Source organism: Molothrus ater, chromosome Z (assembly GCF_012460135.2).
Source record: "Molothrus ater isolate BHLD 08-10-18 breed brown headed cowbird chromosome Z, BPBGC_Mater_1.1, whole genome shotgun sequence".
Lineage (NCBI taxonomy): Eukaryota > Metazoa > Chordata > Aves > Passeriformes > Icteridae > Molothrus > Molothrus ater.
Genome location: NC_050511.2, coordinates 64,769,258 through 64,841,346, shown reverse-complemented (window position 1 = coordinate 64,841,346; position 72,089 = coordinate 64,769,258). Strand labels below are relative to the sequence as shown.

The window sequence follows — 72,089 nt, the reverse complement described above, 5'->3', positions numbered from 1 at the left end:
TTTTTTTAAATTAGAGAGCACTGTAACAGTGAGCAGCTATTATGGCACAGCCTGTCAGCTGTAGTGCTGGCAGGTGGGTATCTGCAGGTTGTGTCTTGGGCTTGCTGATAGGGACCTTACACAAATAATATCTCCTGCCTTCATCAGTCCCTCTGAACCAGCCTGTCAGCTCAGGAGAGAGGGAACAAGGCTCAAGCTTGATTGCAAGCCACCAGCTCCCTGCTGGGGAGCTGAGAGGACAGGAATCAGACCCTGGGGCTGATTTTTAATTGGTAAGATAAGGAGACGTTTTAAATGAGATAGCTGCAATTAGGATGAGAGGCACTACAGAGATCAAGAGAAATGCTTCTTCATAAGAACAAGCTGTTGCTTCTCTCAAGGGGAGCAAGCAGGGGAAAGGTAGCCTGCCTGAAATGGGTTAGCTGCAGCAATTAGGCAGGAAGACTCAGTAGACAGAAAGAAATATCTTCCTTCAAGCTTGCAACTGATTTCAAAGGAATCAGGGCTCATTGAAAAACAGATGAATGTTATTAATCTGACGGCTTAGCTTGGTTACTTTGCTCTTACCTTCATGTTGGGGACATTATTTTTAATTACTTCTATTATTTTAAAGCATGCATGGAGGAGCATGGGGCTACTGCAATGTTTGAGAAGAATGAGAAAATATTTATGAATCCAGCAGGGAAAGGTAATGGTCTGCCAGGCCAGTGGTGGCCATGGGGCAGTGGAGATGCCATTGGCAGTGACCCCATGTCCTATGGATAGTGACCACCACTGGCTTATTCCTTCATCCACACCCTTTCTTTCAAAAAGCCATCAATCAGCCCTGAAACCAGAAAGGCTCAGAAATGCTTTTTACCCCTAGAAACAGGGCTAGGAGGACAACTGCAAACTGTTCAGCAGTGGCAGATGACAGCTGAGATCAGAGCTAACACCAAAATTCGTGGTAAACACACCTCCTTGAAGTAGTGACAGAAGGTATCCTCCACTACCACGATGCTCTTACCACAAATCTCTCTTCACCTTCTCTATTTTCTTCAGTGCCCTTTTTAGTCTTCCGTATTTAACACAGTCTGCAGGTTTCTGATACCTATAATTTTCCGGTGCCACTTCAGTTATGACACAGTTTAGATGTGACCTGTTCATCCACAGGAAGCTGGAGATAAAATTTCAAGCATTTGAAGAACTGCTTGAGCATATGCTGAATGCAGAGCAGCTGACTTTTCCCTAAAAGTTACTTACAAGCAGCACTAATTATCTTATTTTTCTGAAATTTTACGAGTGGCGTCAGTGCTTAAAAAAAAAACATCAAGACAGTCTGGAGAGTAAGGTTTTGCTGGAAATGTTGAGCAGAGCTCAGAGCTGTAGATGATAAGGTCACAGCAAAAGGGAGCTCAGAAACTGAATTTCCTCTGACAGCCCTCTTGGTGCAGCAATGCTGAGTACCAGAGAGAAGCAGAGGTTTCCATATCTAAAAATAAATTGAAACAAGAGCATCTTGTGGCCTGCTCAGTGGCATAGAGCAGCAGCAGCAGCTGTGGCACTTCCCTTGGTCTGCCCAAGGCTCCAACTGGGAGGATGCAGGCCACTGCCTTTTGTATATTGTTCAAATCCAAGCACTCCAAACAAGCAGCCAACAAGTGTTTTGACATGAAAAACTTGCCTTTAGGGCTTCTGCTTTTTCTCATGCACTTTTTTTTCCTTTTTTCTTTTTTTTTTTTTTTTTATCCTTCCCGCCTGCTTGTGCCTTGTGCTGCAGCCACCTCATTAGCACAGCAGAAAAGGAGCCAGAGGTAGTCTTGAGTCTCATCTATTTCATATCAAAGGGAAGAGAAAAACAGGGCAGAACCAGCACTTCCCTGACAGAGCACAATGGATCCTTAAAAATAAAAAAAGAAAAAGCCAGGATCAGGCACTTCTTTATGTCACAGAAGTGCAGCAGATAAAAATGAGTTCACAATGACCCAAATGCCTTGAGCTGAGACCTCTGTCCCGGTGCTGCCCTGGCCCTTTGCTGCATCCAGCAGCAGACCTGGGGGCCCCATGGGGTTACCACTGGCAGGTGAGGGGCCACAAATCCCCAGAAACCTGCTGGCACCCTTCCTGTTGTATTCCAAGGGTCTCTGTGCTCTTCTCAGGGCATGAACCCACGCATGTGGGCAGCCCCTGGAGCCACACAAGGAAAAACCAGGCAGGGTTCCCATAAAGCAACATAGCAATGGATTTCCCCAGTTTTAGATAAAAACTTGGTTTAAGAGGAATAAACATTTGAGGAAATTCTTCACTGTGATGGTGGTGAGGCACTGGCACAGGTTTCCAGAGGAACTGTGCATATCCTATCTCTGGGAGTGCTGCAGGCCAGGCTGGACAGGGCTCTGACCAACCTGGTCTAGGGGAAGATGTCCCTGCCAGTGAGAGACAGAGTACAACTGGATGGACTTTAAGGTCCCTTCCAACCCAAACCATTCCATGATCCTACAATTTTATGACTCTATGATTCTAGGACTCTATGATTCTAGGACTCTATGATTCTATGATTTGATGTTTCAATGCTTCTTTAATTCCATGGTTTTATGATTTTTGGAGGGGGAATTCAAATCTAATGGGCCACATTTTAACCAAAATGACGCCAACATGATCAGAGATGGGACTTGACATATCTGCATTATTTTACCTCTGCCCTCAGTATAGTTTGAAGAGGATTTTGAAGGAAATCCTAGAAATTAGATATCGGTGGATACCAATGTTTGCTGTTTGCTGGGTTTTTTTTTTCCCAATGTTGAATATATTGCTGCTGTTTGGTTGGCTCTTGATGGTATCAGCAAAATGATGAGTAGAGCCCGGGATTTCAAAGCTCTGCACAGTGGTGATTGTTGCTTGTCAGTAAACATCCACCTTCTCCTCCCTTCAGGGGGGCAGAGCCAACTTGCTTCAGTGGAAAAATTAGGAGCTAACTAAGCAACTTCAACGCTTGAAAACTGGCTTCCAATGGATATGAGGAATGAAACTGATTTTTTAAGTTAACTCAGTGTCTGGATAAAGCACTGGCTTGTCCCCTGAGTGCTGAGATTTCATCTGTCTGGCTGCATGGTCCCTTAAAAGTCATGGCATCTCCCTCTCCCTGCAGTTTCCCTCTGAACAAAAGAGAAATAACAAATCTGTTCCTTGTAAAGAGTAAGTTGATGAATCATGCTGTCTTTGTGTTTTATCTCTGTACTTGCCACTCTCCCAAGAGGAATTATGGGACACTGTCAGAGTACGTATTAAAAAAAGCATTGGGATTTCTCCTCAAGATATTCTTAGCATTTGTAAAACCAGAACGTATGTCATTGTTTATTCAGTTGAAAGAGATCTATGATTTTTGGCTTTCTTTCCAACTAAGAGCTGGTCCTAGCAATGCTGGTGAAACCTCATGTGCGAATAGATTTGGGAGTTTTGTAACCTTGCAGCAGTGAGAAAATTCTGCTTTGCAGCTCTGTTTTTGTGCTTAGTCCTCTTCCATTGCTTGCACAAGCCAAAAGAAGAGGCAGAAAGGAGGAGTGACAGCCTCTCCCACCTTTCCAAGGACCATCACTGCCCTGGATCTGCAGCCAGGGAGGCACCCAGAGAGATGGACACCATGGTGTGGCACACGAGCACCTGATGAGCACGGAACAGATAAATGAGAATACCAGGCTGCCTGCCTGGAACATCCATTGCTCTGGCAACCCAGATGGGTTTTTTTTCAAGGAAGCAACCTGAAAGAAACACCAAGATGCTGACACAACACCTCTTAAACTTTGTCAGTTGAAGGAAGGAAGGCAAAGCAAGGCAAGGCAAGAGACGAAGTAGCACATGGACAGAGGAGCAGACACACAAGTTCCCCAAAATCCAGAAGGGGAGCTAGATGCCAGCAAGGCCAGAGAATTGCACCAGAGACAATCTCCTAAACCTACTAAAGCCCACAGAAGTCATTAGAAAACTATCAGGTGTCTGACTGCATGTTCAGTATATTTTTTCTCTCTCTTTTCCCCTACACTCCCTCCCTCCCAACCTTTTTTTTAGCTCTCAGAAAAATATCAGCACAAAAGCTTCCACTCAGGAAACAGGGTTAGAATTTTCTTCTCTCTCTCTCCCTCTCTCTCTCTTTCTCTCTATCTCTCATTGGCATTTTGTTCTGAAATTTTCTTCAAGAGCTGTTTATTCTGAGAAGTGCAATGTTCAAATGAATGTCACGGTCACTTTGAATACTGCAGAGCCATTTAACCACCCCTCTCATCTCTGAAATCAGTTGTGTAGGTGATACATGACACTCTGATAGTGCAAACAAACATCTGCTCCTGTGGGCGTGGGCCTGCTCACTCCAACATGCTCTTGAATCTAATTGGGAATTTCCAGGCATATATTGCTCACGCTCTTTCCAAAATAACTTGTAAGTATAAAGTGTATGAATTAATCATCCTTTTAATCTGGCAAAAGCTGTGCTATATCTGCTCAATCACGAGACATTTATTTCTGTTCTGGGTATTCAGGATGGAATATTTTTGGTTTGGTTGTTGGGTTTGGCTTTTTTTTTTTTCAGAAGTGCTGAGAGGAATTTCCAGCTTAAAGAAGTAAAGCAGTTGATTTCTGCAACAGAAAAGAGATTTAGCAGCATGGCTCTCAATCCTACTGTCTGAAGGCAGAGGGTGAACCGAGGCTGTTTGTCTGATTGGGTTTGTCCAGAGCTTCAGACCACGTTGGAGTGCATGTGCAGTGTGGTATCATGAATGTCCTCATAGCTCAAGAGTCTGGACAGGCAGTCAGCAACATTTGTCTGTCTAATCTCCTCCTTCTTGTGGCTGAGGATGAGTGTGTGGCCACTCAGGCACCAGCCCAGGTGTCACTTGGGATGTCACTGACCATTCTGGTCATACCCATTGTCCTAGGTTGACAATATCATGCTTTTATCCCCAATTGTCTTGTTCTGTTTATGCTGAATAATAAGTTTTGCACCTTTAGGACATGTTCCAAGAGTGAAGGGGGGGAGAGAAGCACGAAGTTTCTGTGCAGAAACTGCACTCACTCCTCCACATTCCTGCTCCTGGACTGTGATGTCTGCGGATAGACAGAAGGCAAGACAGAGCTCTCCTTTGCTTTTAGTTTGTTTTAGCTAGCTGAGACAAAGAAGTTCCCTAGACTGTGGGGAGGTTTTTCCTCTTTTCTTTGGACCTGTTTAGACCTTCTCCAGACTGAATAACAGAAGAGCACTGGCAGCTGACACCTGTGACCCACTGGGCTGGGCCTGGGTAGCAGCATTTCCAGCACAACAGGACTGATAAGAGACTGAGTGAGCTGAGCCACAGCCCACGGAGGAGACTTTGTGAGTTTGTCTCTCTTTTGGAGCGGCAAGAGGTTTCATTGTTTAATATTGTTTAGATTTTATTGCTTAATAAACAGGTTTTTCCACTTTTCTCCAAGGAGGTATTTTCTCCCAAACTGGTTGTGAGAGGGACCGCTTGAATGTGCTTTCTAGAGGAGCCCCTTTGGGGGTTCTCTCCCAAATTTGCCCTCAACCAGGACACCCATGCTGGACTGTGGAGTGGGCTGTGCTGGTATCAGTTTGGGCTGTTCGTTCCAGACACGTGCACAGCTCAGAGCAAGAGCAGAGAGCAGTGGGCAGAGATGATCCATGCAGCACCATGAGGCACAGACAGGGCTGCCAGAGTGCCCTGGTCCGTGGCCATGAGCAGGAGGGGCTCACCCTCCCAACAGAACTTCTGGGGGAGCACTGAGAGAATGCTCTGGGTTCCAGCTATGGAACTGTGCCCAGGCAGCAGCCAAATTGTCAGAGGGAGGTCCTGCCCTCCTGCCAGCCTGGTGGGGAGACAGAAAATGAGGCCTGGAGACCAATTTTGGACACTGGGGCAGAGAATCTGCACATTGCAGAGATTGATGACACAGTTCAGGAGGGGTTCAGCACAACCAGAGCTCAGGATTCCTTTCCCTCACACTTGGCAGGAGAAACCTCCAGAGTCTGAGGGCTCATGTCATTTTCCCAAAGGCTTTGTCAATGCCTGTCTCCTCAGGGAAGGATCAAGATGGAGGAAGATGCTTCCACTAGATGACTCATGAAGTATGAAGGGGATTGGAGTACTGAACACATAGATAAGGTGAGTTTCACAACCAGCAACACTGTCATATCAAAAGCCAATACCACACAGTGCACCAAAACAATGATCTTAGTCCAGAATAAATATCTGGAAGCAATAGGACAAGAGGAAATGGCTTCAAATTGTGCCAGGGAGGGTTTAATTTGGAATTAATTGGGAAATTTCTTCACCAAAGGGGTTGGAATAGGCTTCCCAGGGCAGTGATGGGGTCACCATTCCTGGGAGGATTTAAAAGACATGTAGATGTGAGACTAAGGGAAATGGTTCTGTGGTGGGCTTTGCAGCACTGGGTTGAGTTGAACCTGATGATCTTATGGGCTTTTCCAATCCCAGTGATTCTATGACGAAACATGGCTAAAATTACTGGGACTATAACATACATACATCCTGTATATCTACAACATCTTGAACAGGACCAGGACTTCTGTCAGACCCATGAGAAGGAGAAAGGATGAGTTACAAAGGAAGAGCTCCATTCCCATGCATGACCCTTCCTGGCAGCTATGGCACCGGAGATTGATTGTTCAATGACTGTATCCTGTTAGAAAAATAAAATATACTTTTTATTTACTTGACATGGAGAGCAAGCTTTTAAGTGGTTCTTGTCACTGAAAATAAGGAATTGTCTGCAACACATAATTTCAGCAAAAGTTGCTGTGATTTGGATGGAGGAGAAAGAGACATAAAGATACTGGCAGAGTAGCTGAAGGAATGTCTAATTAAAATTTATCTCATTTCACTCCTTAGTTAGAGAAGGTCATTTACTAATGAAGGCTGTCTTAGCAGCTTCATCAAAGTGGTACATTGAAACCAAATAGTACAATGTCTTATGTGATATATTCTAGGATATGGTGAACTATAAAATGGTAGTCACAAAGTCAAGCCAGATTTTTATGGGAGAAAACCATTAGAAGAGAAGCAGCTGCAAGAAAGTGAAATGTCTACAGCAATTCAAAGAGGAGCTGGTATGGTTTGCCTTCTATATTGATTTTGCTTTCTGCTTAGCAACAGGATCTCATGTGGGTTATATAAAAACACAAAAACACCCAATAATAGGATTCAGGATAACCTTTTCTGGAAATATTGCTGGTATTAATCTTGGATGGAACTGTTTTACCTTGGTAGATTTGAACAATAAAATACAGAAGTATCTGATCTATGGGGAGCTAACTGGGAGTGCTTGCTTGCATCTAAACGAAGGCTTTGATTTTAATGTGACTAAATACATCTTTATGTGACATCTGTTCAAACACATCAGGAGCAACTGAAGACAAAGGAAATGGGTTGATGGAAAGCAGCTTACATAAAAGCAGGCTGTCCATAATACCTTATTGCAGAGAATGGGGCTTGTTAAACGTTCTGTAAAATTCCAAGAAACCCCAAGTATTTCTATTTATGTAGGTCCATTCAATTCCCCAGCAATATTATGGTGGGATACCTTTTGTTCTGCACCCAGTCTGGTGGCTTTTGCAGGACTACTGAAACATTTGTGTGAGATGACTGCAGTTTCAAATGCATGTGCTTTGATTTTGCTAACCTTTTACATCTCTTTTCTGATGATACTCGAGTGACTGTATTCCCCAGAAAGGACATTTTTGCCTGTGGCTAGACACCATCATCTTGGAAGATGCTTAATGTTTTCAACTGTCACTGGAATTAATTTTAGCTTGTTGGGAGCTGAATTTTCTCTGCTTATGTGGTTGGCTTTGTTTGTCCTGCAAGGTCCTCCCCAATCCTGTGGCTCTGTGCTCTGCCTGAATTGTCTTTTCCTAGAGGAAAGGATGACAGATTGCTCTTCCCTGGATCCAGCAGTGGCAGCTGGGGAAATTCCAACATGTCTTTTCTATACAGGAGGAATACATTTCTTATGTTTGGCATAAGAAAGGTGATTTGGGGTGATCTTTTAGACATACACACTTCTTCTTCTTTTGGGGCCTTCCTCAAATACAGGATGAGATTAAAACATCCAGTGTCACATGAAACTGCTACTTTTGTTGGTGACAAAGGAAATATTTCTTAGATAACTGGCAGACACTGTGTGGAATGTAACATTAAAAAAAAAAAAACAACAAACAAACCCAAAGAGATGGGTTCAGGTTTACGCAGTAAATTCAGAACTGCCAGTAGACGTCTCTAGGGGTAATTTTCCTGCTAAAGCATGCAGCACCTCCTTTGAACCCCACCAACACTGTTCACTGCTTCTTGGACAGCTCCTGGTTCTGCTTTGCTTGTGGGGGATTTAATCCCTTCCATGTGGCAGCACAGGATGCTGAGACACTACAGGTGGGGAAAGGGTCTCGTGTCTCCTCTTGGCTCCCCTGCCTTTCATTGCAAATGTTATAAATCCCAAATCTCAACAGGCACATTACCTTTGTGATGATTTATAGATGCTGATGACACATTGCAGTGGGCTGACCCCAGCCAGCATCCAAGCATCCACCCTGCCTTTCACTCATTCCCTTTTGCTGGGGAGGAAAAAATTCAAAGGGAGGCGAAGAGAGTCACGGGTTGAGATAATGTAGTTTATTAAGCAACACAAAAGCTGCCCATGTAATCAAAGAAAAAGAAAGGATTCATTCAGTACATCCCACTGGCAGGCAGATGTCCAGCTGCTTCCTGGGAAGCAGAGCCTCAGCTTGATTAATGGCCACTTGCAAAGACAAATGCCATAATCACCAACATCCCATCTTCCTCCTCCTTTCCCTGAGCTTTTATGCTGAGCCTGACATCACACGGCATGGGATAGCCCCAAGGTCAGCTTGAATATCTCCATGTCCCCTCCTAAATTCCATCCCACTCCCAGACTGCTTGCTTTGGGACAGGGTGGAGAAAAGAGAGGAAACCTCAATGTGGGGTGAGCAGCACAGCTCACAGCAAATGCATAGCACACATGGTGCTGTGAGGGAAATGACCTCCATTCCAGCCAGATGGAAACTAAAAAAAGCCTTTCCCTTCAGCCTTTCACCCCTTCAACCCTCCATTTCTGACTCTACCTCCTCCCACCCAAGCAATGTGAAGCAATGAGGAATGAGGACTGTCATCAGCTCATAACATTCCCTCAGACACTCCTTTCTCCTCACACTTCCTTTCTGCTCCAGCACAGGCCCTTTCCCTGGGCTGCAGCCCCCTCAGGTAAGCCCATGCCAGGGTCCTCTCCATGAGCTCCTGGCTGAGAATGAGCCCCTGCACAGGTGCCTGTCCCCACACCAAAACATTCCTCACACCAAAATATTCCCCACACCAGAACAAAAGTAATGCCATCACAACACCAACAAAAGTGGCCAATTTACAAACATGATAAAACTCCAGTACTGGGCCCCTCACAACGTTGCAACAGTAAAACATTCCCCACAGTTATTCCACTGTTCTGGCTGTTTCCAGTCCAAGTTTGGTTCACTGACTCTCCCAATTTCTTGTCTTTATCTTAAATCCCTGACCAGGTCCTTCCTATTCCTGACTGGAGGGGAAAAGCAGATCCAGGTGCCATCTTCTTGTTCTTCCTACTGCCCAGGAGGAGGGCATGAGAAAGTGAGATGGTGGAGCAAACTCTACACTGAAAGGCTAAGCAAAAATTTCAGGGAAGACAGCTGCTCAGAAGGGGTCCCTTCTTCTGTATTTATTGATGGCATGGGCCCCTGCCTCAACCATGCCCTTCTAACGGTGCTGGATGCTGAGAAAGACACAGCCAAGTCCCAACAGAGTGGTGAGGAGACTTCTCAGAAGACCTCTTGGTTTCAGAAGTCTCCCTGAGATCAGCAGGGCCAGGGCAGCTCCATTTGCTGTGGTACAGGGCGCTTAGTCACAGGATCATGTATTGCAGCCCACAAAGTGGGAAGCACAGGTTTTCCTTCTTATCTCTGCTTCTCACCATCCTACCCTTATTTTCAAGCAGTAATAAATTATTGTCAATTAAATTGAATTAGTTAAATGAAATTAATTTCCCCCAAGTCGTATCTGTTTAGCCTGCAATGTAATTGGCAAGTAGAGATCTCCCTGTCCTTATCTCAACCCATGAGCTGCTGCTGTTGCTTATTTCTTTTCCACCACCCTCTGGAGAAGGATGAGGGAGAAAGCAGCAGGGTGGAGGCCTGGCAGGCAGTCCTGGCCATCCCACCACACATATGAAGGCATTTAATAACTTTGTACCATCAGCACTTAATACTCTTTTAATTTAGAGTGGCACCTTGGGTTTTTGTTGTCATTTTGGGCTTATATTTCCTGTGGTGCAGAAGGTTTTTGAAAACGCCTCTAGAAAATCCCCTGGGGAAAGGATTCAGCAGTAGAACAGATGCAGGGCCCAGCACAGCAAGATCCAGGCATTTTTTTTAATGGGTTGAGTGTTTACGTGATATAAAAAAAAAACAAACTTGGCATTCCTTTCTGGGTCCAGGAAAAGTCTCTGTTGAGGAGACAGTGGAACCTGGAGGTCCTGGATGAACCTTCCATGGGACAGAGTTGGATGGAGGTGTGTATGACCATGCACTGTGGAAAACCTCTGAATTTGCTGCTGCATCTTTGAAGGATTTTCTAAAATGCATACCCTACCCTTAAAAATTGTGTTTGCTTTGGCTGCCACAGGATTGGTAAAAATGCTTCCAACCACATTCATGACACACAAACAGAAGGACTGGTTTTGTGTGTTTATCAGTTTTGGATGGGGCCGAGTGATTTACTTTGAAATGCCATTGCTTTATCGCAGCTAAACCTGGACTCAAAGAATATTTAAAGAAATATTTTCCAGCTCTCGCTGGTACCTCAGTAGCCCAAACTCTTGCACCTTTGAAACCAGATTGTAATAATTTGATGGAAAGCAGCACTTGAGTTATTAGATGAAGGTAAACAGGCAGCCCTTGGAAGCATCCAAAAGCATCAGAAAGCACCCAAAATCAAGATGTGTGGCCACGTGTCACCCAGCACGACAGGCTGTGTAGCACAGACATTTGAAATACTGCCCCAAGGAGCAGCAAAACCCAGGCACAGGCCTGGCTTATCTGCAGCCTGACGCTGTATTGGCCAAACCAAGATGGGGATGTTTTAATTTCAGTGTAAGGATGCTTAGACTTATTCCTCATTGGAATTATACAAGTCAAAGTTAAGTCCTTTAAGCGGTGGGATGATGAGGAGAGGAATTTTATGCTCTATGAAGGAATTAGACCAATTTTAAGCAAGTTTAGGGATGTAGCTGAGTGGTGGGCTTGGCAGTGCTGGGCTGGACTTAAGGGTCTTTTCCAACATTGGTCACCCTGTTCTGTTCTGTGATTCTTTCCTCTTGTGTGTGTATATTAGAGACCCAGTACTGGCTTTGGTAAGGAGCACTGGCAATTTAGTTTCTCCCATTTTTCTTCAGCAGGACTAGCTTTCCTGAAAGAAAACAAGAAAGCTTTCCTCAACAAGAAAGCTTTCCTGAAATTTTAACCTAAAATAATATTTTTTTTTTACCCACTCAGTACTTAAAAAAAAAAGAAAGAGAGAGAGAAAAGGACAAGATATTTTTTAAATGTAGGTTTTTATATAGCTCTGAATGGGGTTTAATCCATTTTTCCATGTATTTTTTCTCTTCTCTCATGTATTCATGCTCTTTGTTCTTTCCGGTCCTTTCTGTTTCATCCTACTTGAAATGGAACATGAGGAGGAAGAACACAGCATAAGAGCCATTTAAAATAATTAATCAATGTACTTAGTCTTCTAAAAATACTCATACAAAACCACCCCCTTAAAAAATAAACATGTAACTAAAACAGTAATTTTGAAATCTCAGAAATGTTTTCAACAAGGCTAAATATTAATTACGCTGTTATTAAAATAAATCAACAACAGATTTGTGAATATATTCATCCTTCTATAGGGATTTATTGAAGATCTTGAAAGCAAGTAGAATAAAATCATTACCATGAATAAAATATTATTACTAATGTAACACATGTATGAAGAAATTTAAGACATCAGGTTTGCAGGTACAGGTGATAAAATGTTTCTTCAAAATATTTCCTTTAAAATAAAATTAAAATAAAATAAATAAAATAAAAATAAAATAAATAAAAAAATTAAAACTAAAAATAAAAATAAAACTTTTCCTTAAAATATTTCCTTTCTTTGTTCACTTCTATTACGATTAAAAAAAAAATTACAAGCCCCAGTAATACCTCTTTCTATTGCCATCAGTAAAACACTTGAGTTGGACTTTGTCCTTACCAAATAGGGAGATTATTACCATTTCCCTGAGGGCATCCACCTCTCCTGCAGTCCCACCTATGCCTTTTCCCAGGGCTTTTTTGCTCGGGTTGGCTTTGTAGAGCAAACAGACCCATCCAGGTTGTTCCCCAAATGCTTCCTGCTGGCCCCGGGTGGCTCCTGGTGTCACTGGGGCCCCTGTTCAACCACGTGTATGGCCAGGAGGGCATGTTTGTGTTTCATTTGTACAGACATGATTAGCTCCTTCCCAGGGCTTGTCTGCTGTAAAACTGGAAATGTGTCATGGGCTATTACCCAAGCAAATGTAATGCCCCCAGAATAAATATGCCCCGCGAGCTCACAGGCTGTAATTGATGGAAAAACAGGTGTTCCCCCTTATCCTCTGTGATTGCCTGCACATATGGCCTCTTTTATGCCATCCTCCAATGGCTTTGTAATGCTGGCTCCTGCAGAAAAAGAAATAGTGTTACTGTAAAAGAGTGGGTTTCAAGAGTGTTCTTCGGTCCACAGCCAAATTAAATACAAGCAGCACAGCCCTTTTTAGTATTTAACTAATTAAAACTGCAGCAGCCACCACAAGCACTTCAGGCATCAAACTGCATTTCCAGCTACTCTTGTTTTAAAATGTGGTGCTCTGACTTTGCAAATTAAAGCTACATATAACACAAATTCCCATTTGAATGGTGTTAACATCCTCAAATTGGACCCTCCAAACAGAAACAGTAAAATAATATCAACTCCTGGTTGATTTTATACATCACAGGCTGAAGTTTTGTGTTGGTAAAAAACATTTAGCTCCCAACAGCTGTGTAAGACCTACTGGCCTTGTGGTTTTAAAACCAGGAAGATTTTGGAATGAGGCACAGGCAGAAATGCCAATGGTCCCTTTATATAACAGATTTTTGACGAGATTTCAAATTATTTTCTCCTGGGTGAATGCACTTGCAGGAAAAATAAGAGAAGAAAGGTGGCTGAACAGCTGGAGGGCCACCCTTAAGAGGTGAAGGATGGTGATACCCAGCAGCCAAAATTCCTTAGTCTAGGACTGGGCTGAATGTTGATCCCTGTGCTTTGATCTGTCCCCCCCAGCATGAGTCTCTGTCTCTGCATCACTCTTCCTGTCACAGCAAGGCTTGCAGTGGACAGAAAAAATCTCTGCTTCAGTTGTCTGTGGTGGTAGAAGAGTCAAGACCTGGTTTTATCTCTCCCTGTCAACCCAGCAGCGTTTGCAGGGACTCAGTAACATGTTCAGGATTTGCTCCTCCTGCTCCCTAAACACACCTATTTTGGTTTCACACAGAGAGGGTTTGTTGTTTACCCATCAAGAAATACCAGTATTTTAACCCAAATTCAGCCTACATATTGAAAGCAAGCTCTGTGGGTAGACAAAATATGCTTGGCTTGATCTTGCAAAATCAAATGGGCTGATCAAGATATGACATCAGAGATGAATCTCCTGTCTGGCTTTTACATTGTCACTATCTAAAAGGAAATGTCATTACATAATACCTTTCTTCATCCAAAATATACTTGCAATAAAGCAAGATGATAAAACAGTGGCATCCTCCTGAACCCCTTTGAATTTTCTGCAGATAAACATGGTGCTTTTACCTGCCTTTGGTTTTCCTTATGTCCTGCTCCTGTTTATCTCTGCTCTTTCCTTCATTGCCTCAGCAAGACAGTTGCTCCTCTTCTACAAGGTGCACAAAGAAGAAGAAGAAATGCATCTTTCTCACTTTATCCCTTCCTGGGGTACTTTCATTTCTGTGACAGATTTCTCAATTCACAGCTTGCAGAGTTTCATGCCTGTGCTTCTCACCCTGTAACAGACAAATTTCACAGAGCTCTGGCCACTATTCAGAGCTGCTGAAGCTCCTGAACTCCTCCAGCTTTCCCCGTTGCACAGTTCTGACTAAAGGGATGGGTTTGTTGGACATCAGTGTGGACGTGGTGAAGCCACAGGGCTTCACCAGCTGCAGAGAGTGATGTTCCCCACACCAGGAACAGATGTCTGGAGAGGTGCCATGGCAGCCAGCAGAGAGCTGGGCTCCAGATTATGGACTTGAACTTTGAATAAGGATTACCAGGTTTAAATAAGTTATGTCTACTAACAAGCAAGGAAAGGGGGTGCTGTGTGTGAGTATCTGGCATTTCAAAACCAGCCTGTCTCCCTTTTTCATGGACAAGTCTTTGGAGGATCAGAAATGTGGGTACAAAAACACAGATACAGCCTCAAATACTTGCATGCCTTTTGACAATAAGGGAGAAAACCCCACTCAGGTAAACTCCTGGCCCTTGTAACTTAGGATTTCATCCTCAGTGTTCCATGCTGTATTGGTGGATATCTTACCTATGTGCAAGGAATATTTTGCACTAGGTCTACAAGGGTATATTTTTGTTTGGGGATTGTAATGATTCCCACATTAAAAAAAAAAAAAAAAATCTGCACCAGGTTTTTATTGGGATGTGGATCCCCTGGAAGCAGATCTACCTTGAATTCCATGTTAAAAAGAAGAAATAAATTTTCATAATCAACCTTGTTTCAGATCTTACACTCAGATAGAATAACACTGGGTGCAGTAGGGACTAAATAAATATTTCACTGATAAACAACAAGCCTAAATTGTTTATGAAGCATAAAACAATTATCTTTGACTCCACCTGATGCTGCTGAGCAAGCTGTTCCTATTTATTGTGCTATTATTAGATGGGAATTTAGTGCATTGGACAGCATCTTTCCTGAATGAATGACATAACCAAGTCCATGTGGCACAGGCTCCTTCTCCAGCACAATTCAGAACTCTGTACACAGCCCACCATCCTGCATGGAAGGATTTCTTAAAAACCAAACACATGTGAATGAATTTATCATTTAGAAAAGAGTGCCTAGACTTTCAAAACACTCCTGTGGATGTAGATATTCTAACTACTACTTAAAGACTTGAGGATATAAATTGTCATTATATGTACATGCAGCTCTGATTCAATTTCTGTATGGAGGCAATATTTCTGCAGAGTTCCTTAGCACAAAATGCAGCAAAGAAGCCATGCCAGTTTGCAGGGTCAGTGATGAGGAATGAGAGGTAAAAAAGCAGTTTGTGTTACCACTGGTGGTAACACTCATACAGGAAAAACCCACATGGAATCAGAAATTGCTTGGCGAGGTGGCCACATTTAAATAAAGCCTCAGAAACAACTCTAAAAATGGAACAGAGGGATCTTTAAGGCATCTGTCCAGGAAAGTGAAGAAATTATATTTTTGGCAGTGAGCACTGAGAAAACCATGCAGAGAATAAAATAAATTAAAATGAATGGGAACCACGTGCCTTGGTTGCTGCCTTGGCTTTGGTGAACCTTGACCTGTTGTTACACCACGTTGCAGAAAGCAAACGTGGGTGAGCAAGAGGATGGTGTTCCAGTGCCATTTTATCAGTGTCCTATTCTATATCAATATTTATTGATATTCTCTTGGCATTTCTAGTATACTCACTACACACTCACCTCTTCTCCCTCTCGGGATCCATTCATATTCCTGTTTTTTGAGGCTCCTACTCTTACAGCTGGCAGAGCAGTGGCAGTGATTGCAGCCCCCTGATCCCTGTGGGTCCATGGAGTTGGCCAGAACCATATCCACTCTTGTGGTGATGCCTGGGAATGAGATGTCAGACACTGAAGCAATGATCTTTTAAAATATTTTCCTCTCCTCATTGTTTCATATTTATGTTTTGGTTATTTTCCCATTTTAGAAGCCAGTAAAGAGCAAGGCAGGCGTATCTGTCACTCCATAATAAATGGAAGGAAGCACAGTATTGGAGCACAGATCTAAAACCAGGTTGCTGAAATTTACAGTTAAAAAGTTGGAAGAATCAAGACATGAAATACAGTGCACCATAAAGTGAAGATGCTAAAAGGTTCAGTTTCAGAGGGAAAGGGCATTTAGAGAACATCGGGAAAGTTTTAGAAGCATTTTCTAGCAGGTGAAAAGACAATGAAAAGGTAGAGGGAATGTTAAATAAAACTGAAGGGGCTGGGGAAATGCAGATGCAAAATGAAAATGTGTAAATAACTGTTTAACAAATTAAAGTAATTGCTAAAAAAGTGCAACATGCAGACCACTGGATGCGATTAAAAGAAAAAGAAATTGAAATTATTCTTAAACGAGAAATTGTACAAAATTAATAACTTTATTCGAGGATAAACATATTTGCCCACCATCACCGGGGTGGGCAGGGTGCCCATTAATGCAGCACGTCTGTGGTGTGCCAGAGGTGTCGGGGGACAATGCACGGAAATCGCGCTGTGCCGCCCGGTGGGTCCCGGGTTAGGAGCCCAATTGGTCAAAAAAATGCCAAATTCACCTCGCTCTGCCCTCGCACCGAGGCGAGAGGGGGCAGAAAACCCACCCGCGACGGGATGGGTGCGAGGGGCGGGCGGGTCCGCGCTCCTGCCTCACCTCGGCTCGGGCTCGGTCTCACCGATCACCTGCGATAATGGAAACGATCGCGCACCGGCACGGACCGACCCTCGCGGACCAGACCCCGCATCCCCCGTCCCGCCGAGCCGCTGCCACCCCCGCCATCCCCCTCCCGTGCCCCGGGGCCCGCCGGGCTTCGCCCCCGCGCCCCCGCCTCCATCCCGTTCCCTTCCGCGCCCCCCCGGGAATCACCCCCCCCGGCCCGGGGGCCAGGTACACTTGACGTCAGGATGGCTGTCGTCGTTTTGACGTGTAAACACTCATTTCCATTCCGGCTCCGGAGGGTCTGTGTGCCTCGGGCAGCCGCGCCGGCAGGCAGGCAGGCAGGGCTCCGCTCCGCGCTATCGCGTAGCAACGCGGCGCCGCATCCCGCATCCCGCATCCCTCATCCCGCATCCCGCGTCCCGCGGCCATGCCCGGGCGGCGCTGGGCCGGCCGGTGCGCGGCCCTGGCCGTGCTCCTGGCAGCCTGCTCCCTGCCCCGAGGAGGCAGCGCCGGGCGGCTCTTCCTCAACGAGTGGGCAGCGGAGATCCCGGCCGGCCCCGACGCTGCCAGAGCCATCGCGGACGAGCTGGACTACGACCTGGTGGGGCAGGTACGGCCGGGCGGGGGACACCCGCAGGACGCTCCGCGACGGGGCTCCTTTCCCATCCCGCGAGCATCATTCCCTCCCCGCTCCCTCAAACTTGCGCCCGGCTGCCGCCCGCGGGGCTCCGGGGAGTTTAAAGCTCCCGGTCTCCCACCGCAGCCTCCCAGGGTCCGGGGGCCGGCCAGGGACGGCTCTCTCGGAGGGGACGGGGCAGAGCGACTCGGCTCTTCCTCAGAGGAGCGGGCGGGGACCTCCGGCTCTCCTTGACGGGAGCGGGCAGGGCGCTCCCGCTCTTCTTGGCGGGACTGGGCAGGGTCCGGCTCTCCCTGGAGGGGTCCGGGCAGGGCAGTGGGCTCTCCCTGAGGAGACCGGACAGAGTCAGCCAGGGCACCCCGCTCCTCCTGACGAGACCGGCCGTGCACCCCGCAGTGCCACAGGGCACCGGGCAGGGCTCTCCCCCGGCAGTTCGGGCAAGAGGAGGAAGGCGCGGGCGGTGTCGGCTGCGACCCCGCTCCGCCTCCGCCCCGCCGGCTCCATCGCCATCGCGGGGCTTCTCTCCAGCCATCCCTCGGGCGCTTTTTTGGGATGCCGTGACGTCAGCGTTGTCAGGGATGAGTAACCGCCGTGAGGGAGCAGCTTCGCCTCACCTCCCGGCGAGGGTCCTGTGCCGGGCACGGCGTCCCCCAGCGCTGGGACCCTGGTGTCCCCGGCCCGGCGCCGTGGTCGGGGTCGCGGCCAGCCCCCCTCCGTGTCCTCGATGCTGCCCGGGGGCTGCCAGCCCCCTCTGGCCGCCTGCCCAGCCCCGCTTTAGGGCACGGCCGCGTTCAACGCACTCCCAAATCCCTTAGGTGTGATCCCAGCTACGCGAAATTGTATCCCACCTACGCGTGATGGCACCTGTGTGGGTTTGGTCCTGCTGCCCTTGTAGCCGGCACATTTGCCCCCACAGCTGTCAAAGAGCCCGTCCTTAGCAGAGTGGGGTATTCAAAGCTAGCGGGGTGGTCATGGCTTGCCCGGTGGCCGGGTGGCTGCTGAGCGAGTGAAAATGCTGCTACAGTGGGTGCCTGAACAACCCAGCCCCGCAGTGAGGTGTCTGAAGCCATGCAAAGCTTTTCACACCTGTGCAGCTGAAACGCAGGAAAAGCAGATGAAACTGGTGATGTAGCCTTGCCGAGGTGAGTCCGTGAGTGTAGTGGTCATTAGTGCAAGTGCTGTGTAACTTGAGTCCTGCAGCTGTAATGACTGCACTTGAGTGGGCCAAATGAAATTACTCCCCCGGCTTCTTCTAGCAGCACACAGACTGAGAGTAGCACTTGTTACTGGAAGAGTGTTTCCTTGTTTGGATTAAAAATACCTACAGGCTAGCTTCTTGCTCTTTTGTCTTTAAGGCAGCGTGAACTCTTTCAGGTTTTGATTGTTGGTACTTGCTCACAGTGGGGAAATACTGCCTGATAATTAAAGCACGTCTGTGTCTTACAGATTGGATCACTGAAAAACCACTACTTATTCAGGCATAAGAGTCACCCAAGACGGTCCCGAAGAAGTGCTATTCATATCACTAAGAGACTTTCTGATGATGAGAGGGTAAGTGTTAAATTTATTCTTTTTTAAATTTTTTTTTTAAATTCTGTCTCCTTACCGCTAGCTTCGTAAAGAGGTCATAGGCAGGCCTTCCTCATTTTGCAAGTCTAATATATTCAGCCATCCATCCTCCTGCTGAATAATACTTAACTATTCTGTCATTCACAGGCAGAGTCTGACCCTCCCTTACCACATATTTTACAAGAGCTTTCCAAATTAAGATCTAAGATGTGCAGCACCGGAATTTCAGATGTTGATGTGCCACTGAAGAAAATGTGAACAGAGAACCAAGGGGGTGGATTCAAAGTAAAAATCCATAGATGCATTAAGTTTAATTAGGCCACGTCTGTGCAATTACCATGTGAATTAGGTTTGATTTAAAGTGACTGAATATTAAGTAAAAAAAAAAGAGAAGCAGGGATAAAGGGCTGATGTTCTGCTGGATTGGCTTCTACAACAAGCTAAAATCCCTTTTCAAAAGATCCATCACACATTCCAGACTTGCATTCTTTTGTTACAATGATCTGCCACTGCAATCAGAGAACAGGCAAACTGTTCTCTGGAGAGGGGTCTAAGGTACAACCCACTGGTGAAGCAGACCCCTCGTTTGTCCGGCTTTATTTCGGAGAGAAGCATTTCTGTTTGCAACCATAATGAAAAACTGAGGTGCATGACAAATTTAAAGAGCAGACCAGAAAGCTGTCAGCCTCTCTTACAAACTATTTTCTGGGAAATGTCACAACAACAACACTTGATTTTAAGTTCAGCATTGTTGCAACAATCATTGTGACAATATGAGCTGTCCAAACCATGAAGTAACCTAGTTGTCAAAACCAGCAAATTATCATATAAGGACAAATCACTGCAGAATGAGTAATCTTCTATCTGGAGGTTTCAGATGCAAATGTCAACTAGGAGGAAATATTCTGTGTGGCAAGACAGGGTGTTTGTTTTGCCTGCTTTTTTTTTCACAAGTGTACAATCTCATCTATTTCCTTGCAAGCAGGAATGGGTCTAACAGTTAAAGCTGAAATAATCCTAAATTTGGGATGTTCAAACCTGCAGATTCAGTCTAAACTAATTTATGCCTATATGACCACATGTTTCATGCCATTGTAATACAGTGTTCAGGACCAGAGTTTTGGGTGCAGTCTCTCTCTTTTTTGGGCTTACTGCATCAAATTAATCTGTTACACAGGGAAGAATGAGAGTGTTCAATGCATCATGTCCTAAAATTGTAGCAGAATGGAAGTGATTGTGTCATATTGCTACCAGACATTATTGCATCCTTGCATTCTTGGATTCAAACTGCTGCAGGTGATTTGCTAAATTTACTCCAATTTCCATTTTATTTACCATCCAGTATGCAAATTAATTCCGTGGATAAATGAGATGTAATTATGCATTATGTAAGTGTATAAACACAAAGCAATCATGTAATGCTGTGTAGTTACACAGGGACCTTTGCACTGAGGAGCTGCTCTTGTTCAGCAGCAGCCTACTTAAAAAGATTTAGATTCAACCTTTAAAAAAAGAGAGAAAAGGGAATCCTGTTTTTGTTTGTATAATGCCTTCATGAATTTTACGGTATGTTAAGTGTGAAAGTTGTGGTAAAACTTGGCTCTAATCTGAATATTTATATGCTTTCTATAGTGTTTGTTGTAAAACAGATAAAGGCTGTGAATTGAAGGAATATAATTATCTGGTTACCTACCTTCTTCTAGTATTTGCGCTAGTTTCCAAATCTACTTTCTTGCAAGTAGATTTGAATTGAGAATTTTTTTTACTGCTTTATGTATCAGTGATTGGAGATTTGGCATGGGGCCTTCAGGTTTTGCTGGAGAAGGATGGTTGGAACCTCACCCAGCTGCTGAGTGACAAATGTTTTGCTTGTTTGCCTGACATATGTGCTCGGGAGTTTCAGCTCATTTCCCTTCAGTGCACTTGCTCCCCGTGAAAAGAAATAACAAGTGTGGAAGTTGTCAACTGCTAATTACTGTTGGGTGGTGAAGAGGTCAAGCTTTGCTGTGGGCAGGGAAGAGAGATAGAGGTAATTACTCCAATGTGTGCACAAGTATGTATGGCCAGAGATATCAATAGAGCAGTTTAAAATACCCACACTTGCATGGGTATATTCATCCTCTATGACCAAGGTTTGTAGGGGGTTTAGGACTAAATATATAGCAAAGAGAATCATAAACATGCCTAATGCAGATACCATTTTAGAGGAGTTATGTTCTTGTAGTGAATTTTCATTAGGCTTTCATTACAAAATTGCATTTTAATCAAATCATACTTCTTAATCATAACTTCTGAGTCACTATTATCTCATATATGGTGATAGATGTCAGGATCATAAAGCTGCTCAATGACAGGAGATAAAAGGAACAGAATCTATTCAGAGCTTGAAAGTAAAAGATTAGATCCAAGGCACCCTCCATAAGAGGCTTGTCACAGGATCTTGGCAATCTTACTGAACTTGAGTTTTCTTTGCCTGCTTGGAATTTGGGATGAAAAGGACCAACCATATCTGCGTCAGAGGGATCACACAAGGACCAACTAATAATGTTTTATTCCCTTTCCAAAAAGAGCACACAGCACAGAGAGAGGCATCATCATCATCAGGATTTCATCTGAACTGGGTTCAGTAATGCATTCAAGGGCAGTACACATTTAAAATACAACCTAGTGCATTAGAGACTGCTGTGTCTGTGCACAAAGGCTGTGCAACTCATTTGAAGCTTTATCAAAGCACACTGAAGCATTTTGGCTTTCAGTTGCCTTAAGTGGAATTATGCTGGTGATGAAGTTAGTCCAATATTCATAGCTTGCTAATTGACCACTTTTCAAAACACCACTAGGAAGGAGACTTGGAGGTCCAGCTGGTCTGTGAGTAACAGCATCATCATTATTGCTAGACTAAAGCCAGAGACAATCTTTCTTCTTGCCTTTTCACTCCCAACAGAGAGTGAATAAATGATAAGTAGGAGAAAGAAGCAGGCCCGTGGTATTCCTTGTTTCAGTAAGCACCGTTGTTTAGATGACCTTCTAGCCATACTAAACAGTTTTATTTGATGTAAAAACCTGTCTTGTGTCACTCACATGAATTCCTTGTTAACTTGTATTTAATGATTTTCTGTGAATTGATTCTATAGTATTGTGATTTCACCAAGTTCTCTCCCCTAAATCTCACTGCACTACAGTTTAAATAATCCTCTTCTCTGTACTGAATGCTGCTCACTTTTCTTTAGGCACCAAAATCTCTCTGTGTGACGAAAGCCTTTATACTCCAGGTTAAGAAAGTCCCAAACTGAAGAGGTTCATTTATCATATTTTTACAAATACTTGCAGGTGTCATGGGCAGAGCAGCAGTATGAAAAAAAGCGAACTAAGCGTGCCGCCGTGAGAGACTCAGCAGAGAGCCTTTTCAACGACCCTATGTGGAATCAGCAGTGGTATCTGGTAAGAATTTGTTGCCCTGTGGAGCTGGAGAAGGTGGTAGTGCCACCAGCTGCATTATTTTACCAGTATCAGAGTGACTGCACCGAGGGGAATAAATGAAGGGTCCCTTTCGTTAGCATGTACTGCAAAAATGAGTGATCTCTGTAAACAGCATTTTCAGACAACCTTCTCTCTTCTGTGGAATATCACTTCTACAGAGTTTCTAGATGCCAATCCAGCTGCTATTTACTATGGGGGAGGGGGATGATATCACAAATTGTAAGCAGTTAAAAACCACTTTAATGATAATTTTAAAATATTTGTGGTTTTTTGTGTAAGAGTCCATTACCATATCTGAAGCTGGCCATCTATTTCTTTATTAAAATTGGTAGTGCAGAATACATATACTAGATGAAAACAAAAGCATCTGCATGCATGTGACAAGCACCTTCAGCTATATGGACTAGGATTTATATGTTAGAGGGTCTCTAAATCTTGCTCACCTGCTCAAAACCTCAGGGAAAAAAAAATTTCCTGAGCTCCACATGCTTCTGTCTGCATGTGTCAATTGAGAAATACAGTTGATCATTTAGATTTTACATGGTTTCTTCCAAGAGCCTGTGTTTCCATTGTGCACCTAGCTGTACCTTCAGTCTAGGATTCATTGCTTTTACTCAGAATAGAGATGGGATTAAAGGTGGGTATAACAAATCAGAAAGAAAGGTCAAGCACAAATGGGGCCTGAGTGGCTGGAAATACTTTTCCTCAGTTCATCTTAGAGAAATAATACCAAAATCTAGGCTACTTTCCTTCTTTTGAGCTAGGGAAGATGAATTATAAACCACATAGCATAAAATATTTCCATGAAGATTCCTGCAGACATCTTTTGAACAGAAAAAAATATTGTTATCTGAAAGAATTTAGCTTTTCTTTAATCCAGAATGTCTGTCTGCTTCCTTGCCTGTAACCAAAAAAGCAGGACATTTCCAAGATGTGTATATTAGACAAATACACAAACACACACATGATTCATAAAAGCAGTCAGGGGAAAAAAATCCTGGCAATGTTCTGCTCTCCAGGAGATTTAGTTCCTTTTCCCACCTATTTATGGTTTTCACTATTTTTTCCTCTAGTTTTCACACATGAGAAACAAAAACATACTGTTTATCCTTGTTTGCAATGAACATTGAATTTCTCTGATTAAATGCATAAAAGTGTTAGACATTTTCTTCAAAAATATATTCCTTGCCTTGTAGTGAATAACTGACTATTACCTTATGTTTTGACTTGATGGCAACAGTTTTAGCTCTATCCTGTGTACCTTCACACATCACCAGGAAAAAAATATTATTTGATGGATTCAAGAGAACAGAGCTTGAAATCTCAAATAATTTCCTGAATGGACGCAGTCAGGTACAGATAGCAAAATATGAAAGAAATTTCATCCCCATAACAAATTTCTTTTCCTAAACCTTGCATTTTATTCAGTATTTCTTTGGAAACAAAGACATACAGAAAACCTGCCATCAGCTAACGTAATTGTGCACAGAGAAACAGAAAGAAAGTGCTTATTTTTACATCTCTGCTTGTTTGGTGGCTGTAAGCATGTTTTCTAAATTAGACATATGTACTGCTCCTTTAGCATTAGAGGGGGAAAATGACCCACTCAGGAGATACTCTTCAAAAAACTTGCTGCAGAAGAGAAGGCTATACATGATTCATACTTCCAGCTGATTTACCACAGGAACACCAACGAGGGTAGTAAAGAGAAAATTGTGATTCAGCACAGTTGTTCCCAACCAAACGACTACCTTAATTGTTTTACCCATTAATTATTTTGCTCTGGCTAACTTTAACATCCAAGGAGAAAATACACTTGGAGGAAATCCAGCTCATTGCACTGCGGGCACTGTCTTGGCTCCTCATCAAATGGAAAGAACAAACATTAGCAGGTCTGATTATTAACCCAGTGTTCCAAGGTCCATCAGTGCATCCCCACCACTCCTTTCAGTTTCTGCTGCCTACTTATCAAAAATACAAGGTGTTTTTTTGTTCTGGAGTGGTCTTCAGGGATATTCGAGAAGTGGGGTAAATCTTTCAGTCCCACAAGTATTTGATGAAATTAATTTTTGGTTTGTATTTGCAAAATTTGAGCGAAGTTCTGGCTTGAGATTGTTTACAGCATCTTTAGAATACGACTTTGGATCTGTTTGGTGATATAAATGGATAAAATGTTGATATATTTGAATCCATTCTGTCCCACAGCAAGATACAAGAATTACTCCATCCCTGCCCAAACTGGATCTCCATGTTATTCCTGTGTGGCAGAAAGGATTCACAGGCAAGGGAGTTGTTATCACAGTCCTGGACGATGGATTGGAGTGGAATCACACTGACATCTATGCTAACTATGTGAGTTTGAGCATTAGAATGCTGTGGAATAGATTAACCAGTTGTAAATTGGATAAACAGACACTCTTCCCCAGCTCATTGTCTGTTCTGTAAGTCAGCTCCTGCAGTACAGAGACTGAAATACTTGCCTTAGGCATGATTTGGAGCCTGGTCTGTGTCACAGGAGGCTGAATGTCCCTTAGCAATGGTAGTGGGGTGGGTATTTTGTTGTTTTGTTTTTCCTGCAGTAGATTTAATTCCCAGACACATTTGTATGTAGTGGTTTAATGATAAATTATTAAAGCTCCATGAAAAAGTTATGGAATTGTTAATGGCCATCAAATTCTACCAGCTTGATTGCTGCCAATATGAGGCACATCAAGTAAATAAATACAGACTCTAGAACCCATTTTTTTTAGCAATTTAGAAATGCCTTTCCTAGTTGTCTGAATTAATTCTGCTTTTTTTTAACATGTAGGACCCAAAGGCAAGCTATGATTTCAACGACAATGATCATGATCCCTTCCCTAGATATGACCCAACAAATGAAAACAAGTGAGTAGCTTCACAGCTGTCTCAAGAGAACAAAACATTACAGTGTTAGTTTGTGTGTTAGAAGACACAAGCGGAGAAATTTCTATGTAGGTGTCCTGTGGCAATTATTTTATAAGAGGAAGAATTTGTGTAACAGAATCACTGCATGGTTGAGCTTGGAAGAGACTTCTGAAGGTCATCTGCTCAAGCAGGGAGCTTTAGAGGCTGCTGCCCAGCATGATCAGGATGGCTTTTGAATATTTCCAAGGAAAGAGAGGCCACAGCCTCCCTGGGCAACCTGTGGCAGTGCTCAGTTGCCCTCAGTGTAAAGAATCACTATCGGATGTTCAGAAGGAGCCTCCTGTGTTCCAGTTTACAGGAGCATTCTCACAACATTGATAAAATTCCTAGATGAAGAACTTCATAATTGTAATGTCCCTATGATGTCCTGAATTTTTTCATGCCATGTGTAAGGTGCTGAGGTATTTTTGCAAGGTGAAGGGAATAATCTATTCTTGTGTCTCAGTGTGTTTCTGGAATGATACCTCCCAAAGTATATTTTTACTTCAATTCTCTGCTTTGCACTGGGAATTAAAAAAACAAAACAAAACAAAAAAAAAGTGTCTCTTGATGGGTCTGTCAGAACTGGTCACGTCCCTCACCATCATGGTCCAGTTATGGATTTTGTACATAAGAAAGAGAATAGGAGGGATCTCCCTAGAAGATGGTACACAAAACAGTCAATTTTTTAAACAAATTAGGATGCCACTACTCAGTACAGATAGCAAGAAACTGATGCATTGGTTCCCTGTTTCCTATCAGACAATACCGTAGCATTCACAACATAAATCATTGCATGAGGGAAAAAAAGAAAGATCAGTCTGAGGATAATATAGCCATGAATAAGACATTTGAAAAATGGTATTTCTACTTTGCTACAGTGTTATTTTAGAGAAAGTAGCCATTATCCTCTTGTTATGATGTCATTATCTCTTAAATCTACCTGTATTGTCTCTAATCTTTATTAATAAGTAAATGGAATTCAGTCCAGAAGCATTGAAGCATGTCACTGAATAACAATCTGTAGCATTACATAATACAATGCTCTTACCTTGAGACTTATGGGAAGGATTTCTGTATTGAGGAATTAGAATCACCCATGGAAAAAAAACAACAATTGCATAGAAAAGAGTTTGCTACAAGAAAAAACAGGGACACTTTAAAGGCTCACTTTCTGAAATCCTAAATAAATGCTGTGATTTAAAAAAGACATATCTAAATGTGTGATTAAAAAATATTTGTATCATATTTCTGTCTGAGGACCAATTTTTAACTCCATAATTTTATGCCATTTTTTCACTCTACTAAAATACTGATATCTGCAGTGAGATTAAAGAAAGCATTTTTCGTCTCATGGAAATGTTCCTTTGAGCATTAAGTAGGTAAAATTATATTTAATGAAGCTTAGGAGAAGTAAGTATTTTTGTGTCATGTAGATACAACTCAAAAGCTCTTCAATAACTGCATACTGCATTAATTGAAAGGAAGAATTTGAACAAATCAAGGTCCTTGACGAGTCTTTCTGTACAATGCAACAAAGCTGTTATGATGTGTTCTTTATTCTTTCTGTATTTATTCAGGCATGGGACACGGTGTGCAGGGGAAATTGCCATGCAAGCCAACAACAGAAAATGTGGAGTTGGAGTAGCCTACAACTCCAGGGTTGGAGGTAAGGAGAAAAAAATAATTAGATGTCTAATATGAATGGAAACAAGGCAGATGCTGAGCATTGCCAGATACCATTAATCTGAAATATGAATGTTTGGTCATTCTCAGAAAACATTTATCTTGCAGTATTATAAGCTTCAAAATCCTGTCTGGCAACAGTGCTGAGTGACATTTGTACATGACAGGATTTCTTTAATGAAGCCTAGAATTGGGTTATGAATAGATAGATAGGTAGAATATGTAACACCAGAGCAACAATCTAGCTGGGATGATGATGATGATGGTAGTAATAAAATGAGTAATCATAATATTAAGAATATTAACAACAATTAATAATATTAACAACAATAACAACAATAATAGCAACAACTTATAATTTACCTAGAGTTTAGACAGTATCTTTTAAGGAATGAAGGACTAATTACTTTTTATTATTTATCCAGGGAAGGAGAGGGATTCAGTAGACTGAAAATAGGAGTACACAAAATTATACCCATCAATATTTGCAGCATATTGTTTCCATTTACACAATCACATTCAAAAGGTCATGTCAGTCAAGTCATGCAAACTGCTGTCCTTTTTGTTTCAACACCTTCCTTCTCTACTGTCACCACAAGTTAAATTTGAAAACAAGTAAAGTCTTTCTTGCCCACCAATCAATATCGTTGTTTTGCTTTTTAATCAGTGACTCAATCTGCTAGTTGTTCATGAAATAATCATGATGCAAGTATCAGTTGCAAATGGTTATTTAGCTCAGAGGAAGTTATTTGTACAGTCCTCCTTTTTCCATTATTCCCTCTTTTTCCCTTTTAACAACGGGATGCCGAGTGGCAATTGACACCCATAACTGTCGTTCCCACCATTTCAGCGTGGTGTTTCTTCAGCTCCCAGTCACTCCACTGAGCTGTCATGGATGTCAGCTTTGCAGTTTGCCATTGCCATAATGCATTATGCTGTCATGATCTGTTTAAATAAAATATCTCACTCATAATATGAAGACGTCAGATTTTCAAAGGAAGGCAAAATGGATGAAGCTGCAAAGATGTCTGAACTCCCACTGTGCCCATATTTTAAGGCTCTTGCATCTATTGAAGAGGTTCTTCCACAGCTATTTGCATACGATCTGTGCTCATTTGCAAATGCAAACTACAGATCTGTGCAGGATGATTTATCTAGAAAAGGGAAATAACAGGAAGAAAAGCAGTCCAGCAATCCATATTACCCAGCAAGCAACATACATTTGGGTGGGGGAGGAGGAGGAATGGAAAACTTGAAAGAAATTGTGAGCTGTTAGATGTGACCAGACTGATAAACACCCAGACAGGGCTCTAAGAAAAATAGGTTCAAAGAGTAGTGGAAGATAAGAGAAGTCTTCAAAAGATTCAGATAAATTTGGAGTGGCTAAACACTGGAAGCTTTTTTGATGATCCAAGTTCTACAGGATTCATTTCTCCAGAGGCTGGTTTTCCCCTTAGTTTTTTGTTTGTTTTTTTTTTTTTTCCAATCCATGAAATGACACATTCCACACTTGTACTTGACATTAGTTCAGGATGACTTCATTAAGTGGCTGTTTGCTTGTAGCAGTTGCCATTTTGGACAAATCCAGTGGTCCACAGCCAGTGCCTTCTCTCTGATAGTCAGCAATATCTGCTTCAGGGGAAGAAACCCTGACAATGTGGAATACCTTGCTCTCCAACCTTCAGCATCACAGGTTGGTTTAACTTTGCCTTGAGGGGTAAAACAAAACATTCCATTGATTTTCCTGTTTGTTTTGTGTGAAAGTACTGAGTTTAACGATCCTGAGTGTTCTCTCCAGCCGCATCAATGCCTGCCCCTATTCTGCAACACTGAATAGCCTCTCCAGTACTTTGTGGCTGTGAGTACCATGGGCTTTTCTGTGCACTGTGTGAAGAAAAAATACTCTTCATGCCAGTCTTCAAAGTGACACTTTCAGTGCCCTTTAACATTCACCTCTTGGTCTTTGTAGAGCTGAGACATGTGTATCGATCACCTCCGGTATAAATCAGGGTATTTTCATGCATACCTGACCGTACCACCGTGTTATGATATTTCCATGGTGCAGCCATGGAAATTAAATTAAGGAGCTCCATTTTAAAAAAGACTGGGCTGAGAGTTCGTGCACAGTGGCGTGTTGCTAAAAATAGCCCTTCTGCCAGGCAGATACATATATGTGTGTCTGAAATTACCTTGGGCTTTGCCTGCTTTTGATTTTGTGGAACTGATGATGGGAGCAAGAATAGAAAAGAGTTTATGCAAGAGGATGTAATTGGAATCTGCTTACGGGAATATCACTGCAGTCATCAAATCCCTGAGTTGACTTGAGCAATCAGGATTTCTGACGATCAGGAAGGCAAGGCAGTGATTTTTTCCTTGAGCTGTTTTCATCAGTGTGGAGTCGTTGTTCTTAGGCGTTCTCTGGTTTTTGTTTTGTTTCATTCTGTTTTCCCCTTATTACATTATTTATCTGCAGACTTGTCTGTCTTTTCCTGTGGGAAGTATGTGCACACTACTCCTCACATTCCCACTGTCTCATTTTGTGTTGCAAGCTCTCACCTGGGGCTTGCAGCCGCTTTCACACAGGCAGATCTTTGCTTGGCATAAGAGAGAATCTGGAAATTCTGAGCCGACAGAAAAAAAAAGAGTAATCAAACCATTCTGAGTTTAAGACAATCCTGGGTAAGTGGTGTTTTTAGTACCTGAGGCACAGGATATACCTCGGTGCTTTTCTCAGCTTTGTGAGTGATAGTGGAGCAGCTGTGGCAGAGCGGATTAACTCCTTTGTCTGATTTTAGCAGTAATGAATATGAAATAATAAAGCTCAGCTTTATCTCGGAGGTATTAGGAGTATTAAGAGGTCAGCCAGTCAGGAAAAGACTTATGCTTGCAGTCTTTTTTTCCTCTGCTTGATAGCATAAAAAAAAGAACAAGACACCGAGCTGCAAGGGTAAGGTTGGAGTTTTTTTGTTGTGGGGTATTTTTGGGGTTTTTTTAATGGAATGACTACATTTTGCCTGCTGAGCTTTGGCAAAATCCCCATTTTGTGGAAAATACTAGAAAATGAGGAGTCATAATTCACCAACTGCCAGCAATGGTGCAGCTGCTGTAGTACTAACCTGCCAAATCCAAGGGAACCCAGACATTTTTATTGCTTGTAAACACAGGCTGAATCCTGACTGAGGTGACTCTTACATTGCTGCTGTTGCTGTAAGAGCCATGCCACAGTGGGAATTTTGCCAGATTTCTGCTTTTTCTGCTGTCTTCCAGCATTGGACAGCAGAGCTGTTGCTTTGCATAGCAAAGGATCCAGTGCAGATGAACAACTGCCTGCACCTGAATTTTAAGTACCACTGAGTTTCAGGCTTGCTCTGAAGGAGATTAGATCATGCAGCTCCTAATAAATTGTTAATGACTAGATATCTCTGGATTGCTCACAGCAGAAAAAAACCGTGGCAGAAGAAAAACAGTGAGGTTTTTTTTTCCTGTGGTGGAGATTGAAGAGCTGGTGAAATTGCAGTGTCACGGAGGCAGCAAAACCTTTAATGACTGCTAGGGACAAGTGCTTTGGTCAGAACGTTCAGAACTACATCTTTGTCCTAAAACTCTTAGAACTCTTCCAGATAAATGTAATGTTGATAAAACCTGTTTAATTTCAGTGTCATTTTAGCAGTTTGAGAAGTCTTTGTTGCAGATCTAAGAGAGAAGAAGGAGGAAGAAAGAGAATGCAATAAGAAAAAAATCAGGAATAGTAGGCAAGACATCTTCTTTGGTCTCTACAGAAGGAACGAAAAAATAAATAGGAAGCTAAGAAGATTTTAAGGGGTTTGTGGTGGGATTTTTGTACAGAAACACTGAGCTTTGCAAATAAAATTTAACTGTACTGTTTTACACTGACAGGAGCTTTCTTGAATACTTTTTGTGTGAACAGCACTCGGCTGTGGTTGCAGTACTTATGGCTTAATTTTACTGGAAATATTAAAACCAGTTAACTAAGACAAGGAGGAGGGAACAGAAAGTAAATCCAGTCTGGTTCTTTTTTTTTTTTTTTTCCCTGTGAAGGTATACGGATGCTGGATGGAATAGTCACCGACGCTATTGAGGCCAGTTCAATCGGTTTCAACCCAGAACATGTGGATATTTACAGTGCAAGCTGGGGCCCTAATGATGATGGCAAAACTGTGGAGGGGCCTGGGAGATTGGCACAGAAGGCTTTCGAGTATGGGATAAACCAGGTACGATACTTCAGGGAAAAATAAAGCAAAAATATTTGGCAGGGAAGAGAGTTTTAAAATGGTTGACACCAGAGGAGAAATGAAAATGGTTTGTGCTGTTCTTGCTCAAATATATTTGAATGGGCATAATGTATTTTAATAGTACAGGTGAGAGAAGTTTCCAGAGAAATTTCCAGCCAGAAAGGACTTTTGAGAAAACACCATTAGGGCTTTCTAAACTGATTTTTATCTACTAGTCTCCATGGATAAGCTTTTTCTTTACATCCTTAATTTTGCTGCCTTGGTCTCACCCTACACCCACCCTTCTCTGCTGCTTGTTTTACACTGAACAGTAATTGGATTTCTGCACTGAAAGCCCATAAAATTTAATACAAAATTCCTGCTTCATGAATATTTTGCTGTGTGAAATAGTGATGCATTTTAGCACCCTGTGGATGAGCTTGTATTGTGCTAATTGCATTAATTTATAAATTGGTGCATGTCATGATCCAATTAAAATGAAAATAGTACAAATACATGATGAGGAGTACTGGGAGCAATATTTTTATGGATTTCTTTTTTTCATGTTACACTTTTTGGATCTGTTGGGTGATAGGGTGCAAACTGAGAGCTGCCATGAATTTATTAGTAAACTGTTCTAGCTCTTGCCAGTGAGGTGAAAAGATATCTAAAGATGGACAGGTACTAATAAAGAGTGGAAGACTGAATCATAGAGGGAAGAAGGGAGAAATAGCTTGAAGGAAAAACAAACAGAAAATTTTGTATAAAGGGCAATTAACATCAGTAGGCAGAAGAAGAAAAAGAGAGAACAATTTAAATGCTGACAGCTGACAAAGACAATATGAGGGAATAATGGAGACAGAGGAGAGAGTTTGTAACAGGTTAGATGCACATAGGAAGGTAGCAAGATCAGAGGGAGAATTAAAGGTGAAAATTAGGCAACAAATATTAATTGGTCTTACTCTGAAAAGGCAGGGTCTTTGGTGGAGAGTATTTTTTTTTTTTGCAGCTTATTTTATTTGTAATGAGGAACAAATTTACCCATTTGTCTCTCAGGATTCAAGGATTCCTTTTGCAAAGGTCTGTCCGGTTTCCATTCTGCTTAAAGTCAGCCAGTGCTGGGATTGACAACAGCTCTAATCCCTGGATCCTTCACTGCTGCTCTGGTGAAGCACCTGAGCACAGCCTTAACCTGAAGAGCCAAGGAAGTGTTGCCATCACTCTAAGTGGAATCAGAGCAGGTGCTGGGAAACACCAGTGCTTTTCTGGACTGCAGCCTTTGTTCTCAAAGATACTATATGATTTTCTGTAGTTGCTGTGGCTTATCTTTCCAAATTTAGAACTTGTATCACAGAGTGCACCTTATTTGTCTTTGTTTTTAATGTTTTAAGTGATGCAAATATCTTATCATTTGCATAAATAACTTCAAATCTCACCTGAGTGGAATGATAAAAAAAATAAATTGTATTCCAACTGCTGTGGAATATTAAATGTGCATATATTAATAATGAACAACACATGACATTTTGCTTGTCACATGAAACATTTTTTTCCTCTGAAGAACGAGTACAGTTTAAGACTGCAGAGTGATGCATGTTTCCTCTGTGATGTGATAGCTGTGATGTTTTACATGGTTGTGCCTGGAGGCTGGTGATGCTGACCCACAGATCTGTGAGAGCAGGGAGGGTTTTCAGTGTGTCCATCACTCACACTCCTGACCCATACCTCTGTGAGTACAGGAGAGGAAAATTAAATAACCCCGGATAAACTTGCCAATTTTTTTTAAAGAAATTTTTTTCTAGAAATGGTGAGGATCAAACAGAAATATGTGGGAAAATTTACTCATTGAACACAAACTCTCTTTTTAACTTGAGAACCTGAGGAAAGCTGCTGTTTCAGGAGCACTAAACCTAGGCGAGTGAGATTAAGAGTTGTGCTGTAGGGCGAGCAGTGGGATATTGCAAGCTGGTTTATTCTGTCTCTGTCTTCTACAGTGCTTATGGGAATTGCTCCTCTTCTATGTTTGCTATATTAGGCTTTTTTGGGGAAAGGAGTTCTTAAGGATACATTGTGAGATCTGAAATCTCTTTGATAACCGTTCGTTTCCTTTTTTTTTTCCTTTTTTTTTTTTTTTTTCCCCTAGGGTCGAAATGGGAAAGGCTCCATTTTCGTGTGGGCTTCAGGGAACGGAGGTCGTCAGGGTGACAACTGCGACTGTGATGGCTACACTGATAGCATCTACACCATCTCCATTAGCAGTGCTTCTCAGCAAGGGCTTTCTCCCTGGTATGCAGAGAAGTGCTCTTCAACTCTGGCCACAGCATACAGCAGCGGGGATTATACTGACCAAAGAATTGTGAGTTGCTTTTACCAGTTTCAGAACAAATAGAAAGGTAAAATATATGCAAATAATAAATGAAACCTCTTAATGCTTGGCTTTCAGTGCCTGCTTTATGTTATGCGTTATATGCTTAGTGCTTTTGTCTGGAAAATTTAAAGGATTTGTAATCCAAAAGGTGATTGTATTCCTCTATTCTTTTACCTTAAAGCTATGGTTAAACAAAATCATTGTGTCGATGCAGTTAAATCAATGTGCTGAATTTGTCTGCGGTTTGTGAGCACTGTTTGTGTAGGGATGTGGTCTCTGCATGGTTTGATATGGCACTATTCTTCACAAAGGGCAAATGAAGAGAGATTCAGAGCAAAAAGAAAACCTGTGATGTCAGGGCTGCTGTTATACCTTGTCGTTACATTTTTTAAGGCAAGAGACAGCAACAACAGTGCCTCCAAACCTTCCAAACTCAGCAAGCAGGCATACCAGTCTGTGTGCCTTCCTTAATTGTGCTGAAGAAAATTGCTGTGGCACAATAGTGCTGAAACACCTGTAATTTCTGTCCAGCCCTGGTAGATGTTAATTTTACAATGCACTGCACTGATGGGGATTAAAACAGCGTCATTCCAAGTTAGCTGGAGATCAGTCCTTACTATGTGGCTTCTCTTTATAGTCGAGATTTAGATAAATGGGCTGATGAGTTTGGTGTTTATTCATTACAAATTATAGTTCTTCTGCTGAAGAGGGAGCAGAACACCAATGCTAATCCTATGAGTAATTTCCTAGTAAGCAGTAATTTTGAATGTTCTAGGCCCAACACAATGATCTGTTTTCATGAATCACCAGTAAGCCTGAAACACTTATTGTGAAACCTTTAGACTAAAATAAGATATTCAGAGTGGGAGTATTTTGTTCCAACAAAAAACGTTTTGATACTAAAATTATAGTTGAAGTAAAAAGAGTGGATTGAAATATGAACAGATTTAAACACTCATCACTTTTTCTGCTGGTGAGGGGTGTATTAATACGCACCAAGTAAGGGACACATGGTTACATCTGCGGGTATGGGTACTACAGTATTTACAACTGTTTATTTATGCTCCTTTTTTCTTTTTCCTTTTTTTTTTTTTTTTTTTTTTTTTGTAATTTTTATTATTTTCTGTCAGACAAGTGTTGATCTTCACAATGAGTGTACAGAAACTCACACAGGGACCTCTGCATCTGCACCTCTGGCAGCAGGAATTTTTGCTCTGGCGCTGGAAGCAAAGTAAGATGTCACACCATGACCTTTGAAACTTCTTTCTCTCAACCACCCCACTGCCTTCCCCAAAATGCCTGTTTTAAGAGGCACTACCTCATACTGAGGCCCCACTTTTTGTCAGTCAGACTTGCTCAGGCTGATGACTAAAAATAAGCAGCTACTTGCCCCAACACTTTTTCCTAGAAAAGTAGAACCAATGTGAATAAATCATGATGACTGAGGAATATTTTGTGTGTTGGCAACAGCGTTTACTGATTTCTGGTCAGATGCACCTAAAAGTGAGTGTGCTCATGGATTCAGGAGAATGTGATATGAAGACAATATGCTGCAGGAGTTTAAGCTAAGCCTCAGCCAATTTACAGAAGAATTTCTGCCAGTGATAAGGTATAAAAGAGAAGGTGCCCAAGCTTGTCTGTCAGAGCAGGAAGGGAGCAGCCAGGTTTGGATGCTGTAGGGAGGTAGTCAGAATTTAGGCCTTGGGGAAACTAAGAAAGGACAGGACAATGAGTTTTTTTCACAGAAAACACTTAGGCAGTAGTGCACAGGTTTGATGCTTATATCATGTAAATTCAGCTCCATTTTCTACTGCACACCCCTTTGGTGGCATGAGCCTATATTAAATATTAGATATTAAAAATTAGATATTTTAAAGGGTAGAGTGAGTCACAGATGGAATCAAGTACCCAGTTTTCAAAGTCCAGGTTCAAAAAGATGGGTAGAAAATTCTAGTGTTGCTAGCTAACTTTGAATGACTGAATTGTTTTGGAGGATTCACTCTACTCTTGCTAGATACCTGTTCTTCAAGGACACAGAAATCTTGTTTTCCCAGGGAGGTATTGTGAGGATGAGTGCAAAATGCTGTGTGTTATAAAGCAGTGGGATGCCATATGCATTCAAAGCACGTTCTGTTTCAATCTAATAATTGATAGAGAAATGATAGATAGCCCCGAAACAACTAACCAGGAGCATTTTCCAAACAGCCCAGATCTAACGTGGAGGGATATGCAGCACTTGGTAGTGTGGACCTCAGAATATGATCCACTGGCTGGAAATCCAGGATGGAAAAAAAATGGAGCAGGACTGATGGTGAACAGCCGATTCGGGTTTGGGCTACTCAATGCCAATGCTTTGGTGGATTTAGCTGATCCCAAGAGATGGAAAAGTGTACCAGAAAAGAGAGAGTGCATTGTCAAAGACAAGAGCTTTGAACCCAGGTAAGGATTTGCATTACCAGTTATCTATTGTAATACAGCCTGAAGGATCATATTCTTCACAGATTGCTCTGAACAGGAATAAGGGACTTTTGATTCATTTAGTTTTGCCAGACTGTATTCCCCAGAGGCAGGCAAGCAGCATGGCTTCTTGGTTTGTTTTTTTAGTGTAAGACTGATGGAAATTACTAGCATGAAGCCTTAACAAAGACTAAGATTATTATGTCTGCTTGTGCAGACAGTGTATAAAAGAATGATACTGTGAGGCTGAGCCCAATCAGCAAGGCTGTGAATTTTTAGACAACCATCAGAAGAGAGATAAAAAGATACTGATGTCACACAAAGATTTTTTAAAAATAAAAGTGTCTGTAATGGGTCTCAGCAATTCTTCTCCTGTGACAGGCTTGTGTATGTTGTAATCAAGGTGATATATTTAACTTTAGTTTCTCTTATGAAACACAAATGTGTCAAAGGCTCATTGAAAAGTCTTATGAGCCACATGCCAACAGCACAGCGAGCCTGAACAGATAGATTAATTATCATTAGTCCTTGAGCTGGTTAATCAATAAGGCTATCTAGACTCTTTTTGTCTCTGCACGCTGGCATACGGACTTTTATCCAGAAAAAAATTATCTATTTCAAGGCTGAAATTATACCATGTGACTGCAACAAAGGTCTGTCTGCAGAAACATATTGCAGTGTTTTGGGGAGTCACTGCTTGGTAATCTTATTATTTATGCTATTTCACTATCAAATTGTTTTTATGGACTCTGTCTGTTTCACAGAATGTTGACCCATTACTGATGTATGCCACACTTGCTCTTTATGTATTTTTATTGCAGTCCTGTATGTTATATTACGAAAACAAAGATCCTGAGCTTAGAATTATTTATGTGGAGATTTAGATACCCATTCTGTTTGGAAGTAATGGGAACTGTGCAGAGAAAGCTATGCAGACTCTCTCCCTGTGCAGAGCATGAACATTACCTTTTTTTTATTGAGAGCAGACATTACCCTTTTTTAAATTGAGCTGGCATTGACTCTTCTTTCCTCATCATTCTGATATGGCTGTTAAAAGTGCCATTCATGACCCAGAAAGAAGAGCCCCTGTGGGTAATCAAAAAACTACTTTAATTTTGACAGATTATTAAGAGCAAATGAAGAAGTCATTATTGAAATTCCCACAAAAGCCTGCGAGGGTCAAGAGAACTCCATTGCATCTCTGGAGCATGTGCAGCTCGAGGCAACAATTGAGTATTCCCGTAGAGGTGATCTGCATGTCACTCTGGTTTCTCCATCAGGTACAGGAGGAAAAGACACATTTCATTTGTGTTGCTGTAGTGTGTACCGTTTACTTCATGGAAAAAAAAAAGTGGTTTTCAGTGGTTAAAGAGAGCTAAATATATCATTGGACAACTCCAGTGAGGATAAAGCATCCAGGGAGCGATAGAGACCCCTCTTCAACCTTCACCTGTTGTGCGTTCTTTGTGTGGAAAGAGATTTGAAAATCATACTTCATAAAATGGAGGCACAGAACATTTTCATGGAGGCAACTGGACCTATGAAACCTCAGGGCTTCCGGCAGACAACAGATTATAGATCAATAATTCTTATCAGACTTCCTGTGATTTAGCAGACTAATGGAAAACTGAGCATATCTGATTCCTTAGGTTTTATTTCATGCATCTCCCCATTGGTGTATTTAAAAAAAACAAAGTGTTTCTGTTAGGTACCTCAGTACAACTGTACTAAATGAGCTAGAATATGGCAAGCTGTCTTGACAATGTCCAGAAACAACATAATAAGACCGAAATAAAAGAAAAAAAAAAAAAAGGAAAAAAGATGTTATAAACAACTAAGAGTAAAGTCTGTTAGATCAACTGGTATTAAAAGGAAAGAAAAACACAAGCTTTCACGTATGAATTTAAATATCAGGCTGATCTAATTTTTCTGTTTCTAAGTAGCAATCATCAGGTACTGCTGCCTCCACTGCACTATCATTTTGCTTTCATGGTTAAATTGTTTTTCCCTTGTTTCTTGCTGCTTTTCTACTTTCCTGCAAAGCATTAGTAGCAAATGTATGTCATTCTTTTTCTATATTTATTGTGTTGCCTTTAAATATATTTATAAATTGTGACAAGGCTCCTTGGGGCTTCACTGCTCCTTATTATGTAAATATTGTTCCCTTGCTTTATTTCTTATACATAAACAAGCCAAACAAATTTTCTCCTGTGCAGTAGGACCTCTTTTGCTGCAGAAATGCTTTATGAGCTGCAGCATTTTTGTAATAATAATGCAAATGCATTTTTTTCACCCTGTTGGACGACCAGGCTGTAAAAATATACATCCGCTCATGAAAAAAAAACCACCTGAACCAGTGAAGAAATCATGACAAGACTGTGGTTTCATAGTACTGCATGAGTTTTACCTTCAAAACTTCCATTTCAGAAGTTTCTTGAACAGCTCATCAGTGGGAAAGGCTGGTTGTGCCTGAAACCTTCTCTTTATGCTTCTTTGATGTGCATTCACTACCTTTTCGTGCCAGAGATAGAACACTGAACAAGATGTACCTTCTTGGTGTGACCTAACAGCTTGTGCACTCCTAAGCACTGCTGTAAAAATAATTACAGGAGCCACTGCTGAAGGAGGCAATGCTGAACAGTGTATTTTCCAGGTCATCTCTGCTCTAGGCAGTGTGCAAGCTGACAAATATGAAAAGTAGGAGCAGGCAGTGCATGGACAATCAGAGTGTTGATCTTGCACCCACACAGGGACCAGCACTGTCTTACTGGCTGAGAGAGAGAGGGACAAATCTCCCAATGGCTTCAAGAACTGGGACTTCATGTCTGTCCACACATGGGGGGAAAATCCAGCAGGCACCTGGATTTTAAGAATTACTGATATGGTGAGTATGCCTGTATGCTAACTAGCTGTGTTTGGGAGCTAAAACTGATTAAATGATCACTCATCACTACAAAGCACGTGTAGTAATGAGCCTGCTCATTAAGCAAGCTAAATGAGAGGTTATTAAAGATATCCAGCTGGGTTAAGGATTAAAGAAAAAAGATAGGGTCAGATTTTCTTGTTCTTTATCTACATGCAAAACCCCATTCTCATTTCACTGCCTGTTTTTTTCGTGACATGCCTGTTTTTTTCAGACACACGTCACCAAAATTAATCACTTGACAAAGTTTTCTGTGATTCTTGGATTGAAATATGAAGTAAAATTAACATATGGTTAACTGGAAATTCTTTTCTGCAGAGAAGAACACAGCATGGATCTAGACTTCTCTTGGTCCATGTGCATAGCTTTCATCATCTGGGAACCTTTCAAATTAATGATTTTTTGGGGGGATCTCAGCAATCTATTCTGATGTATGCGTTCCCCTAATTTCTTGCTGAGAGTATCTAGTGCTGAACAATGTTTAAGGATTAAAGCTAAGTAGTCTACAGATATGAAATAAATCAGTTCACCAAAGCTACCTGGGGAATATGGATTACAACAGCAAAACACCAGAATTAAGCTGCTTGGTAGGCAACTGAAAAATAATTCCCTTCAAAGAGAGAGTGATCAAACTCACTCATCTCATTGAAATTGTCTGTTAATAAGCTTGTCCTTAGGGGTCAGATCTTGCCAAAAACTGAAAGCTTCCTGTTAGACACCGAGCCTTTAGCTTCTATTGGCCTCAAATTGTAAACAGGAGGGTGTTGCCAAGAGCTGAGCAGATGGACAAGGCACCAGGAGTAAATATTACTATCAGCAGTGTAGTGTTAATGCTGCAGGCTTATAGATAGTCCCATGGTTACAGATATCCTGCTCTTTGAATGCATTTCTGTGGAACAAAGTTAAGAAGAGAATTTTGTTTGTAAATTAGCTCTCACTTCAAGTGAGAACCTCCTGAAGCTTACAATAAAAATTTTTGTCCTCAAGGCATAATACATTCTGTCCTCACCTTGTAGGTTTTTTCCCTAGTTTTTTCTCTAGTTTTCTCTTCCACTTTCTACTTCTATTTCTGCTTCCATTTCTATTTCTACTGCCACCAAAATTTATAAATAAACATTTGCTGCTTGCTTCCACACATTATATTTCAGATTGCTGTTATACACCACGTAATAAAAAAGTATAGTATTTCACATTATCATTTCCAGTGGTAACTCTAATAAGGAAATTACCAAGGAACGGCCTAGTGAACAAGTTGTAATCATGCAAAATACTACTTCAATAACTTCTAGCATTCTGTGTTATGACCAAATTCCTTTGATGCTTACATGATGAATTAATAATGTTACATCAAAATGTGAATATTTTGAGTGGTTTGTTTTTTTTACAATAATTTACAATAATTTTTACAAGCTATTGTATTAAATCCCACATTCTAATACACTCTATCTCTACTACATCTGGGGTTTTTGTGCTTATGAATCATACTCCATAGGTAGGTATTGAAAGCCTGATAATTTGCTTTGGTTGCTTCTGTGTACTTTGCATTGAAGTGTCTATTTTGCTCTTTTATGTCCTGAGAGCCCATTCTGATGCCACGCTTGTTTTTCAGTCCAGACGAATACAAAATGAGGGGAGGATTGTAAACTGGAAATTGATTTTGCATGGCACTGCTACCCAGCCTGAACACATGAAGCAGCCACGTGTGTATACGTCCTACAATGCTGTGCAGAATGACAGAAGAGGAGTGGAGAAGATGACTGATCTTGTAGAGGTAGAGTTATATTGCATTTATTCCTTACAAGTTTTTCAGTTTAAAAGAAAATGTTGGTTTTTTGGAGGTTTTTTTTTTTTGCCTAGAAAGAAGACACATATTTTTTTGTATTCATTTCATCTAACTCCTGATTGGTTTTGAGTGCATATCATAATTTTGCCCATGTCAACAACTGATATTTTTATGAGTCTCTCCTTCAAATTGCAAAAATATAAGGGATTTGGGATGATAACAGGAAATTGCTCCCAAAGCAAGGAACTCTGTGGCTAATGCAGCTGGGTGGTGGAAGGAGGGAGGAAGACACCTCTGACAGACACACTAAATTTATGTAATTCTATGAGAACAAGTGTCACATTCTAAAGGAACTTTTCCTGCTGGAGTGCTTCCAGTGAGTTTGCAAGGAATTTCAGAAACAAAGAGCTTGAGAAAAATCAGGGACTCACTGATTCAAAAGGTTTGGCCCCATGGACCTGTTGCTGCCAGATCCTTTAGCACCCCCTGTTTACCCTACAGATAACAGTGCTCTAAAAATACAGCAAGGCAGGGTGACCTTGGGTTGCAGGAAGCACAGGATGGTAGTAATGCACATTTTCATAGTGCTTGATTACATCAACAGCATCAGAAAATAATCCCATCACATCAAATTGTCTCCCCATTAAGTAATTAGGACATCCATAAAGCACAGATAGTTTAACCTTCCTCAGACAGGTTATGAAAGGTGAGTGCGATAATGGTCTCTAAATCCATTACATAAATGTCCCCAGGTCTGGCAGTCACGGGCAAAAAAACAAATTGGAAGAAAGTAAAAGTGGATTCAGCAGGTGCTGTAGGAGAAAATGGGTGGACATGGTAAAAATTACATGAAGATAAAATGAGTGTTCAGTTAGAAATGCAGTTCTGGTTTGAATGAGGGAGCTCTGAAGGCATATATTAGTGTTGAAATAAGTTCATGCCTCTCACCAGCTTCTCTGTGAACCTGTACTTGGGATTAGTCTTCCAAGGTCTCCTAGGTATGTGTTATGATCACCCATTAGCCATACTTCACTGTCTTTTTCTCAGGTGAGATCATCTACAGAGAACGTTTCATGGAAACACTGGTTCCATCCTTTTCCTAAGAGTACAAGGCACAATCAGAACTGCCATCACCACTGCATATATGTTTCCTTCATTTAGAGTGCTGTGTCTCATGACACAACCAGAATTATCTCCTAAGACTGGGACAAATACGGGTATGCAATGATGTGTTGTATCCTGCCAATGCGGAATCTGAATTTATAAGTGCTTGTATTGCAGGAGGGTTTGATATTTTTTTACAGTGTAGTCCTTTCAAAAGTTTGTTTTGGTTGATAATGGTCTGCTTGTTTTCTAGATGCCCAAGTGGCTCCTGAATGAAAAAATTATGTTTTCCCACACATAGGTGGAGATCGCCATTCTGAGTAAGACTTAATCCAGTCAGACTTTCATTGACACCTGACCTTTTTTTCATGCTAATCTGTATTCCAGGACCATACCACACTGGAGAGCCTGAGTGAAAAACCCAAGGCCACAGAAGACACCAGCAGCGACAAAGCAGAAGATAAAACCCCATCAGAAGCCATGCTGCATTTACTGCAAAGTGCTTTTAGCAGACAGATGGATCAGAAGCAGCTGCCAAAGAAGACTGCAAGTGAGAAGTTAAACATTCCATACGAACACTTCTATCAAGCCCTCAGAAAATTGAACAAGCCCTCCCAGTTAAGAGGCTCAGAAGAAAGTCTGTACAGTGACTACGTTGATCTTTTTTACAATGCCAAACCTTACAAGCATAGAGATGATAGACTGCTGCAAGCTTTGGTTGATATCATAAATGAAGGAAATTAACTGTAGGGTATGGCACTGAGTTGGAAATATTCATTCTCCCCACCTGTAGTGTTTTTTCCAAAGTCTGTGTACGCTCTAGTTGTGTGATTGCTGCTTTGATTGCTTCATATTTAATACAAATATCAAGGAAGGGAAAAAACGGGTGTGAGGGGATAAGACAGGAAAATTACACTTTTTAGTATTATCTTTTTTCAAAACCTTTCTTCAGAGTAGATTTGCCCCCTCAGGCATGAAATGCAATAGTATTCCCCTGAAAACCCTAATACTCTATTTTAAACAATTTTCACATTGCTTATTCTTCCACCCTCTTCACTTAAGCATGCAGTAGGATTCAAAACCTGAATTACCAAGCAGTTTTGAACCAAACTGCCAAAGCTATGGGGATATATTCTCATCCATGGATTTGTCATGAATATTGCAGTCTTTGTTATATTTGTCATTTATTCTGATTTAATACTTGCAGCCAGTACTGCTTCCATCATAGGTGTTTTGTTCCTCCTCCAAACAATGCTCCCTTGCCCTTCTGTTCTCCTGTAGAGGAACATTTGGGAGGCTGGGGTTGGACTGGGGCATCAGCGATCACTGATGAAGTTATTCACAATTTAGACTACAGACCGAAACACACAAATAAAAAAAGAGCCCCTGCTGAGGCATCCCAGACCATGGGATCGCATCCTCTCCAGCAGACTTGGAACTTACCCAAATGAAGTGCCTGAATTATGAGCCTGGTCTTTCTGGGCCCTATGTGTTTAATGAGGGCAGAGTCTCACTTCAGAGCACTTGGCTTTCTTTTCATGAGTTATGCATCACCTGATGGAGTACTGACCTGTTTGTGTCAATTATTTGAGCTCTGGGCTCCAACCTCCTACCTGTGGAGCCTCAGCCAGGTCTCCAAAGCAGTACAAAGCTGCCTTCTGAGATGCCTACATCTGCAAGCAGCCAGGCCAAGTGGAACAGAGAGGCTAGCTGTTGCAGAAAAGTCCACCCAAAGACTCTAAAATACCCAAAATATCTAGGAAGATGAGGCAAAATTGTCTGAGATTTAAAAGAAAGAATAGTGCCCTGAGAAGGGTGGAGTGCCCTGGAATGTGGTGTGGAAGGAAGAGGTTGAGGCAGAGGTGGCTGTCAGAAAGCAGCTAGGGTGAGCAACCCCCTAACATTAGCAGTTTTCCACACATACCTCTTTAATGAGAGTCAAAATTATATATTATTTTGCTTCTAATAACTGAAAAAAAAAAAAAAAGCCATGTTGGATGCTCAGAAAAGCTAGGGGATCTAGAACAAGGAAATGAAGATTCCTAGGGGATAGTTATCTCATTGAAGTACTAAAGAAAACCCAAAAAAGTGCTGACTGCTTTTTACTTTTCTTCTTTTTGCCTACTATTGAAATGTGTTTTGCAGACTCTCTAGAAATATTTGATTAGATTATTTCTCACTGTCCATTCCTTAAAATTATGCAAGTGTCTCTAAGACAGGAATTTTACATTTTGCTCATAATCCTTCAGTTCAAATAAAAGTTTTTCAAACTTCACAGTAAATCCTGTAATTTAAAGGTAAACCTATTTACTGTAACTAATTAAGAATTCTGTAGAAAAAAAGGACTTCTCTAAAGACAACCTTGAAAATTTTCTTACCATATGTAAGATTTTAAAAAACATTCTTTGTGGTGGCTTCATGCCTGTCTTGGGCTTAGCCTGCCAGTTTTAAGGATTCTTTAATATTCTTCTAGTCAGCAGTTGAAGGGTAATATCTCTGCTACTGAATGCTGCTTGTACTGAATCACTCCCTCTCTACTAAGAAATTTGGTTAGGAAGAGAAGTCATTTAAAAAAAAAAAAATTCCTGCAAGTGGTCCAGATCAGAAAGCTTTTCCCTTTGCTGTCCTTTCCACGTAAAAGCTTTCTGGCAATGCATAACTAATGAACAAGCAAACCATGAAAATTTCTAATTGCTGCTATTACAGAATGAGAGCACTTATTTTCACTAATGTTTAATTTTCAGAATAGACTCATATGGCAAGGTAAGGGCCACTTTTAGTCCTGTGCAATGAAGCTTAGAGGCTGTTTCCCTCAGATAACAACAAATTTAGCCAGTCCTCATTCAGGTACATTACAGTGAGGAAAGTACTAACAACACTCCACCAGGCCTTGAAAGAAATGTTCAGGTTAAAAGGGTGGGAAGCAAAAGACCTTCCTTTGTTTTAAGATCAGTTCCTATGCTGTAGCCAAAGTTTCAACAGATGACAAGTTTAAAATCTCTCTTTTGAATGTTTCCAACCCAGATCAGCTTGTACAGGAGTAAATTATTTTTATTGTTAGTCTTTCCTTGGTGCCTGTGTGGATTTTGTGAAAAATGTAAAAGTAAAAAAAAAAAAAAAGTTTTCTCTCAGAATTTTAAATTATATTTTCGTTACAGGTATTTATAATATAGCAAAGATTTTATTGAACAGACAGAATTTTAAAAGGCATAATAAATTATATTGAAGAACCAGATTTTTTCTTGAGAAAGAGACAATTTCATCCAATAAACGTATTTTTTAAAAGGCATGTTACAACAGCAACTGCAACATGTATGTGATGTGATGTTAAAATTTGTCTACTAGTAGCATAATACAATGTGTTAGCAGAGCTCAGTGTGTGGTCTTAACATTTGTTAAGAAAACAGTAAGATAAAGTCAAGCTATTGACTTAAAAGGAATGGGAAATTGAGTTTAGAATGAAAAATAATGGTTTGGGGAAATAACCAGGATTGGGTGGAAAGAAATGTGGAATGTACTGAGAATGAGGGCTTCCAAGGGATCTCTTCAGCAGTAACACTCACTTGTTTCCTTCTCACAACAGCAGCCAAGTAAGGTTTGCTGTGGACATCACTGACAGCAGCACTGTCTGTAATTCCGACAGTTAAAAGAATTCTGCCTGTTTAATACACAGATGTGTGTGTCAGAAGCACTAAAATGAAATAATGCAGCAAAAAGAGTCAGGGGGTAAAGGTGAACACATGGGTCTTCACTTCCTTGCATGAAAACTGTTGAAATAATTGTTGTTCCCTCCACCACTACTCACATTTCAAGCCAGCAGAGAAAAGAGCCCTTAAACCCTTGTACACTGTACATAGTGTAACCAATAACCTCTCAATTACAAAATCTGCTTTGTCAAATGCCCTAAAAACAATTAAAACACTCTTAATGTGATTTGAATGGACACATTCCCTTATGAGAAATACTTACAGCAAATGTACACAGAAAATTGATTTCTGAAGTAGCTTTAAGAAAAGAGAGAAATCTAAGCCTAAATTACAGCAAACTACCTAGCTTCCACACTAAACAAGTTGACTGACTTTTGAAATGCTGCATTTGAACTTTCTACCTTCACCAGCTTTGAGTTTTCTAATCAGAGTTTCTGATAAGTCACATCTTGTAACTCCAAACTTGTTAATTTAGTCTTCAAATGAAGTGTCCTCTTTCTTACCTCTCCCTCTCCTCTTCACTCTGTAAACAAACATAAGCATTTTCAGTAAATAGAAGGCTAATTTAAGAGAGAAAAGGGGGGCCTTAAAATAAAAATGCTAGCTCTAGCATTTCTTATTGAATTAACTTAATGTCATAGATTAAATGAGGATGTGGTCTGTTTGTTAAAAGAGCACATTCACAGGAAGGGTGAACACCTGATTGTTGCTTTTTTTGTGCATAGATCACACGATGGAGGTGACAGCTACAATTAACTCCTTGTGCATGAGAGCAACAGGAGAGACTGCACTGTCCCTGAGAGTCTCCTTCTACAACATTAAGCCAACCTCTGCCACTGCAGTTTTCCAAACATTACAAATCTGGAGGATTTGTAATTCTCCATAACAAAAGTTGGCATCTGAGTTAGTACAGCTGTGAAAATAATTATAGAAGAAAAATTACAGGGAGAAAAATCAAGAGTTATTTTACAACACAGAGTACCTGCACAGCCTAAACTCTTTCTGTTTGATCAAGTATTTCCTTTCAGGAAGTCCATTTTCAAAGCTCTGAGGGACCATTCCATTCACAGCAGCGTTTTAGAAAAGGAAAAACTCTAGAAATGTGTATTTTGCTCGGAATCAATTGGCTATCTAATATTTCTAACTGCAGACTGAAAAGGTTCAAACTCCAACCACTCTAGGCACTAATAAAGCTAATTTCTGTGAACATTCTTCTATTTAATTACACAAGTGCCCATTAAAAATATCACTTCTCCTACTGTTATTTGTGAGAATAATGTAATCAGAAAGAATGAGAAATTTTGTTTCCAGCAATGCACTAAATGCCTACTGGAAAAAAAAATACATCTAATATATTCCAAGTCCCACTAAGATACCAGAGAAAAATAAATAGATAATATATGAAAGTGGGTGTTTATGAGGAAAATATATTTTAATGTTTATATTCTTTCAGCTATTTGACTGCCTCCAATCAAATGTAGCTAAGCATGTATCTCTTTCTTTCTGATGTCATATTCTTTCCCCAAAACAAATGAATTGATTGCTGTTGCATTCAGCATTTTGTTTGACTATGGCCACATTATCAGCCAGTGTTTCAAACCATAAACATGCAGCATAATGCAGGGCCATATATTCTGATAAGGTAGCGCACTTAGGACCAGGGGCGTGCAGCTCTCTCTGCCTGTGCTGTTGCACAAAGGGCTCATGTGAAACAGATCCATAATGGCTGGAAAAAGAGGAGAGCCAAATGCCAGCCCCATTAGACCCACAGAATTAATTCCTCTCTTCAGAATAACGTTGGTGGGGTGCAGAGCACCACAAACATCCATGATGTCAGGACAAAGTTCAGCCCCACAGTTCAGCAGGGAGCTGAGCTACCTCCACCCTCACTCAGTGTTAATGAGAGACATATTAAAAACTGAGGATTTAGTCTGAACTCTCAGCTATGAGCTTCTCCTCTTTTACATTGTATTTCTCTTACCTCACTTCAGAGAGGTGAGCCACCCTTCAATGAAACTTTTTTGAAAATACCAGTAGTTATTAAAAACATCACTTCATCCATGAGTTTCAGGAATTAAGCTGTCTGAATGCAGGTCATTGCTTACACTTTTAAACAGAAAAATACACACGTGCATATGTAGCAACTCCATCCATGTACAACTCCATGTAAAGTCTCCTTGGTGCTAGAATGTAGCAGCTCCTATCATGAAGGAAGAAGCTGCAGCACTAATTTGGTAAAACAGAGTTTAAAGCTAAATTTCAGCTTGGATTTTCCATCATAGTGGTATTAATAGTGAAGGTAATTTTGCAGTGGGACAGAAGAGGAAGGGAGATTTGCTTGTTTGGTTGTCCCTTTAGCAATTGGGGGTGAAAAATTTCCCAAAGAATTCAGATCTTTGCAATTGATCTAACAGAAAAATAACTCTACTCTCATACTGCACAAGATAGCCATAAGTCTGTGGGGGGCTTTGAACAGTTTAGACAGTTAAACATAACTGGCTTTGTAACACAGCCAACAAGTGTGTATTGGGCACTGCAAACACAGGATATTGAGTCTCCAGCAAAAACTAGTCAAAATTCTTTCAAGACTTTGAGCATCAAATTTGAAGCTTTTCAGGAAGAAGTATTCATAATACCTTGAATATTTATTTGTATTTACTTTAAAATTAATAGACATAGCCTCCTCTAGAGCATCTATAGGTTCCAGAGGTCATTCTGAGTCACACTATGGAGGAGACTGCCTGTCTCCAGATATATACAGCAATTGTGAATCACACTCTTCATTCAGGCACTGAATTTATGTGTCTACAGTTAGGCAGTGTTAACATTGCCCTCATCTCTTCCCCCTCCTGGCTCCCAGGATGGTGCTGAGCCATGCTGAGTCCACCTTTTCTAAAGCTGGGCTGAAGTTCTCCCCCTGTGTGTTCAGAAAATGGAGCACTCCAGTCCACTGATGGTTACAGAAAATTTGCAGGGATCTCCCACTGCTGTCCAATATTGTCTCTGCAATTGGATTGTTCTCCTTCCTCAGCCCCCCAGGCTTGAGAAAAATCAATTCAGAAAACAAAAGGCATTCTTGGCTTTAGAAAGTCGTATAGCACAAGCTGTGTGTGATGCAAAACCATTAAGCCTGCACTTAATCCTATTTACTTGCTTAAATCAGTCTCCTGTCCTGTTTAAGTGCGTGTATGGGATCAAGTACCTCCCTGAACACTCAGCTGAATCAGAAAGGATTACTCTTGCATGGTACTTCTGCACAGAACAGGGGGGATATGATGCTGAAGTTCTGCTCAATTACTGCAAATACCCCCTTGCAATCCCATATTGAGTGAGTGAGTCATGCCTGGATTTCCATACACTGTGCCACCAAGTCTCAGGAGCTGCTTACATTGCAGTGTACTGGGTTTCAACCTGGCATGGTGAATCACCTTCCCTCTGGGAAATGCGTGCAAAACCTCCTTTGTTAGGGAAACAACACTTGCAGAGCCCCTGACAAGCATCATACATTTGGAGACCTTACTTCCACACAGTCCTTAATAAACACGTCAGATAACAACTTCACATCTTTAATAAACATGTCAGATATTCAGGCATTTCACACCTTACCCTTCTTTGGAAGCTCAGGGGATGGTCTCCATTTATAAGAAGATAGACCATGTGCAGTGTATTATAAAATTAATTTATTTTCATATTATAAGGCTGTACAGATGCATCAAGAACAGTCAGAAGACAGATGCTTTGTTATTAATTTTGAGTAAATCTGCAAGGCTCACTCTGAATGCACTCACATACCCTAGAAATGAAAACAAATGAAAATTATTTGACTTGGGTGTTATTCCACAGCAGCTGAAAAGAAAGACATGGCAGTTTGGACACAAAGCCAGGCAAGAAGGAGCGCATTTTGTGCATTTTGTACTTTTCCATCCTCTTTATTCAAACAGCTCTGTTACAGTACCCTGGCTTCAAAGGACAAGTTTTAGAGATCTTCCTGCTGCTCATGCTGATGAGTCAGATATTGTTTGTTTTTTGACAGAATTAATTGCTTTCTTGGTCTCTCATGTCTCTCTTTCCTATCAGAAGCCTAATCATAAAATCCAAAGCCCAGCATTTCCAGCTATTCAAGGTTCATCAGCTCTGCAGTTTGTGTTAATGAGCTTGGTTCTTTGAATTCACCCCTGTAATTTCATACTAGCTGAGAGCCTAAGCCATTATCCATTTTTGGGAGCAATCATCAACATGTACTTACCTTTAGAGATGATGAGAGTTTACCTTTCTCAGAAAAGCTAATGGCAATTTCCTCAGCTGAGCTTGCTGCACTGCTCAAAAACACTACAGACACCTATCAGAAGCATGGCCACCACACACCATGCCGGCTGATGGAAGGGTCTGTCCTTACAGAAACTATTAAAAGAAGCAGAGGGAAGGAGGGCAACTTTCCTTATCTTTCAATGGAATCTAAGAAGCTAAACCCCTTCAGATATATTTTAAAACCCCACCTATATTGCACGTCCCTGGAACAAAATATCCATGCATGGATTTCTGACTGTGATTATGCACTGAACTAGTTGAATGTTCTGTTAGCTTAAAGTCAAGGCTCAGCTTCCAAATGTCTTGTGTTTGCATCTGCACTGTGTGGAGTCATACAATTAGTTTCCCTTTGTGTGGGAGTAAGAGTGGAAGAGGAAGAGATTTGATTTACTGCATTGCACATAGCATTGCACCTGATGTCTAGATCACCCCGCCCCATCATCTCCTCTTTTCCTGAGTCACAAGTGGAGTTCATCAGCTCAGGCACTTTGTTTTCATCAGCAGTACTGCTGTCCCTCAGTAATAACCAAATTATGAAAAAGATTAACAGACTCCTGGGATTTAGACGTTGAAAAACAGCAAGGATTTTGCTTCATAGAGGCTGCCCTCAACCCTCCTAGCCTTCACCCTCAGTGGAGGATGGAGTGAAATTAATGACAAATTTGATGGAGTGGAATTAATCACAATTAATTCAGTATCTCATGCATTTAATTCTCATCACCATCACTTGGATCTACACATTGTTTGCAAGATTTGCAGACCCCATAACATGTGGGCATATGATGGTTCTCTTGTTGGTTCCAAAGCAGAATTCAGACAGTAAGTAATCTGGAAAAAAAAAAAAAATCCTCAGGACCAGAAAGCTGTAAAACAACCAAAGCTGTTGGATTTGAAACAGAACTACCCAACCTGAAGGTAGTGTTAGGTAGTCCTCTAGAATTGCCAATAATATACACAAACACACATGGATATATCTCTACATAATTCAGGGGAAAATGTATAAAGGTAAGCATCACTAACTGCTCTCTTGAGTAGCATTAATTTTTCTTTGGTGACAATGCCTCACACTTTTTTTAGACAGCAAATGGAGACAAGAGTGTCAGAGACCTCCTGTTCCAGCAGCTGTCATGGTTTTTAACTTTTTCCAGCCCACAGGTGGCCAGGAGAAAGACCACAGAATCATAGAATCATGCTGAGTTGGAAGGGGCCCATCAGGATCATGGAGTCCAAGCCCTGGTCCCATGCAGGGCATCCCAAGAGTCACATCATGTTCCTGAGAGCATTGTCCAAATGCTTCCTGAATTCTGTCAGTCTTGGTGTCCTGCCACCTGTTCCAGGGCCCAGCCACAGCCTGGGGGAAAACCTTTCCTGGTATCCAACCTTGTTGGGAAGGATGAAAGTTTGACAAGAAAGTCTCACAAATATGTATGCTTAGCAGAAAGATTTTTAAATGTAGAGTCTGATAAAGGAATAGAGATGGAAGCAAGTTTTGATATAGAAGAAAAGAATTGCTGAGCCAGTCTTACTGGATAAGCAAGAAGACAAAGGGTGTGTTAGTTAGAAGGGGTTTTTATGACTTAGAGCAAAAGATAAACCCACCTCAAACAAGAAGGTGTTTTTACCAAGCAGAAAGAGAGCACAGGCAAACAAGTCAGAAAGTAGAAAAAAGGTCTCAGAATTTTCCACTGCAAGAAAACAAAAACAACTTCTAGCTTAAACTGTAATGTACTAACTTTTAGTGATTGGAGAACAGTAACATGAATATGGTAATTATAGTAGTTATGATAGGCTATAGATAATAGTTAAGGTATAGATTGGTTCTACTGTATTAAGATGCTAAGCTAAAGAAAAGTATATAATGCATTGTAACCAAAACCAAAGGGTCTCCAGACCTGCCTGCAGCTGGAGCTGACAGCTGTAGGCACAGGCTCTGTCACCCATGACTCTGGACTGCCTGTAACATCTTGGATGGAATAAAATGCATTTTGGAGAGCCCCATGGAGTCCCACATCCCTCATTTAGGCTCTTACACAACATAAACCTCCCCCAACTCAACTTCAGGCCATTTCTTGGAGGCCTGTCACTGGTGTCAGAGATTGAGCAGATTGGTACCTGCCCCTTGCAAGGATGTTGGAGCCCTAGCGGGGTCTCCCCTCAATCTCCTCCAGCTGAATACACCAATGTCCTCGGAAACTCCTCAGGCCCTTCACCAACCTCATGGCATCCTTTGGTCTCTGACAGTTTAATGCCTTTTTTTATGTTGCGATGCCAGAACTGCACCCAATATTCCAGGTGAGGCCTCCCCGGCCCAGCGCAGAGCAGGACAATCCCTGCCTGGCCCAGCGGCCATGCTGGGCCTGGTGTCCCCAGGACAGGGATGTCCCTGCTGGCTCCAGGACGCTGCTGGCTCATGTCCTGCTGGCCACCAAACAGGATTTCCAGGACCATCCCAGGTACAGAATCCAGCACTTTCCCTCATGGAATTTCACACAGGTGGAGATTGTCCAGCCCTTTAATTTGTCAAGGTGGCCTCTGTGGGGCCTCTCTTCTTTTGAGGCAGTCAGCAGCTCCTCCCAGCTTAATGCTGTTGTCGGACTTTGTGCTCCTTCCAGGTCTGCATTCAGGTCATTTGTGAAGATGTTGAGGAGAACCAGCCCTAAGATGGAGCCCTGAAAAACCCCACTGATGACAGGTGACCATTCTGATGTTACCTGATTCTCTACAACTCTTTCCTCCTAACCCATGAGCCAGCTGCTCACTCACCACATGATGGGTTTATCCAGCTGTGGGATGGACATTTTGTCCAGAAGGATTCTGGGAAAGACAGTATGGAAAGCTCTGCTGAAATCCAAAAAGATTACATTAGCTGGTTTCCCTTGATCCACAAGGGGAATTATCTTATTGTAAAAGGAAATCAGGTTTGGCAAGCAGGACTTTCCCGTCATAAGGTTATGCTGGAATTGTTCAAGTGTTTTTCAATACCTCCCAGATAGTCTTGTTCATGATTTTACCAGACAGTGAAGTGAGACTGACAGGCCTGTTGTTTCTGAGGTTTTCTCTCTTGCCCTTCTTGAAAATCACAACAATGTTCACCCACTTCCAGACAGCTGGAACCTCTCCAGCTCCTGACTGCTCAAAAATCATTGAGGGAGGCTTTGGGATGACATCAGCAGCTGAGGATTCTCAGACAAACCCCATCAGGCTCCACAGACCTGTAGTGATCCTGTTGGAGCAGCAGATCCCACATAAAGGTCAGCTGAGAGTTAATTGTTCTTGCAGCTGTGGTCTTTCAGCTCAGGGCACTGAGACTCCTGTGGTCCAACATCCATGCTGAAGACAAAGGTAAAGAATGTGTTAAACACCTCTGCCTTGTCTCTGTCCCTGTTTGTGAGGTGACCATCCTCATCCTGGAAGGGGGTAATGTTATTTTCTACATTGGCTTTTGTCATTAATGTATTGGAAAAAACTCTTGTTAGATGAGCACTAGCACTTCAGCTAATCAGAAAAATAACACAGGTTGGGGCAGGATCACCTTTTGTTTGCCGTGAAGAGGGGAAGGCTGAGTCATCTTCCTATACATATCATGTTTAATAGCTTATTGTGTCATCTGTGTGACTGATGATCAAAAAGCTTCTGATCTGGGGTAGTGCTTGGCATATCCTCAGTAGTGCTGCTGACAAATAGGATTGCTCAGAAGTCCCTCAGCCAGATTAAAATGTTATTTATAATTTTTTTTGGCTTTGGGTAATACATGAATTCCCAGCACTCCTTTCCTCTGCTAGAAAAAACTTTGGCTTTATCCTGATAAACACTCCTGGAACAAGATGAAGCTGGCTGCAGGAGACAGCTGGCAGACAGGATTTGTGTGGCAGTGCCTGCACTAAGCAGACCGGAGTTGGAGCAGAATGAAGCAAGAAGAAGAGTGAAAAGCGTTTAAGAGACCTGCATGGATGAACAAGGAACTCCTGCCACTATGCAATAGAAGCAGGAAATACACAGGAGATGGAAGCAGGGTCAGGCCACTTGGAATGAACACAAAGAGGTTGTCAGAGTAAGTGGAAATGAGACAAGGAAAGCCAAGGCCCATCTGGAATTAAATCTAGCCAAGGATGTCAGGAACATGCCAAAATTCAACAAAGGAAATGCAGGGTCCTGCAGCTGGGCAGGAATAACCCCCAGCACCAGCACAACCAGCTCTGCAGGTCCTGGGGGACAAAGAGCTGTCCCTGAGCCAGCAGAGTGTCCTGGGGACAAGGAGGCCAAGGGCATCCTGGAGTGCCCTTGGAGGGCATTGCCAGCAGGTCAGGGAGGGATCCTGCCCCTCTGCCCAGCCCTGGAGGCACCTCTGGAGGGCCGTGTCCAGCTCTGGATCCTCAGGACAGAAGGGACACAGAGCTCCTGGAGAGGGGCCAGCCAAGGCTGTGGGGGTGAGGAAGAGCCTGGGGCATCTCCCTCACCAGGAAAGGCTGGGGGAGCTGGGGCTGCTCAGCCTGGAGAGGAGCCCCAGCTGAGAGGGGCCTCAGCCCTGGGTGTCCCTGTCTGCAGGGAGGGACAGAGCAGGGCCCAGGCTCTGCTCTGTAGGGACAACGGGACAAGAGGAGTGGGCAGGGACTGATCCCAGGAAATTCCAGCTGGACATGAGGCAGAACTCCTTCCCTGGGCAGTGACCAAGCCCTGAACAGACTGCAAGAGAGGCTGTGGAGTTTCTCTTCACTGGAAATATTCCAGAACCTGGACACAGCCCTGTGCCACGTGCTCTGGGGTCACCCTGCTGGAGCAGGGACATTAGGGGAGATGACCCACTGTGGTCCCTTCCAACCTGACCCATCCTGGGATTCTGGGATTCTGTGAATGACCTGCTTTCTTCTGCTCTTAACAGAAAGGCTCCAAGCTGGGAGCTGCCAGCTTCCAGAGCTCTTTCTCCCTGGATGCTGTTCAGCAGCTTCCTTGACATGTCTGCTTTCTGCTCAGGACAGGCAGAGAAACCCACATCCCACTGCTGCCCAGACACAGAGTAATCCTCACTGCCTTTGCTGCTCCTCTGCAACAACAATCTGCAGTTTTGAACAGACAGGTCCGTCCACTGAGAGGATTTCACAGGTTTTCTCCGTCATTACAATTTACTCAGATTGCTCTTATATTCTGAAATGTTGGAATTTCCATGTACACCATGGCCCAAATACTTTGGAAAGGGTCCCATCTTCCTTGCTCAGCGGACAAAGCTGTGGTTTTAGTGTTCTTCGTTGCCTTTTGCTTTCCTTTGCCTCTTTCCTATGCTTCCCCACCATCTTTTCAAGGCTGTGCCTTTCCCAATCTGTTCTACTGCAGTGAAGCTGCAGCACTTCCAGGCTTTTCCTGGAGATTGAGCTACCCAGCTCCTTTCCCACTACTCTCATCTGAATTCCAGCTGCAGCAGGGATGTGCAGGGCAGGGCAGCTGAGTATGATGGTGGGAATTAATTCCCATTATGGTGCCAGGAGCAGAGGTGTTGGAGTTCCTCGCTGGGCAGTGCAGATGTCACTGAAGCATCTTCACAGCACAGCCTGGCGTGCGATAACTTGTCAGCTCTCCTGCAGAGATAACTTCCCATGTTACCCTTTCCTAGGTTTCCTCTTGCTGGATTGATGTTTACTTTGCCTGCAATTCCCCCAGGTTTCTCTTTATTAAATTTTGCTTTCCACTCCTGTGCTTTGTGCCTTTTGCTTTTCTGTGCTTGTGATTCTGGTGTCTGTTGCTTTGCATTAATTTGCAGCTCTCACCAATTCTAACTAATCCTCCCAAGTATCAAATCTCATTACTCTCTGCTTGTTTCTTCTTCTGAATCATTGATGAGGGTGTTAAAATAGAGCAACTCCTGACACCTATCCCTGTGCCATTGTATTACACAATCACTCTCCAGTTTGCTATATTGTCACCTATCATTTTGTTCTGGTCCTTCAGCCAACTTTGAAATGAGAACGTTCCTTCCAAGCCTGATTTACATTAATTTATCAGAGAGGAATTTCGTCAGTGTGTCAAGTGTTTCACTGCAGTCCAAATCTGGTTGGTTTTGCTCTCCTGCAACTGTGCCCTCTAGTGCTTTCTTCGGCTTGGATTCTTTCAGAATAAAAACATCAGTGATACTGCCAGGCAACACTTGTTGCTCACTGCTCAGGGGGTTTTGGCCTTCTGAATTCCTGGTGGTACAAAACACTGTGTGAAATCTGTGTTTCACTTCTCTGCTAAGACCCAGACAGTCTTTTCATAGTGACAAAGTTCATCTGCTACAATTATCAGGTACAGGGTATTGTTTCTTAAGCATAACCTACCACAGGAGTAATATTTTCAAGGAAGCATGGGAGCAGAGGAAAACACAGATTTCAGACAGCTGTTTGGTTTTCATCTTGTTCAGCTGCAAACCCTTAGATGTGTTCCTTGCTGTTTCAGGTAACAGTGTGAGAAAAGCTGGGGTGGAAATGGAGAAAGGCAGGCTAGAAAGCAGCTTCTAAGTATATGAAACTGGTAGATAGAGTTAAATTAAGAAAGGTTTCCTCTTTGCAGCTCACAGTTCAGTTTTGGTTGAAGGGTTTCCTGGTGCTGCTGGTGTTACTTGTCACTTTGTGCATTGTAGCTGGCTGTAGCAAGCCAGTCCCTTTCTCATTCTACTGCTGCTGAACTTGACAGCAGCTGATCTGATGGGAGTGCCCATGCTGTCAGCAAATTCTTCCTCCTGCCCTGGGGCAGCACCAGCCTCCCCAGGGGTTGCATCTTTATCAGGAGAGTCTTTATTTCTGGATAGACATGCAGTGCATCAGCGGTACAAGATTTAACACTGCGCCCAGAATCATCACATTTTTGGTGGCAGCTGTCCCCACTGAGTGACACAGAACTCTTTTAACTGGGCATCATTTTGTCGCCTGGTAGGGACTAATAAATAACATCATTTTTGAAGTGGAACGGGAATTGGGTAATGTTTGTTTTGTGTTCTGGTGTGAGAAAATGTGATGTATTTTTCACAGTCAGCAATAAAAAACACCCTCAGGTCTTATTTTCCTAGTTAGCAAGAAGACTGTGTATAATAAAAACACTGACAGGTGCCTTCATATTCAGCATGCTGACACACAATGCAGAGCACTCAAGCTGCCTTGAAACTCATGGAACATGTTAAAACATAAAAAAAATTATACCAAATAATTGGACAATTACGAATTACTGAGAACATCCTTCATTTTACCAGCAGAAAATTACACCCTTAACTGCGAAGGTAATTTTGATAAAATCAACACTCTGGGCTATGAATTTATCAAGCACATAAAGGTTGATTACCATTACTTGAAAAAAGCATCAAATTGTCAATAATAATGTATTATCAGCATGAAAACCTCTTGCTCTCTCTACTTAACAAATCATCTTATCTATTCATGCAACAATTGCAGCATACAAGTTAAAATAGTAGTCTTGATTTCACCATCAGTTAAATGGAGGGAAAAAAAAATATTACTGTGAAAAGCTGAAAAGCTGTTTTGTAATTTTTGTATTGCCGTGGGACCTTTGGAAGGAACTGCTCCCTTGCAGGAAAAGCACAGCACCTTTTTCTTCAGCTGGTCTAGGCCATATGTTTCATTTCTAATTAAAGCACGACCTTGAAATGAGGATGGCTGCCACCTCATGATCAGCTGCATGAAGTGTTCCCCCTGACTTCCCTAGGTTCATCAATGCCATGATTTATGCTATCCTTTCATACTTCTCTATGGCCAACAAGTCTCCCTCCAGCTGAAAACATTTATCCTTGGCCTCTGATTCCCCATTCCTAAAAGGAACTCCCTCCACAGTAAAATGGATATAATCCAGAGTGTTTTACTGGGCAATGCATAACCACAGACTCATGGGATCACTGAGGTTGGAAAAGCCCCCTAAGATCCTCAGTTCAAGCTGTTAAACCAGCAGTGCCAAGCCCACCAGTAAACCATGCCCCTGATCACCATGTTTACACCGTTTTAAAATCCCTGCAGGAAAGGTGACCCTGCCACTTGGCAGCCTGTCACAAGGTGAAAGGCAGGTAGTGAATGAAAGAAACACTTGTAGTAGAGCACAGGCCTGGTGATCAGAGACAATGTACCATTTTTATTTATGGTACATTTTATGTGTTTTACTTCCCCCAGTTTTAGCTTTGTTTGAGATCAAGTACTTGCTTTGCATCACTCAAACACAGACAAAACAGATCAGAATCTTCCTCATCATTAGGGAATGTGAACTCAGTGAGAGAGGGCAGATGCTACTAAAGTACTGGTATTTAGAGTAGAGACTGCTGGAGCTGCTGCTTTCTGATCCCAAACCCAGCAGGGCCCAGATTCACTGTGCCAGCCAGAGGCACATCACCTCTCCAAACTGATTCCAAAGGGCTGGGATGAAGGGGTCAAAGCCCCTGGCTCCACCGGGGAATCCCTCAGAGCAAATCTGCTTGGAGCTGCCAGGACTGAGCCTTGCAGCTGACACAGGGACTCAGAGCACCTGGAGCACAGCCCAGGGAAACGCTGCAACTGCGATCTTCCTCTGCAGCAAGAAGGACAACTTCTGCCTCTCCTCAGCTGCCATCCCTCTGACATCAGCACTGCTGCCCTCTACCTGAGCAGAAAAATAATGAAAAACTTTCCTCAACAAACCATCCCTTGTAAAAGTGGGCAAGATCATTCTGATGACTCATTTGGTCTCCAGGCTGCGAAATGTACTGGGAGCTGTCTGTGCCAGGGCTGCAGGAAGGACACTGACCTCCTGCCACAGTTACAGAAGCTGCTGAATGGTTACAGAACTACCCCAACATCTCCAGCAAACTCCCAGAAATTCTTGACCATGGCTCTGCCTGGGTCAATCCCCATTCAGTGTCACTACCAACCATCTGAGTCCACCAATATTCCCTGCCTCCTGTGACCGTGGTCACAAGGGTTTTCAGGATGAAGAAGAGACGAGAATGTTGACTCCATGATCAGAAGGCTTGATTTAATATTTTATGATATATGTTACATTAAGACTATACTAAAAAGAAATAGAAAGGAAAAGGTTTCTTCAGAAGCTAGCTAAGCTAAGAATAGAAAAGAATGAATAACAAAGATCTGTGTCTCAGACAGAGAGCAAGAGCCAGCTCTGCCATGAGTGGTCAGCAAATCCAAACACCCACAGGAGACCAATCACGGGTCTACCTGTTGCATTCCACAGCAGCAGATAACCATTGTTTACTTTTGCTTGCTGAAACTGCAGTTTCTCACAAGGAAAAATCTTAAGAAAGGATTTTTCATGAAAGATGTCTGCAACAGCCTCCCACAGCTTTCAGCAGGAAAATTGAGTGAAGCTGGCCTGATCTGTGCTCACAACTGGGCCCCACTCTCTGGTCACACTCCTGGCTTGAGTCCTCACCCAGCAGGGCCTATGCTGGACAAGAGAGCAAAGCAGAGAAGTCAGAGATGCAGATGGGGAAGAAAATCCTCAAACTGACATTTGAAATAAGCACTCACTCAATAAGAAAATGGATTACACGCTCACAGCTCCACATTTCTGCAGGAGGGAAGAAGGGGAAAAACGAGTGCAAAGAGCAGGAGGGATTGTGCTCACCCAGCTCATCATCAGGCTCGGAGCTCCATCTCGTGGGTGCTGGCCACCAGCAGCACTAGCCACTGGCCAGGGGGCCTGGAGGCCACCAAATCTCTTGGGGATATGGGCTCTCAGAGCCATGGACACGCTTTCTGGTGGCCTTTGAGTCAGTACTTTTTAATGACGTCCACCTTGCATTTCTCAGCATTGAATCTCTCTTATATCCACATCAGAGTCACTGATGGACAAAGCTGCATGTCTGGCAGGGCTGTCTGTGAGCTCCTCCTGCTCTGCCATGGCTCAGGGCTGCTTTGTGTCAGCACAGTGGTGAATGGGAAAACATTTGTCATCTTTGAGCTGAGATGATGCTCTGATCCTTGCCCACTTTTACAAGGGATGGTTTGTTGAGGAAAATTTTTCATTATTTTTCTGCTCAGGTAGAGGGCAGCAGTGCTGATGTCAGAGGGATGGCAGCTGAGGAGAGGCAGAAGTTGTCCTTCTTGCTGCAGAGGAAGATTGCAGTTGCAGCGTTTCCCCGGGCTGTGCTCCAGCTGCTCTGAGTCCCTGTGTCAGCTGCAAGGCTCAGTCCTGGCAGCTCCAAGCAGATTTGCTCTGAGGGATTCTCCAGTGGCCCCAGGGTGGTCTTTGAGGCCCTCATGCCAGCCCTTTGGAATCACTATAGCTGATCCTCAGGGACCTCATTCAGGCTCTGCTGGAGACTGGCTTTTGATGCACCAAGCATGGACCCGGATAGTTTTGGAGAGTTCTGGCATCACCCCAAAGCAGGCTCACTTTAGATGTGCAGCACCAAGTGGAACATTTTGGGGAACAAAGTGGAGCCTCTTATTCCCCACGGATGCTCAAAGCATAACTACAAGACTAAGGAGAGGGATGAGCATCTGGTTACATCCAAAATAAAATCAGCTGTGTCAGACTCTGGACAAGGAAAACAAGAAAGCAGCAGGTTATGTATTGGAAACACTCATGTTTTTTAAAGCTATCCTTTTATCCTACAGGAGACAGATATCTCAAGTCAGAGAGACATTCATTATTTTCTAACAAAAATTTATACCATTTTCTTACACTTTAAAATAACTGCATCTTGAATTTCAGCAGTGTTCAGTGATGTTTAAGCTGCTTTTTTGCAGCTGAAAATCTGGCTGATGAGATCAAACCTAAAGGCATCTTCTACCAGCACCTGTGACAGTGATGACAGCACCCAGGGCATGATTTATAGCAAGGAAAACAGCTCCTTTCCCCACATGCACCAGGGAAATTGAAGTCAGGGTTAAATGTCTCTAAAATCCTTGGCTGCAACAGAGGTTTAATTCCCAAAAGCAACAGAGAATAACAGGCTTATTAAGTAAGAGGTTTTGCTCTCAGCAGCAGGATTTAAGGCTAAAACCTCTCCAGCATTTTCTGCTTGGTGTAACAACACTGAAATCTCCAAACTCTCTGTTCCAATTCTCCCTCTGTGTCTCATTTTGCACTGTCCATGCCTCAGGAGCTGATGGATGGAGAGTAAACTGCTGAATGCTTCAAAACTCAGCTTCCTAGGATCAGTCCTAATTTGTCCAATTTAGAACTACCAGGCTTGCATGAGGATTTCTCTTCCCACCAGCTAACTGGCTCAGAACAGCACAAATCATCATTATTCCTGCAGAAATCAGAGTGGCCTCTGGAAGAGAATTCTTTTTTCTGGCATGTTTTCCTCCTAAAGGATATCCATGATAGTCAGGGCATGTGATTGCTGGGCTCCAGAGTGATGGTGAGCTGCCACAAACAGATCTGCTGCCTTCCAAATCCTCAGTAGCTGGGTCTTGCTGTGGAAACAAATTCTCATACATTTTGTATGCAACAGTGGCTGGGCAGTTGCTTTTTATTTTATTTTTCCTTATTTGCACCTTTGCCTAATGGTGGCATTTTTTATTTCTCTCCATGCATAGAAAACTTCCGTAAGCTTCTAATTCTTCTTACTTATGAACGTCAGGCAACCTCCAGGACATAAGCAGGCAATTATAGAAAGGATTTAGAGACTGCAACAAGTAGGAGTGGGCAAAAAGGAGCATGGTATGGCTGTGCCCCCTCTACTGTGTGCTAATGTCTTCCCAAAGAGACTCCCTCCATGACCAGGTTAACATCCAGAAATCAGTGGAACAGAAAATCAGGAGCCTAATGAATGCTCTCCATGCTGATGAGGAAAAGAAGACAAAACAAGGATGAGGAAAAGGGGAACCAAAGGCCTGGCTTATGTGTTCTGAGGAGCTGTGATTGCCGTTTTGGCAGCTAAAAGGCTTAAAGTTTTAGCCCAGTTTTCTTGCTCCCTTTTCACCTGGACAAAAGGGCTTAAAATGAGGCTCAGGATTTCAAGTGTGTGTAGGAGTATCCAAACACAGGCATAATCTGCCAGTTTGTGAAAATGAAGAAATTGAGAGCTTTGAAGCACTCAGCTGGTTTCCTAGTTAATTTCCATGCTGCAATAATCACTTCCATGTCTGGACAGCAGAATGTTGTTAACAAACCTAAGTCCTGGCTTTGTGGACATTTAAAACTAGGTGCAGCCAGAAACTCCTTTTCAGAAATTATGGACAAGCTGAATGTAGAAATGTTCCACTAGTTCAGTTCCACTAGCCCACAACAGGTGCACCACTGATCTGGAGAAAGAGTCCTTGTCTGGAGTGTGGGTTGTGTCACAGACTGTCCAGCATGAAAATCATACTTGCAGAAGGCAATATTTGAATTTGCAGGAAGGCTTCATGCAGCACAGATGGAACACCACTCACTACATCTACAACTTGCAGAATTCAAATGGAATTTCAGTAAGATGAAAAAAAGAAGCTGACCAAGCCCAGGGCCTGTGAGAGCAATTAAATATGCTTCAGCAAAGATTCATCACATTGTGAGAGGTTTGACAGTGTAGGAGAATTAAATAATGCATTCCATTGGAAGCATCAGGTACAATCACTTTGGAATGGACAGGAGGAACAGCTACAGGAGTCAAGCAAAAAACTAGAATTGCACCCCAGTGAAGAAGTAGATAAAAGCCAAGCCTTGTACAAAACTCTAAAAGAAAACACAGAGAGCATGGCCATGGACTGGACCTGACAGCTTCTCTTCACAAAAGGAAATAGAAGACAACTGTGATAAAGTCTGTATTTCATAACTCAATCTTTATTTCAGATCTCCAAACTTAAACCTTACTTTTGTGTGATTTCTCCATGGAGTTAGTTTGTTGTCTTACTCTCTACTTTTATTATTTGTTTGTTTTAAAATCACAACCTTGTGCACTAAAATCTCTTGGAAATAATTATGAAAAAATGAAACAACACAGAGGACACCCTCCATCCCCTCCTTATTTCATTTGACACAATATCTTTAAAATAACTACATCACATAGAATGAAGAAAATCACAGCTGAAAGCCATGTACAGAGATCAGGTCAGATATGAGAAATGAAGTTTTGAGAGCTATCCCAGAGAGTGTGTGGAATGTTGTGGAGTTTTTATCTCTTGCAATTGAAATCTTTAGTCTTAAAGGATATATCCTGGGTATCCTGATAGATGTGTGCCATAAGACAAAACCTGAAAAAAGCTCAGGATAGCATAGCTGGTGCCAGCAAATTGTCAAATCATCTGCACTCTGAGTGTGCAGACAGAGACAATTTAACAGGAACTTTAAAAACGGAGCTGCAGAAAGTACAGCAGTGCTTGGAGAGGGAGCAAGTGCTTTCCCAGGATACTGTGGAGTGAGCTTTATTCAGTTGTTGTTTGACACAGCTGGGGCTCGAAATCTCTCCGCTTGGGAGGTTTCACAAGAACCTTTCCCTAACCCTAAGTCCCTCCTCATGGAGGGAGATGTGCTCCTGTGGTCCAGAGAGGCCCTGCTTTGAATTGTGTCCACAGACATTCAAAACTTTCTGCCTGTTTGCTCTCCATAACCTGGGTGCTGCCCTGAGGACACGCACATCTCTGCCTGGCTGTGGTGTCAGTCGGTCCTTTTGATTGCCTGCATTATATTTTACCTTGGAGAACCCTTTTTAAGCCTTTAGACATTTCTGGGCGGCGGCAGAGAGCGGCGGGAGCCCGGCGGAGCCCCGCGCTGCGTTCGGGGAACTGCGACATCAGCCCCCGTATCCAGGCAGCCGCGGAATTCCCGTCCAGGGCTCCGCCTTGGTCCCTGGACTTCCTGCGGCAGTCCCACCTCGTCCTGCTGGAGGGCGAGCACCATCGGGACATGAGCTGCAGACACTCCGGTGAGTTTCTGTAGGTTCGCTGCGGATTTGTTACTAGTCGGGGCTTTTGCCTGCTCTAAGTTAGTGCCCCTTAAGATCACGGTTGGGTTTATCCGTGAATGGTCTCCATCACCTTCAAACGTTGTGGGACCTTCCAATGTCGTCCTGTTCCACCCTCTGCCGTGGGCAGGGATACATTCCACTGTCCTAGGTTGCTGCTCCAAGCCCTGTCCAGCCTGATCTTGGAGACCCCCAGGGATGGGGCAGCCGCAGCTGCTCTGGGCACCCTGTGCCAGGGTCTCACCACCCTCACTGAGGAGAATTTATTCCTCACATCTAAATCAGTGGCCTATTGTGAAGTATTCAGCATATATTCAGAAGTTTGCAAGAAGAAGCTGACACAAGTTTTTAGTGACACATCAAATGTAATTCCCCAAGCAAAAACTTCCTCTGCTGTTTTGGTTAATTATGGAGCTTCCACAAGTTGCTCCATGGCACTGGATTTTTATCTTTTTCCCTAGGTGAAATAGCCCATTTTTTGAATTTATCTCTTGGTGTGCTAGTAAGCTATTCATAGGTATATTAACAGAGGAATATTGCATATTCAAAATCTTTAGCATTCTCAGGGGACACTCTTCAGATTTAGTTTGTTCTTTTCCTCTATGTGACTTCAGAGTAATTTAAAGAAGTTTTAAAACTTCAGAATGATGTGGATGTGACAGAAAACATTTTGAGTCTGTTATGAAACTAGAATTTTTTTCCCCTGTTCATTATGAGTTTTTGGTGTAAGTTGCAATACCAAAAAGAATGATGTTATGAAAAACGAATTTGTTAGTTTTCACAGCTACATCTTAAAGCAAAAATTCTGCGCAATTTGTGAAAGACTTAGCAGCCTTTAGGATAGCAAGTGTTCTATTAGGCAGGCAACCTTGGCTATCTGATCTACTTAAAAAATCACAGTACCTTTTATAGTACCATTTATCTCCCTAAGAACTGTGTAGAATTTTTTGAAGAGAAGCAGAGTTTGTAATCTGCTTAGGAGGAAGGTAGCTCAATCTATGCAAACATAACATTTTTTTATTGGTGTTCTGAAAACTCTGACAGTGGATATCCTGCTACATATATATCTTTATTTCTCTACAATAGTCAGGCTTAGAAGACTAACAGTACAATGCTATTTTCTAAAGCTGATGTCAAATTGCAGTTGTGGTAATTGTTCACGTGACATGGTAGTATGAGTGTTTAAAAAAATCAATATTTTAGTAGGCTGACAAATAAAAGCAAAGCATGTGTCTGCTAGAGGCCTTGATAGTTTAATGATGCAGAAGAGACTAATCTTTGAAGCTCATCAAGTAGAAGTATGTATGGTTAACTGTGTTCTTCATCCTCCACAGTTTATAGACTTAAGAAAACCACAGTTTGGAAACCATGAGTTCAGCCCCTTCAGACAACATCGCTTCCAGGGAACCTATCCGGTGAGGTCCAGTTCTGGATTTTTAAGTGTAGCAGTTTAATTCCTGCTTTTGTGGCTTATTTATTTTCTAGATGCCTGAAATGATACAATTCAGGCTGAGGAAGAACCAGATATGGTGTGACACATGCAAAGTGTCATAGAGTCATCAGGAGGTAGAGGTGGTTTCTGCCAGCAAGCAGGAGCACAGCCCAGGAGGCACAGAAGGGTTTTCCAAATTGATTGGGCTGGTAGATGTTGGCTTGAAGTCTTACCATGACCCCCGTGTTTTATAACGTGATAAGAGTTTGATCTTTGGCACAAACAATTTGTCTCTCTTTAGTCTGTACAAAACTGCCAGTTCTATGGGAACTGCAAAATTCCACAAATACGGAGTTTGGTTAGAAAATCAGACTGCAGGCTGCTCTCTTAGCTGCAGAAGTTTAGCAAAATTACACTCCTAGGTAGTAAGTGCAAGAACATTTCTCTCAATTGCAAAACTACTCTGCATTTTCTGCCAGCTGTGGAATTGAAGCTAGTGAAAAGTTGCTTTTCTGCAATGGTCAATGCTGACTGTAACCAGCGGACTTGTGAAGTGAAAACTGAGAATTTAGGTTTTGAGCTACAAAATACCTTCTACGATGTAGAAATCAGGAGCTATTTCAGCTGCTCCTATGCTTTATTGAAACCTCTTAAATTCCTGTTAAAAATGGTGTCTTAATAAAAATGGTATCTTATTAAAAGCTGTAGTTGGTAAAAAACCATATTTTAGCTCAAAACCAAGGGTTGATGAACTCCTAATATGTGAAAATGGAAGTAGAAAACATTCTCTGAATTTTGATAGGTTGCAAACTGTGCATATTTTGAAACCTTCTAGGGACTTGGTGTGGTTTTGTCTTTGACTGAATCTTCTGACAGCTTTGTGGTTGTAACACTTGTAGCTGTTATATGAAGATGGGAGGAAAAATCTCCTAGAAGTGGTAGTAGGAAGCTTTCATAAAGTATTGCATTTGCTGGCCATGCTGTGACAATTAAAGAAAGTATTACAGAAACAAAAATTCTTAAGGCTAGTTTCCATTTTATTTGAAAATGTATAAGTAGACAACCAAAATGAAGTGGGCAACATAAGTAATAGTTCAACAGTTCTGACACTGGTTGGCTGGGGGATTTTTTGTTCATTTGTTTGTTTTTGTTGGTTTGGGTTTTTTTTTTGTTCTATACTAAGAAAAAAATTAGGGTTTTCTGATATATATTTTTAAGTTTCCACCAATTGCATCGTGACTTCAGAAGCTGTGCGTAAAATGCTGTTTCAAAAGGTGTCTAATGCTTTTTTTTGCCAATACTTAATATTATGTTCTCTGTTTTAATGCTCTGATACATATTTTTCATTTCCATGGCATCCTTAATTTGCTAATGCTTGTGGTATCACAAATTTTGTGCATGGTATGGTTTTTTTTTTTTTGATTCGCCCCCACAGATTCAGTTAAGCAGAATAGTTAATTGCAGTTAGTTTCTCCTCCGAGTAAGTTTTAATGTCTTTCCATTATGATTTTTTGTTGGTGGAGATTTCATAGGAGAGCTGAAAGAAAGAGATTTCTTTAGCTCTGACTGCCACACAAACCAATGTCATTTAATGAAAGCCTTAAAGGTTTTTACAAAAAGTCATTATTCTCTTGCTTCCATTCTGTGTGGTCTCCATGAGAATAATATTACATCTTACCAAGTTTAAATAAGGTCAATGACTCCCCTGCTGCCTACAGACCAAATAAATGGTTCCCCTTTCCATAACCTTTGTTTCTTGGACCAAGTCTTCCCCAGTTTTCAGTTTGGGTTTCATTTTTCCCCCTTGGTGCTGTCTGGCTTTTAGCTATTTTCAGCTGAGACTGGTACTTCATTCATCATCTCTGAATAATATTACTTGCCTTTATTTCTTCTGTGTTTTCCCCAGAAAGGGAGAAAAAAGGGTCACTCAAACCAATTACATGATGTCCACAAACAAGATTTTATTCCGATTTTATTACAGATGCTCCAGCTGCTCAGGTTCTATTATTTCCCAATCTTCTTACTGCAGGAGCAGAGTTACACTAAAAATAGTGATTTTAATTGTTGCTGATCTCTTGCTCTTTGGTTCATGTTGCTTGCTTTGGGTATGGCTTTGGTAGTAAGTTCTGAAAACTAATCATGACCTTGTGGTTTTCTTGCAGGTTTTAATGATTATTATCTCCTACATTTATTAAATACATAAAATGGGTTAAGAACACGGCACCTTGTGGAACAATTTCTGATGACATCGAGCTGTTCTGATCTGACAGACGATGTCTGTCTTCTTTTTAAATGGGAATATACTTACTGTTTATTCAATTATAAGATATTTATGGTCTGCAGCTAAAATACTGAAATGGCATCCTTTAAGAGAGATAATGTCTTCAAAGGCAAGATTGAATCTAAGTTACAGATCCCCTTCTTGATAGTATTTGTATCTTTTGGCCAGTCAAAAAAAAAAAAGAGAAAAATATGTCATCAGGTAAATTTTTGGTCATGAAAAATGTTAACTGTACCTATACACAAATCTAGGGGTAAAGTGGTGACTTAAAGATCTATTAATTAAATGCCAGGACAGTGTTACTTCTGTAAAAAATACTTCATGTAGACAAAGATATGGTATTTTAGTATTTACATTTCTGCATTATATGATACCAGTTTAGTGCTTAATTTAATCATGTTTCTTTTATCAGTGTATTTCACATTTATTGCCCATAAACTCTTGCACTTTTGCAAGTCTGGATAAAATAATTGTTGCAGTCTTACGTACTTAAAATAATGTGAAAATGAACATATCAAATAATGTGAACACGGATATTCAAGAACTGAAATAACTGAAAAGTTTTCCAGTTTGAAGTTATAATAATTTCACTTTAAATTATTTACCTGGTTAATAAATATTTTTTTAATGTAACTATTTATATGTATATGCATACATATATATATATATATATATATATATATATATATGTAACATATATATATATGTATCTATACATGGTTGTGTGTGTGTATCTATAGAAATTTATATATTGTATGTATAAATTTTTCACTTTATATATAGAAACTTGGTGTTGACTCTTTTGTAATTGTTTGTGGTGCTTGAGGGCTGATTCTGCTAATTGCCAAGTAGATTTTGCTTTAACTAAAATAGTAGTGGAAATTATGATAAAACAGGGTAGTTTGGAGGCCTAAACCTTCAATTTCTGTTGTGTCTGTGATCAGTTGCATGTCTGTGGTTTGAATGTATGTATCTCAGAAGACAAAGTGTAAAAAGAGAGGTTTTTTTCCCACATCTGTGAATTTGTTTCATGACAGAGATGTTTTTGAGATGGTAACTAATGGTAAAAAAATGAGACTTTTTGTGGAGACAAAAAGCTTGCAGTTGTTTTAACTCACATAATTGGAATTACGTTTCTAAGCCTCCTGGAAGTTAATTATCAAAAATTATGGAAGTTCATTATGGGAAACAAAGATACTAAAAAATAATAATAAATATGTTATGCTTAAATCAACTTTATTAATGGGAAGTGAATCTCTCTTTTAAGTTCCTGCTGCCACATCTCTCATATCTTGCACAATAAGCAATTCTATATAATCCTTTCTTCAAAGAGCAATAGTAAGATGAAAACTGCACAAAATAATTTTACTTATGTGAAGGTTTAAAACTCTGGACCCATGATTGGCTAATTGAGGTAAAGAAGCATTAAAACTTCAAAGGAATGCTCATGTTTTTCAAAACACACTTTTCAGCTCAGATAATCAGTTACAAGAGTTACCATTGCCTCAGAATTTAAATCAAATGGAAACGGACACTGTTGAAGATCTGAGAAGAAAACTCCATAGTCTGGAGAAAGTAAATTTGGAATTAAACAATCAACACAATCAAGAGGTAAGGATTTTTTTTCTTTGTTTGCTTTATTTTACCCGGAGAATAAATGTAATTTCTTTCCTTAAATGCAATTTGTTTCCTTGAAATAATCCTCTCATCAGGTGAGTCAAAATGACATTCAGTAGTTGGAGAATAACAAAGTAGCACTGTACAGACATCTCCTGCCTGTCCCTAGAAACTGATATCACTTTTAGCGTCATTGCCAATAGCTGAAGGTGTGTGTAAGAAACTTGAGCACTACACAACAGTAAAATCATGCAGAAGAATATTTTGCACCCTCAGCTTTGGAATTCTCAAGGTAAGATGTGGTTTGTTTGTCTGTTTGAGTCTTTTAATCCCAGGAATTCCAGGAGTCCATTTTACAGAATCACCCCACCATTGACAGAGCAACGGGATCATGACAAGGGCAAGTCACTCTGTAAGAAGCAGGAATCCTTAAATAAGTGGATAGTGAACAACAAACTTGGTTTATTGGCTGTGTTTAGCAGGAAACAGATGAACGAGCACCCACACCAGATGCCCCTAACAAACTGCTAAGAGCAGAATTGTTACTTTTAGCAGTAATAAAATTCAAAGTAAAGAAAATTTTAATGAAGTCTTTTCTCACTGCTACTTCATTTAGGTCCTAGTTTGCCACAAGAGCATCAGGGAAAACCTTTGTAATGGGGTTAAATTATTTCCTATGAATGGAGCTCCTGTTAAATTATTTCCTATGAATGGGGCATCCATGAAGGATGCTGCTGCTTTGTAGATGTTCTGAAGAAATTCATGGTTTACTTTCCACCTTCTTGAGTTCTAATGGCTTGAATGTGGTTTCCTGGCTCCAGTTTTTGGCAGTGGTGACTAGACTATCTTTCTTACACCAGATAAGAATCCTTTTTGAAGCCTCTTCTTTGTTTTGTTTGTTGTGTTTAATAGCATTCTGCTTGACTGCTGAACATCATTGGACTGAAGTTTGTGTTTACATAGTGAGTTCCTAGGTGTCTGTTAATCTAGTATCCCAACACAACTGCTTTTCTAGTTGTAAATACAGTTACCATAAAATTGCCTGTGGAATAAATATAATTGTAGCTTTTATTTTCTTAAGGCAGAGCATGTTTGGAAAAACAGAGCGGTACATTTAAGGTACATGAAAATGATCTAGGAACAGTTTGCATAAAAAAAATAAAAGGATCTAAAATGTGTGGTTTCAAGACTGTATTTCAAAATCAGATGGAATAAGATGCCAGCTATGAATGCAATTTCTGAAATATTTATTTTCTAGATGTCTCGCTATGAAAAAGAAATAATGAAATTAAGGTTGGAACTTGAGAAAGGAGAAGCTCTTCGTCAACATCTGGAGAGTGAAATGACATTTGCTAGAAAAGAAGCTGATTTACAGCTCTGTGCTGCAGAGGATGAACTGTGTGATGCAAAAGCCAAAGTTATGGAACTTCAAGGTAATTTTCAAAAAACCAAAAAAAATCATAGGCCAGAGGCTACATCAGTCCCAAGTCATTAAAAAAGCAGAGATTGCACAAGGTTTTACAGTTACAGTGTTTTTTGGAAAGTCTCTTATTTTCTTATTTTCCCATGTCTTACTCATCTGCTCCTATAAGCTCATAAGAGTTTGCAAAACCCTTGCTGTCTCGTACCAATTAAATATAACCTGCTAAGCCTATCAATACCTTTTTTTTTCTCTTGCTCCTTACCTTCTGTTTTTCCTTCCTTCAGTGTGCACAGAAATGTAATTAAGGAGTCCCTCTCCACTTCCTGCTTATCACTATATCCAGCTGTTCTTCCTTTTTATTTTCAGGGGGAAAAAAAATAAAATCAAATCCTGTTTATTTGTTTACACTCTTTCCAAAAACTTTTTTTTTCCCCCAGGAGTTCTCGTGCTGCTTTTCTCTTTCACCTTTTCAGATATTTCTGGCTTTTTGTTGCTCATATCTGGCCTCTTCATGTCATCTTTGGTTTTGTTTTTATACAAATAACATGGGTTATGACAGTAGTATGTGGAAAGGAAGGGTTTTACCTACACATTTTCCCCCTACTAGTTTTGCATTCAGAAACTCAAATTTTCTTAAACCTTCTCAAACAGAGAGGAATTTCTCACTCTTAAAAGCTGGGGAGATTTTTTTTTTATTGTTACCTAAGTAAATATAATACTGTTTAAATTCAGTACAGGAGATGTATTTGTGAACCTTTGGTGTTCACTGAAAAGACTGGAGGACTCCTGGAGTTTGTAACCTTACAAGGATGGAAGGAGACTCTGAAACTTGAAAGTGCATTTATACTGCCAGATTTTTTAAAAAGATAATAAGAATTCTGCACTTTCATTCATTTGGAGAACACACAGATTACAGAAATCTTGGTTTAAATTTCGCAAACATTTTTTTTTTTGTTGGGGTTCTTTGTTTGTTTTGTTTTGTTCTTTTTGGTTTTTTTTTTTTTTTTTCCCTGGTTTTGTTTTTATTGTGACAAATGTCAAAGAAGCCAAAGACTTGGCTTTGAGTGTTCTTCTCATTTCTTTTTCAGTTTTTAACTTACTGCTTCTTCTTCCTTATCCCTTGGAGCCTTGCTCACCTCGTGTGGTGTTTTGGATACAATCTCAACTTAACTTCTTGGACAGAGCACCTCACTTGTGCCCTTTCATTAGTATTTTCTCCAAGATGTTTTTCTGCTGTTCTTCTTGAGGTTTGACTTCCTGACATCTGACAGGTCTTTTCCATCACTGTGTCCACAAATTCTCTGTGTTTTCCCAACATGTCTCTTCTGGTTTTCTCACCCTTCTCCATCTAGGAAGAAATTTCAGAAGAATAGGATGAATTTGCAGTAAAAATCTCTTAGAAAGTGGTGATCACATAAATACCAACATAGCTAGTTGTACTCAGTAACATAAAAAAATAATACAAAATATTTTGACTGAGTTTGTGAAATGAAGCAAAGTTCCTAGTAAAACTGCTTTTA

The 72,089-nt window shown here is 41.5% G+C and overlaps 1 protein-coding gene and 1 long non-coding RNA gene across 3 annotated transcripts; one reads left to right on the top strand and one right to left on the bottom strand.

The window, feature by feature from the left end:
* Positions 1 to 11,957: 11,957 nt before the first annotated feature.
* On the bottom strand, positions 11,958 to 16,836 carry LOC118699068 (uncharacterized). 2 transcript variants are annotated; one of them, XR_008508943.1, is made up of 4 exons: positions 16,727 to 16,836; positions 15,825 to 15,971; positions 13,935 to 14,143; positions 11,958 to 12,769 (listed from the first exon to the last, which is right to left on the bottom strand). It is a non-coding gene; the product is annotated as an uncharacterized LOC118699068 (long non-coding RNA). The 2 variants fall into 2 exon arrangements; XR_004982020.2 differs by having other exon boundaries at positions 15,825 to 16,836.
* A 246-nt stretch (positions 16,837 to 17,082) lies between these two features.
* On the top strand, positions 17,083 to 45,316 carry PCSK1 (proprotein convertase subtilisin/kexin type 1). Its single transcript, XM_036402735.2, has 14 exons — positions 17,083 to 17,392; positions 18,866 to 18,970; positions 22,319 to 22,429; positions 24,674 to 24,820; positions 25,278 to 25,354; positions 26,974 to 27,062; positions 31,139 to 31,311; positions 33,455 to 33,667; positions 34,810 to 34,910; positions 35,885 to 36,118; positions 37,259 to 37,416; positions 38,887 to 39,020; positions 40,669 to 40,830; positions 42,334 to 45,316. Exons 1-14 carry the CDS (start codon positions 17,210 to 17,212, stop codon positions 42,688 to 42,690), a joined length of 2,244 nt encoding a protein of 747 aa, XP_036258628.1. The 5' UTR covers positions 17,083 to 17,209; the 3' UTR covers positions 42,691 to 45,316.
* Positions 45,317 to 72,089: the final 26,773 nt, after the last annotated feature.

Excerpts from the sequence above, each read along its gene's own strand:
- PCSK1 (XM_036402735.2), top strand. The coding sequence starts at position 17,210 with ATGCCCGGGCGGCGCTGGGCCGGCCGGTGCGCGGCCCTGGCCGTGCTC. Across the intron at positions 18,971-22,318 it reads GACTTTCTGATGATGAGAGG|GTGTCATGGGCAGAGCAGCA; the intron begins GTAAGTGTTAAA and ends AAATACTTGCAG. Across the intron at positions 31,312-33,454 it reads TCGAGTATGGGATAAACCAG|GGTCGAAATGGGAAAGGCTC; the intron begins GTACGATACTTC and ends TTTTTCCCCTAG.